Genomic DNA, 72089 nt, shown 5'->3' with positions numbered 1-72089 from the left:
TATCGAACAGCTGATCACACATACACACACACACACTCATAGTAGTATATGCACCTCGATAAAATAATGAATGAATAATAATTCGTTTGTTTATGTTTACTGTCTATCGAAACACTTTGCAAAATGAAATTTTAAGGCAAAATAAAAATTTTGTGAAATTGAAATGGTGAAATAGTTTTAGAAAAGTGTTTGTTTATATTGTTACTTACTTCAAGTGTTTGTTGTTGCATGTTTTATATTGTGATTTAGTTACTTGTAAGTTAAGTAAATATGGAAGCGAATATTTTAGAACAAATTCAAGCATTATTAGAGAAACAGTTTGAGAGATTAGAGAAACACTTTGATAAATTTGGGCTAAAATTAGAACAGAAACTAGAAGAGAACAGTGAACGAATAAATAGATCAGCAAAGGATATAATGATATCTGATAGTAGATTTGATAATAAATTCGATGAGTTGAGGAACAAAATTGCAGTAATGAATAACTCCTTAACTGAGGTACACTCTGGACTAATTAATGTGACCAATCAGGTTGAATCAGGAACTGTTGAGTTTAAAAATAGTGTAGCAAAATGTAAGAAAAGCCTCGTTGAGTTTCATGAATGCATGCATACGGCACGACTTGAATGCAAGGAAGTGCAAGGCGAAAGTGAAATCGTAAACACTCTTGAATTCGCGCCGACTCACATCGCGGAAGGTAAATGCCTAATAAGTCAGAGAGTTAGTTATAGTCAGGAAAAGGAAATACGTAGTGTGGAAGTAGCAGTAAGCAAAAGCTCGTTATGTGTATCTGTAGACAATTGTGATTCTAGTATACTTAGCTTTATTGATTTACCGGCTAGGGATGCCGATAGTTCACACACAACAAATGGTAGCGTTGGGAATGCGCGTACCCACCCTCTCCGAGAAGCCAGGGAAGGCTTGAGAGTTGAATTGTTTTTGTGTGATGATTTAATTACAGTGTTGCTTTTACGTCGCGGGCAAGTGGACTTGCGCGACCTAACAGATTCAGATTTGTCTTTGGTACCATACACGGCCAACGTGAGTTGCATTTTTATACTGCAGATCCATTCCGACTTTACTAACTTCGAGTACGGTAGTAAGAAACAACTCCAAATTAGTAGTTTGAAGTGTAGACCTATCCAGCGAATCGTGTTTTACGTGCTAAGCGCTCTATTTGTGGATAACTTGTCAGAAACGTTTACGGTAACCGAGTCTAAAAGTAACATTCTTACTCAAGTGCATGCAAACCAAGGGAAATGGCCGTTAGTTGAAAAGTTAAAATGTAATAGCGAGGTCAAGAAGAACAGTGAGATAGTCTACGGTAACCAGTTGAGTTTTGCTGATTCGGTAGTTTATATGAATTCGGTCTCAAGGCGTACCAATAGTAAACATGCTGTAGAAGGGCGTAAATTAGATTCTAGTATGGTCACCTTTTATCAAGCTAGTACGTCATCATTGCGAAATTGTAGAAAACAAAGGTTCAAATGTAGATCTGCTCGAAAACAGCTGATCGTTCGTGCTTATGTCAATACTCGCCGACTTCAATGCAAAACGTACTTACAGCGCGCACAATCCCGCATTAGGTATGCAGCGAAAAGCAGGGCAAGAGTAAAACAAAAGCGTTCTCAAAAACGAAAGTTGGGACAAAGTAACCGTGGAAGAAAGGGATCTAAGTGTAAATCGAAGTTAGTTGCGCATCAGCAAACTCGTGAGAAAGTCTACGTCGACTCCGAAGAATGTTAAAAGGCAAAAGCGCAAATACGTACGAGTATTGTGCAGCAGATTACATAGTGAATATAGTGATAGTAGGTGCAAACGTAAAAGGAAATCTGTGCAAAAATCCATGATGCATCGCAAATTTAAGCGCCGTAAACAAAGACGCGTTATTGCGTGGAAGTTCATTAGATGCGTTGCAAAGAGGAGAAAAGCCCCTCAAGTCATAAGAAGTAACTGGAAGAGTACTCGTAAGCGTATAAAACTGCAGGCGTACAAGTGTAATCGACATCGGTGGAAAATGAAAGTTGTAGCGTAACCAAAGCGCGAACTTTGCCCGAATTTGGACTGAATCCCGAAAGAGACGAGAAACTAAACACCGAATAAGACTTTTAAGCTTTTGTAGAGAATGAAAATAAATATTATTACTTTTTTACTTTAATTATTCCCCACCGAATTTCGAAAGTTAGGAATTTGTTTTTCAGCTTTAAGTGTGTGCATGCCGTCACCGACGCGCCCGTCCAGAGGAACCACCAATATTTATCCACAAACAGGTACGTTCATTTAAATATCATGTTTTATTGTTTCTTTGCAGTTTTGGGAGATGAGAGATGAATGTGAAAATCAGAGGAAGGACAGTATTGGAAATTTTAAATAGGTAATCAATTTAGATCGCGATCTCGGACTTTGAAATTTTAACAATGCCCCACCACTTTTGAAAACTATAGTTATCCCGTTTTGGATACAGAACTTCTGTATTGAATTTTGTTAGGATGTTTATATTTTGTATGTTTTATTTCTTTTCAGATGTTTCCAGCCTTCGGAACTAAATGTCATTAATAAAATTTTACTATTTTATTTTCTTTGAGTTTTTATTCATTTACCTTGTATGATTATATGAACATTTAGCTGTCCCCATACCATTAGGCATTTAGAGAAATGCTAGGCAATTAGAGATACTTAAAATTCAATTAGAGAAACACTAATGAATGTTACAATTAATTATGAAGTTTGAATTTAAAAAAAAAAAAAAAAAAAGTGTGATTTTCAGTTAACGAATTCTTCCATCTGACTTTGTTATGAAGTATGTGCAAAAGTATAATGAGTTTTGTAATATAAGACTGGCTAGGCGTCAGAACATTGAAAATTAAATAATACTTAGTATGGTTTCGTAAATACTTGAAAATAATGTTGAATTTAATAATTTGCTTATGAATCCATTCACGCATAATGCTCGTTATGTAAAGTCAGTGGGTATTTGTTACGACATTAATGAAGCTTTGAATTTAATTCAACTCGATTACAAAAACCGTCTACAAGTCAAGAAGAGGTAAAAGGTTGAAAGATATAATTCATCCCCTAGAGGCGTCACTACTTTCTTTCAAAATTACAGTGACGAAATCGGAGTAGCGTCTGATTGGGCCTCAGCTAGTGTGTGAATTTGGCCTTTAGACACACACTTCTAAATTCCATTTCGGCTTATGACATCTTAAATCTATTTATTTAATAATAAGATATCCAGTTTGACGCTTAAAATTTTATATTTTATCAGACATTTATTTTTCATTGACGCAAAAGACACAATAAATTGCATTTTATTTGGAATTTTGGCAAATAACTTTTCTCTTCTTTTCTTCCTGTAGTACGCTTTTCGAGAAATATTACGTATAGTTATAATAATGTTTCTCGAAAACTGCACTACCAATGGTAACCGACACAATTTGGTATCGATGTATCAAGTGTTTGTTTTTAATTAGGTAACAATTATTTATAATAAAATTGGCTTATAAAAATGGAAAATATGTATAATATAAATTGGTTACAAAATATTATGGAAATCAGATAGTCAAAACTATTATCAGCATTAAATTCATCGATGTTAGCAATTTTGAAAAAAAAAAAAAAAAGTTTGATAAATGTTGCTTTAAGTTTTGAAATAAATTTATTTTTGGAAATAGAAAATGTGAATAATAAATCAAATCACGAATATGACATTTCAATTTTAAAAGATGTTTGTTAAATGCAATGATTAATTCAGGATGTGAAAATTTTCCAATTTCAGTTCTTTTAACTTCCCTTGTATGAAAAGAGTCCGTTGGTTCTCAAGTGAACATTGTATAATTTTCAACCCATTGATTATCATGGTCGGACTTGTAGTATTGACCTTGTTGTCTTGTTTCATTAAGGTCATTACAACTCTGTTATTTATTTTTCATTACTCATATGAAAAAAAAGATAAGCGTGACATGCTTGTGTTGGATGCCGATTAGCGTTCCCTTACGCACTCATAATCTTATCAGTCTGCTGGAAAATTGTCATCTTAGATTGTAAGTAATCATAGTTTTAAATGTGCAAGCTAGTATTCTCGATTGTGACTTTAATCTCGGCTATGACTTATTCCCGGATGTGACGATATTACTGATGTTGATAAGTGCATTTTTGCCAGGAGGCCGGCACATTTTGGCTAGCGCTCTTTAAAGGAATGCAATTGTAAACCTACTAATTTTGTAGGTAGGAGCGGGCCTAAAATAATTAATAATTAATAAGTGATTGACGATATTGAAATGCAGGGCTGTAGTATCGAACTTCCCCTCCCCAGGGTATTCCTATTGTCCTTTTCATATGTTTATTTTCTTGAAACACCTTCTTTAGGTCTAGATACTGACAGCCCAATTGGGGTTGGAAAATTTTACCCGGTTATGACATAGCTACGATGCATAAAGCATCTAGCTGGGAGGGACAAAGGATTTTGTGCAGGAGCGATTTATCCAAATCGTCGGGGAGCTCGACGACCCCGCACGCTCCAGTTATGTAAGAAAATAGTAAGTCAGCGCTCATTGATCTTCGGGATCAACTCATTAACCTATTTTTGTTTAATTTATGACTTACGACCTGCTTTGTCAATCAATGGCACGCAGGATGGCGCTTCGAAAGGCCTAACCGCTGCTTAACTTATGTATACATATTAAAATGTTTTAAAGTTTATTAGTTAGGTTATGTAATGTAAATATATATAGATTGATATTTTAACTATTTTGCATATTATGATATAATCCGTAAAATGTTAGCATATAGGTGAATTTTGTTCAGTTTTGGACTTTATTAGTTTATGAATAGATTTTGCATATTTAATGAGAAACTGTAATCAGAATTTGAATCTCATTCACATATTGTATTACTTTTATATATTACGTTCGTATATTCCAATCATTATTCCGGAAAATAGATATTTAGAAATGAATAGGTAAGCTCAGTGTGAAAAACATATTAAAAAAAAAAAAAAAAAAAAACCAAAAAAAAAAAAGTTTACTTTTGTAGTTTTTACAAGTTTATCTATTGCTCAACGACTCACACAAAGGAGAGAACACCTAATTTGGTTTTGTTTTGTCTTAAATAATTCATACAGGTGGAAAATTTTAGTTTAATTCACTTTATTAGTTTTTACCTATGTCAATTTGGGAAAAGCATTAGTTGGAACTTTCGCTACATGGTTCATTGAATAGAATGAGTATGATTAACGAAGTATTTTGTTGTTTATCCGATTATTTTTGTGTTCGAAAGCTTGCAAGGGGAGAACATCGTTTTGAATCAGCACTTGTCAATTAACTCACACAACTATAACGAAATTTAGATTGAATTTAAGGATTTTGAGAATTGAGAATTTGAAAATAAATAAATAAATGAATAATGGAAAACAAAATTGGTTTGTTGTACGATTTAACAGTAACTGATAGATCCCATTGCTTATAGTATGTTGAGGCAATTAAGTTTAAATCTGTTAGTCACGTTGATGTTAATAATGATCATCGAGCGAACAAAATGATTGTGTGCGAAGTACTTTGAGCTGTATACGTTTGAGTTCAACTGAATGGCAATTGAGCATTACAAATAAGTTAGGGCTATTTTGAGATGCCAAAGGCTGTATAGAGCGGCATTCTTATATGAATTTATTGTTACTACGTACGTGTATTTTAACGTGATGTCAAAGGCCATTAAGAGGGCGACTCACGTTCAGAGATGTTACTTCCCGAATACCTAGATTGTTCCTAGACGAGTAGGGAATGTCTTTTCCAAGTGTTTAATGTGTTTAGAGGTGGATTGTAAATCCCTCTTATTATGTGGTATGCGTTTGTGATTAATGCCCGTTAAATAGAGTTGTAATATGCCTTTGCCAATAAGATGTTTGTTGAAAATGAGAGTAGAAACTGATTGTATCAGCCAAAGGTCGTATGTTCGCCAATGTTATACAAGTTTCGTGCATTAGTGGTGATGCTCACATACTTATTGCAATAAATAAATAAGTAAAATAAAGGTTTACGTTTGCTGTGAGTAAAGCTGATTTAAAAAAAAAAAAAAAAAAAAAAAAAAAAAGTGATTTGACATGTGAATCCAAATTTATTTGAAACAATTTGATGAATCTCTTGTTTGTTGTTTGAGCAATACCGTGAAACTTGATAGTATATTTGATTTTAAATTCTTTTAGTACTTTTGATGTTTAATAAGTTGAAATATAGTATTTTGAATAATTAGTATGTGAATTATGGTATACTTATTTTACAAATTTCTGTCTTGAAACTTCTTTTGGAATTATTAATATTTTGCATTTATGAATATATACAGTTATTGATATTGATAGTTATTTTGATATTATTTTAGAAAATTTAAGTATCAATTTTGTTGTAAGAAGGTGCATATACACACATTACACTACACAAACTACATATTAGGAATTTCGATATTACCGTTCGTTACGTTGTGAGGCTACACCTTCCGAAATCGGTATACACATTTTATTATTGTTTAGTAGTTAAGTATTTTCTGTATTAATGCTTATTTGTATATTTATTTGGCTTAATATATTTGAATATATTATGTGTTTAGTGAAAAACAATGAAAAATAATTGAAAGGTAAACTAAAGTACATTTAATTATGGTGAGAAACCAGTTATTGAAAATAAATAAATAGATAAATAAATAAACGAAACTATAAACTGAAAATTATGAACAATTTACTAATGGTGGCATAAAAGTGGCTTTGTTTAAACAAAAGGTGGCTTAATCAGAATTTAAAAGTGGCTTAATTCGGACTTAAAGGTGGCTTTAACACAAAGGTGGCTTATCGTCATACAGGTTGAACAACCTGATAGTTATCAAGTGAAGTGCTATATATACAGTGCAGTCCCAATACGTCGAGTTTTCATAGTGAAACCCCAATGATTTTCGATTCTTATACAGTGTGTCCCATAATATAGTGATTTTTTAATAACACTTCAGTACACTAGTGGAGTGAATTATATACAGTGTAGTCCCGATATACTAAATCTTTATGGAGAATTTCCAGTGACAGTTGATTTATATACAGGACGTTCCAAAATACAGTGACCCTCAAGTGACATGCCAGTATAGACCATTAACCCTTCGACGGCCAGGATTCTCATCGCAAATTGTATTAATTTGCTCGGAGCCCTGCGGGCGCCATAGGATGTTACGGATTTTTTGGCGCTCATTAATCGTGTTAATTAAGAGAAGGAAGACAGTGAGTTTAAATTTCAAAATTAATAAACAGACCTCGTATGGAAATTTTCCAAGAACTCTCTCTCTTCTCAAGCATATACATATATGTTTGAATGTGTGTGTGAGCAACCAACTTCGATCGAATCGCCCAACAGTCCTTTTATGGTTAAAAAGAAAGAAGAATCGCTCCACAGAACATTCCAGCAAGAAGTCTCATCGCTAAATTTAGCCATTGCATCAGTTGGGTTGCGTTTCAAGTTAAAACCGGGATTTTCCCTTTGGAAAAGCAGCATAAGAGGTTGGCGAAGAAAGCAAGTCAGTCTATTGAAGAGACTCGGTCCCGCCAGGGGTGCCTTCGCACCTGTCGTGCGTCTTGCACGTAGAGTAGGCTTTTACACGGGCTCGCACCCAGCCCGTCGACCTGACTTTAAGTTTCCAGAGCTTTGTGCCCGTTGTTGTTCCTAAAAGTTGAAGCGAAAGGAACCAAGTGTTGTTGTTGTGTGATTATAGAACGAGCCTCGAATTTAAATTCATTTTGTGATGTTATGAGTTATAGCCGAAAAGATAAAGGGCTAGCAAGTTAGTTTTAAACGTTCTTCAATACAGTCAATGAATTTTGGCAGGAGAACCTCCAAACGATGATCCTATTGTGAGCAGCATGATTGTTGGATGCTTTCTTTCGTGTGATATATGAACTATTGGATTGGACTTGAGAACCAGATTTCTGTGGAGAGGACAGCGCAGAAGAGGAAACCGCGGCTGACTTAATCCCCACCCTCCTTGTGCAGTGCATAGTGAAACGCGAGTGTTATATAAATTATTCACTACTCTCAATACTCTCATTCCATGCCGCCAACGCAAACTGTAAGTAGAATTGAGAAAGAATCATTCTTACAAATTGAAAAAGCCACCTGATCAAAGTAAATGATCTTAAGAAAATAAAAGTTAAATTCAGAGTAATCATTTTGAGCGCTCAGGTTGTTAAATATATAATTTGCTTGTAGTTTACTTATTGTATGTTGTTTGTTTGATTACAATACATAGTACTCATAATTTTAATCTCATGTTTAATTCTTAGCCGTGATTGCATGTAGCTTTAGAAGGCGTTGTGGCAGTTTATAGGTTATTTACTTTAATTTGTTTTGTTCATCTATCTTTACGGCAAGCACTCTTCTCTCCCCCGATATCATTCCAGCGGTCGGTGGAGACGAGGATTGCTTGTATGGTTTATGACAACTTTTTGTGGGCGCTGGAAGCCATGAAACCAAAGTTTGGAGCAAGTGAAACAAGAGAGAGAGAGATAATATAGTTTTATTTACGATAAACCCACAAAGGTTGGTCATACGTACACCACGCAAGAAATTGATTAACTGTGAGTTGTAAGCTTCTATTATTGTGTTGTATAGTTGTTCCAAGAGTTAGGAAAGCAGTATCATCGACATACTGGAATAAATAAGTAGGAGGAGCAGGTACTGGTACATCTGATGCGTACAAAATGTATAGAAGAGGAGACAAGCTGGACCATTGAGATACTCCTGTGTATGGAAAGATGGGATGGGAGATGGTATTGTTGATGCATACATATGCGATTCGATTGAGTATAAATGAGAAAATCACTTTAACATATGTAAGTGGTATTCCAAATTTAAGCAATTTGTAAAATAGACCATAATGCCAAATTCGATCGAATGCTTTCTCTAGATCCATTAAAATTAAACAAGATGGAAGCGATCTATGATACTGGTTAACAAGAGTGGTCGTCAAACGAAGCAACTGGTCATTAATACTGTATGATGGTCGAAAACCGGTATGGGAAATTGGAAGGAGTTGACGATCATGCAGATATTGATGTAAACGTTTTACAAGAATTTTTTCCAATACTTTCCCCAGTGTTGCAGTCAGTTGTATCGGCCTATACGAACTGCCAGAATGTGGTGGCTTGTTCGGTTTTAGAAACATACAAACTTTAGAGACTTTCCATTCAACTGGGTAATATCCCGTATGGAGAATAAAAGTATAAATAGCTGCGAGAAGAATAAAAAACTTTACTGAGCATTCTTTGATAAGTCGGTAGGATATTTTATCAAAAACAGGCGCTGTGTTGCGTTTTCCTTTGATACTCGTCTGTATTTCGTCATGGGTGATAGAAAATGTTAACGGTTGATTGTTATCTAAGGTGTGAGTAGTTGATGGCTGTAATAGTTGAGCGATGGTAGTTTCTGAGAATCTGGGACTCTCGTCATGTTGACCGATGGGCGGAGTGAACACAGTTTGTAAGTGAGAGGCAAATGCGTCGGCTTTATGCTGATCTGAATGCAAATGATCGTTGTTTCGGAACAGTGGATATCTCGTTGTTGTTTGCTGCCCGGTCAACTGATGAAACTTTTTTCCAATATCGTGTGGGATGAGTTTCTTCATTCAACTGGCTGCACGTTTTATGCCACGTCAAGCGTTTATGGACGAAAATATAATTGTGCAGAGTTCTTTGCCATCTACGTGCCTGTGTTAGATATTCAGGATTATGAGTGCGCTCATATTGTCTATAATAATGCCGAGATTTTCTTACTAATTGCAAATATTGCGGAGGCAAAACAGGCTGATAAGTTTATTGTGATAGGTGGGAATGTTGTCATGTACGCTAGTAGCAATGACCTGCGTGAGTGTGGTTATGGTTGTGTTTAGACTCTCCTTTGTATCCGGTGGTAGTACAGTTTCTAATGCAGCTTCAATATCCGAGCGATATTTATGCCAGTTAGTTTTGTCATATAAATATATGGTGCGTTCGGCTGCTGTCGGAGAAATATTTTTACGTACATCGTTGACCGTGATTTTCACCGGTAAGTGGTCGCTACCTATGCAATCGAAGACTTCGATATGACACCTGTCTATGAGTGAAGTGGTAGAAAGAACAACATCCGGTGTAGTTTGGCTACTTGGTCTGGTGTTCTTCGGAAGGGGATATATGTGACCATGTAAGGAAACTGCTAAATGGACTGCAAACTGAGTCTTTTCTCTCTCGGAACGGCTTTGGATATTGATGTCTGCCAGTATCAGAAGATGCTTGTATGTTTGAAACAAATGCGTAAAATACTCGAGTGGTATCGCGTGTCCGGGACGTACATATATTGTTGCAATCGTAATTGATATGCTAGGTAGATAGATAGTTGCTGTAAGATGTTCAGGACGTCGATAGGGAAGCCGAGTCTGATGCTGTCGATAAGATAATTTATTATTGATGCCAATTGCAACTCCAGCTTGCGCTCGTGCATTATCTTGTGAAAAGTCATAGCGCATGAGTTGATACTGTGGAAATCGTGATGGCATTGTTGGTTTTAAAGCAGTTTCATTCAAAGCGAAAACATCAATATTTTCTTCTAAGAGCAGGTGTTCAAAAAGAGTTTTATGTTGCTGCAATGACCGTATGTTCATAAATAAGAAGGCCAGACCAATGATAATGTAGTAAGCTATTTGCTTAGGCAGCAGTTTCTCTCGGAGATATGTGAAAGTGTACATAATTCCCCGAATATGTGGCATACAGATTGATATGGAAAATGCTCGTGGCGGCAGCAATGACATGTTCAAGAATGAACTGTCTTTGAACAGGAAAAATATTTTGTAGAACAAGCGTGAAATACCGAAGAAAATTTTCAACTGTAAGACCGGAAGTGATTGAATGGTCGACTTGAACTGGTGGATCAGTTGTACGCAATGGAACTGTGAGTTCAGGACTAGCAGCTGGTGGAGCTGGCTTAGCTTTACATTTGTAGCTGTATGTAGGGTGTGACCCAGGACATACAGAGCAGAGAGCAGGCTTTTGGTGATTTGGACAGTCTTTAGTCTCGTGCTGTTTAGCACAGTAACCACACTTAGGGATGTTAGGACATTTTGCTGTCACGTGTGAGTTATAAGTCTGACATCGTTCGCATCGAATAGGCAGGGGTGAATTAGTACGTGAGGGTTCGACTCTGTGCCTTTTCTTAAAGATGTACGCTCCCTCTTGAAGGAGGGTATCAATAGACGATTTGTTGGAGGTTAGCACAGGAACCAAGTACGTAGGCCCGTTTGATTTCTGATGCGAATGCATTTGTCGACAGGAATGCCTTCAGCTGTAAGCTCTTCCAGTCCTTCTGCATCAGTGATTTCCGGTAAAACACCACGGATAACAACAGATAACATTGGTGTCTTTCGCGGCGGAGGTGTTTGCTTATTTTCTTTGGGGGGGGGGCATTAAGGTGCAGAAGGTATATATATGAGGATTTTAAGACAAATTGCATTCAAATTATGCCAAATATTGTATATTCATCAATACAATAGGGGTTCCCACATGAGCTTCGGGAGGGGGGCGTTCCCCCAGGATCGGCGCCCTTGGCCAGAGGCGATCTCTCTAACACAACAATCGCGACCCCTGTGCAAACAAATGTTCCAACGTAGATGTATTTTATTATGTAAGAATACCTCACTTCATATTGTTATCACGTTCGTATAAAAATACAATTGACTATTTACGTAATAGTCTATGTATTTCCGGATATTTCAGAATATTTGAAAACATAAAGATTGTTCGTGTATTAATGACCTATTAGTGCTTTTTTTTTACAAAGTACAGAAAGGAATATATTATAAAAATAAATAAAAAGAAAAGGTATCAAATATTACATTAATTTATTTTATTTACAATTTTAATATATTATTTTCATTACAGGATAGAAAATGAAAAATAAAGTTTACAATTATAATGTAATTCTTCTATTTTAACATTTTAAATAAAATTCATATTTGTACTGACACATATATGTACTGTTTTTCATAAGAGAAGTACATACCTGTAAAATAGACGCTATTTCAACAGAAAGAAAATAAGTTTGAGTTGCACAATTATTTATACATCCTTCTTTACAACACACTTTTCATATCATATTTTAAAATCTATTATATCTATTTCAGAGACAATTTGATATATATAATGAAATGTAACAGCTGAAACAAGTTAGATGTGGTAAGCTATTTGTATCTAATGCTGGAGGAAACACATTAATAAACATCGCATTACGTTGTCCGTCCGATTTGAGCGAAATTCTTACCACAGAATATATGTCTACAGAAGTTATACTAAGCCTAGTTTGAATGTTCCAGCACACCGGTCACCGTAGATGACAGGCTGGCATCATGTAGATGACATCTATACGATGCTTGCGGCTAGTACTTTGAATATCGCCTGATGACAACACTACGAGTGTAGTTGTGTTCAAGGGCGCCCATCAGGGGGGCAAGGTGGGGCGCTCGCCCCCTAGAGGAAATTGTACTTCAGAATATCGAAAATCCAATAGAATTTTTACATTAGTTACAGCAAAATTTGAAACTATTTATTGAAACGTCGCTTATACTTGCCCCCTTTGGAAACCACAACATGGGCGCCCTTGGCTATGTGTATGTATGGGAGAGAATTATTTTGTATTTTGATCGAAATGCGAGTTTGCGACCCTATGACGATGGCAGGGAACTACTATGGATTTAAGTAGTTTCGAATGTGGCTGTGTAGTGAGGCTACGAGAAACCGGGTACTCGCACAGGTAAATATATTCAAGTGGCTCATTGGTTGTGTATGATAGAAGATAGAGGGCTCCCACAGTAGACGTAATTCTCAGTCCTGGACCTGGTGAAGTACAACGAACCACCTAGATAGAAGGATTGTTCATACAGCCGTAATTGACAGGAGGTCAGCAACTAGTGTATTAAGACCAGCGTATTCCCCCATGTGAACGTAACAGTACTGAACAGTCGACTGAGGAGTTCTATGTTCCTGCAAATCCCTTACACTATTGCTTCTGACATCCCTGGTCTTTATCTTGGGAATCATAAAAAGTGTCACAAATTCGTGATGTGAAATTCGTCCAGGACAATTTGCCGGACCGCCAGCAGCATAACGCATGTCCGCATGTCAAGCAGCGCACTCTACTCTGGTCTGCTTGCTTGATATTAAGATCTAAAATTAACTAAACATGTGCAAGATATAGTGAAATGGCCATGAACTGCAACCCGGGCTCCGGCGAATGGCTTTTATTATCCAGCTTTGCCAAAATGTTGGGTAGGATATAATAAAATAGACGGTAAAAGACCATTTTTATTATCGAATTTCTACCCAAACAGGTGTTTCTGTTGCAGCTCGAGGAAGTTAGAAGAATTATTAAAGAAAGCACTATGTTTTTAAGCAAAATGTATAACACTTGCGATATGCCTCATGACGTCATGCTAGGATTGTTCTAACGCACTATTACCGTCTCATTGCGTACCGGCTTTGAGCCAGATAAATGAATTCCCACTGCATGTCCTTAAATGCATTTTCAACAGCATTTTAAAAATGTATTTGTTCCTGTTAGTTTTTTCTTTTAAAAAGCCTCAAGGTCAAGAATGAGTTTTCAAATAGTGATATAATCTGTTTTATAGTTAAATAATTCTCTGTAAACAAAACAGTAGGCTTAGATAATCAAATAGCCAAGAATGAAGACAATTTTTAAAACATTGACTAGTTTACTAAGTGTCGTTGTGTCTTTATTGAAAAAGATACACGAGTATTTTTAAGATAATGGACCTTATGCAGAGTCATTTTGACGTACTGTTAGCATCATACTAAAAGCCTGACTACTGCAGGAAACATATGTTAGTAGAACTCTTTAATATGGCACTAATCACGTGTCAGAATGACTGTGTATAAGGCCCAATGTTTCTTTCTTTAATACACACAATGATGAAAATGATGTTTATGTGGTTTGACTTACTGAAACTAACTTTGTAAACAAATGAGTTATTTTCGGACAAATGATATCATTCGTGAATATATGGCACACACTCATACTTCTATACACGTTAGATGAGAGAAATAAAGGCCTTATAAATCTGGAAACATTTCTGCGTATGACACTTTATCGTAGACCCTTTCTGCTAGTCCGCCAAATAGCTCACTCAATGCTCTGTTAACAGCTGGCTGCAGTTCTTGAAATACATCAGAGAAGTTTTCGTTCAGGAATGCATTCATTGTGTCACCTGAAGGAGAAAATTAAAAAAAAAGAAATAACATGTAGTAAATAATGGTAATGGAAATACGAAATTGAGCCGAGTGGCCATACAAGCAAAGCTTACATTCTAAAGTTGCCCACGAGACAATACATAATAGGCGATATGCAGAGTCGTTTTGACACATGATTAGTGTCATACTAAGGAGTTCGACTAACATATGTTTCCTGCAGTAGTTAGGCTTTTAGTATAACGCTAATCATAGGTCAAAGCTACTCTGCATATAAGGGATTTCTGACGAGATACGAGAGACGAGACAAAGTTGTTCTAATAGAGGCAGAGGTTACTTTCAGAACATGTTTCTAACACAAGATATGCTCAACTTGTCTTGTAGCGCAATTTTAGTGCGCACAGAACATAAATTCAAGCCAGTGATGCCAACCCATGGGGAAAATCCCAAATTGTAAGATTTTTTGACAATGATTTCACGAAACGCAATAAAGGGAATTTTCGTAAAAAATAAAAAATAAAAAATGACACGATTTATGGAAAATAAAATGAAATCTTTAAGTGTTGAGTCCCACGATTATACCGGATAGGCTAAAGGAGACGGTGATGATGAGAAATGAATGAAATGGTGGAATGAAGAAAGTGGGAGGAAACGGGAAAATCCCAAGAAAACCCACCAGCACAGTGTCCACCACAAAGTCCAAACGGCGCGAGCAGGGATCGAACCAGGGACCCCAAGCACCGAGGTGAAAGCTCTACCACTGAGCCACCGTCCCTCCAGGATTTGTGGGATTTTCCATATATCTATTTCATTGACACTAACAAAATTATCTATGGGCGAGTAGAGAAATGAGTCTCTAATATACATGAAATTATCTCTAATTGTCCAAATTTTGTTAGTATAAAATGCATATTGGTGTTAAAGCGAGTATACAGTTACTTCTGAATCTCAAAAAACAAGCGCCAAGGAACAATGGAAGACGGTAAAATGTCGAAATGAAAATGAAATTAAATTAAATTTTCCAGTTTAAAGTCCTAGGATTATGCTCTTTAAGCTAAGAGAGACGACAATTAAAGCAAGTGAATAATGATGAAAGAATTGGTGGAATGAGAATGTGGAAGGAAACGGAAGTACCCCGAGAAACCCCACGGACACGATGTTGTCCACCACAAACTCAATGGTCATGGATGGAACCAGGAACCCCACATACCAGAAGTAAACGCTCTACCACTAAGCCACCGCGCCCCTTACTCAATCCATACGAAATGACTCAAGAATGAAGTTTACCATTATGTAGTTTGATTGTGGCACGGGGCCGCGGTGGCTTAGTGGTAGAGCGTTCACATCTGATGCTTGGGGTCCAGGGTTCGATCCCAGCCCCAGCCAAGTGAACTTAGTGGTGGACAAACACCGTGTGCGTGGGTTTCATCGGGGTTCTCCCATTTCCCACCACTTTGTTCATTCCACCATTTCATTCATTACCCATCATCACCGTCTCCTTTACCCTAACCGGCATAACGTGGGACGTAAAACTCAACGATTCCATTTGATTGTGGCACAGTTTCAGTGGAACATCATGGCACAAAAGCGTGATGGGAATGTAAACTCAGAACAAAATATACTTGCTTTCATAAGAATTTTCAATTGTCTTTCAAATAAGGAAAATACTGGTTCGTAAGGTGTTTGATAAACGTAGACGATCGGAATTTTTGGATTATTTATTCATGTGTCAAAGAAAATGACTGAAATACATTAATTTCACTGTTTATATTTTCTAAGTTTTTTTTTTTTTTTTTTTTTTTATTGTTTTAGTATAGCATAGGAAATTCAAGAGCAAAATGGGAATTTTTACCTGTCGAGATATGATTTTATAACGTTTCAGGTTGGCATCACTGAAATCAACCAGATGAACACTGGCCTCCATTCAACAAGGAGAGAGTCAATTCATGATACCGAGGTGGACAACTTTTACAATATTATTGGCGTTAACCGAAAAAAAAATGCTTCAAGATCATATACCCATCAATAGATATCAGTGAATACAACAAAATGATATGTATTAGTGTAAAATCTCATGTGTAGTTTTCGAGATTTTTTTTTAAAATTGCAAGCCTAACAATTGATGCTGAATGAAAATGATGCCACCTGTTAAAATAACACTGATAATGAAATGCACTCTAACCTTTTTATTTTTCTACATAGTCTTAGCAAATTATAATGTTAGTGAATGTTAACAGCAGTTTCTGCTATAAACTTTAAAAAATACTATAGAGAAATACTTTGAAAATTGTGGATCGAAGTACAATGAGTAAGTAGGGAACAAAAATTTCTTGGAACAGAAAAGGACAAAGTGATAATTGAGAATGAACTAAATAGCGATTGCCATCTGTCTGTGACAGATGACATACCTAGACGAAAAATCGACGAAGAACTTCACTATAATCCACATTCTGCACTGTTGAAAATCCATTCACCGTACACTCATATAACTATGCTGATATCAGAGTCACACAAGATCAAGAAGGAGGATGCAAAGTTGGCTCAATGGTAGAGCGTTCAAGTTTGGTGCGTAGAATTTTGGTTAGATTCCAACTCGCACCAAATGGAATTTATGGTGGACAAATACCAAGTACGTGAGTTTCCTCGGGGTTCACTCGTTACCTCTCACTTTTCCCACTCAATTACTTTATTAATTCTAATCATTACCGTGCCCTTTAGCCTACAAGGTATAACAGTGGGATGTAAAACTCAGAAAAACTTCACTCACGTGGCCGCGGTGGCTCATAGTAAAGCGTTCACCTCTGGTGTCTGGAGTCCTTGGTTCGATCCCAGTTCGTGAAATTTATGATGGACAAACACTGTGTGCATGGGTTTCCTCGCGGTTCTCCTGTTTCCTTCCACTTATTTCATCCCACCATTTAATTCATTTTTCATCATCACCGTCTCCTTTAGCCTAACCAGCACAATCGTCGGACGTAAAACTTAAAGACAGCAGGTTGTACTTTCGGGTTCTTAAGTTCCATGAGATGGTTATAATTTTGTTCAATAGATTTATGTACTATGAAAGGAAAATATACTTACCAAGCTGTTTATTTCCATTAAACAAGTTATCTAATCGGATAACTCCGAACTTTGGATAAATCAGAAATTTAAAATCTGTTAATTTCATATATGTTTCTCCATTTTTAGTTATAGGTTTTCCTTGAATACGCACTAGAATGTCGTTGTCAACTGCAAAGAAAGAAATAGAATTATTTTAAAATTATGTTTAGAATTATTATTTTAAACTTTGTTAAAAAGGACAGACCTTATCTGTATAGTAATTAATTTTATCAGGGGTGCCCACAAAGGGGGACTATGACGCAAACTGCGTCATTGAAATATTTGGGGGTGTTAAAAATGTATATAAATATGTTTGATGGGGTGTAAAAATTAATCGAAAAGATTTTTTTTTCATGGAAGAACACCTACGGATAGACAATTGAGGGGGGTGCGTCATGGATATGAGGGGGTGGGCACCACTGAACTCTATGACGAACAGTGGCTGAAAGAAGTTGAAAACAGTGTCAAGCTTGAAAAGATTTGTCGAACAAACCATAGATGATGTAGACGAACAGTATTTAAATACAAGAGCAATCAAAACCTTGTTATAAGTAGATGAATAAACGATGCACATACGATTGACACTATCTTCGTCTGATTTTAACAAGGTGGAGAGCTTCCGTTAAACAGCCACCCACTTTTTTGTTTTAGCTCATGGTTCATTGTTACACAAACAAAAATTTGTGTTGAACTCTTCTGCACAAATGACAGAATCTTTCTAGACTGATCTTGACAAGGTGAGTAGCTACGTTTAGACTTGTTTTTATCAGACCCATTTAGTTTCTGTTCCAGACCATCGTTCATTGTTGTACAAACGACAATTTGTTTTGCCTATTTCTGCACAAACAATTGACACTATTTTCGACCGATATTGACAAGATGGAGAGGCTACTGTTTAAACAGCCTTCTTTGTTTTTGTTTTAGCTTATTGTTCATTGTTTCACAAGCGCAAATTTGTATTGCACATTTCTGCACAAACGATTGACACAATTTTCAAACGATTTTGACAATGTGCGGCTACCGTTTAGACATCCCCCACTTTGTTAATATTCTAGCTCCTTGTTCGTTGTTGCATAAACGAAGATTTGTGTTGCAGTTCTCTGCACAAATGATTGACACCATTTTTAACTGATTTTGATGACGTGGGGACTGCCTAAATGGATGTTTTGAATTTCTGTATATAACATTCCTATCTTTTTTGTAACAATACCAAAATATCTACTGAAAGTAAGCTTATCATCAAATTTAACACTACGATCTTTATGCGTTTGTATATTTAGAACAGATATATTACATATTGTGTAATCTTGTTTAATAGGATTTTTCTTAAGATAAAATTTTGTTATTACATATTTCCGACTTATGCTTTCCGATTGATTTCTTTTACATACTATTAAGGGGGTAGACTACTAAATATTTTTCAAAAGCTAACAATTTTTCTTTTGCCAGATTTTCGTAAATGAAAACAGATAATGAAATGTAACTTACCTCAATAATAGATAATGTTATTCTACACCCGAAAATACGAATCGTAAGAATTTCCAGTGTTGCCATCCATATAAATTACAGTGATCAGAATTTGAATTACCCAAAAATCTAGGTTATGACAGCAACTAGAAAAGTGAACTCAACGGCGACTAATTAGGCCTACTTATCATGTTGTATGTGTTCATTGTTAACTACTTTTTAAATAATATTTGTATTTATTTTGTAATAAAGAGTACAAAATAAATATTTTTAATAAACAGTACAACTAAAATACAAATATTATTTAAATAGTATTAACAAGGAACACAGACAGTATGATAAGTCATGAATTGGCGTTGAGGTCATTTTTCCAGTCGCTGCCATAACCTAGATTTTTGGGTAATTCAAATTCTGGTCACAGTGTAATTTCTATGGATGGCAACACTGAAAATTCTTCCGACTCGTATCTTCGGGTGTAGAATAACATTATCTATTACTGAAGTAAGTTACATTTCATTATCTCCTTTTACTTACGAAAAACTGGCAAAAGAAAAATTGTTAGCTTTTGAAAACTATTTAGTAGTCTAACCCTTTAACAGAATATTCGTATTTTCTTTCAACCCACATAGTTCAACATGCTCAGGAGACTACCATAGATAATATACCTGACCTAGTCATTCGGAATCGCAGTAGAAATTTTAAGAACTACTGAAATATCCACGGGATTAAAGTTCTATTTCATCGTTATGTACCCATTGGTATAACTAAGTTATTTTACTAGGGTGAGAGTTGCATGGTTTTTTGCTTCTGAGTATTGAAATAACTTTTCAATGACTACATAACATTGCAACAATTTTCTCCGGGGGCAACAGTGTTCTAAATGGAGGCCTAGTCCTCATCTAGCTACGTCTATAGGTGTATCAATCACGGGACGAAGTGTGGGCATCCAAAAATCATATTGTAACTATTCTCCAAACAACGCAGACATGTTTGACAGTAGTACTGAATGTCAACTAACGAAAAAAATAATATTCCATACACATCTCGGTGCCCTACCACTGGTATCTCTGAGACATCTAAGGGATGTATCTGTACTATGTGAGAATGTTCGTACATTGTCTTCCTTCCACCAAAATAGGCACGTCCACCCACACAAGAAACTGGTTAAGATAATTCATTACTTATATCCCACTACCGTCTCTGATTTTTGTGACCTCGTATTCAAAAATAAAAGTTGTTGACTTGTTGACTTTTTCTACTTACGAAAAGTAATGTTGCTAAATCCTTCTCCAGTAATAGGCAGCAACAAAATTCTTCCAGTAACTTCGTAGTCTCCAACAATACTTACTTTGGCAGCAGTTAAATTCCCTTCAAGGTAGAAGTGTGATGGATCGGCTCTGCGGAAATAAACATTTTCTTATAGTTGAAGTAATAATAATAACAATAATAATAATAATAATAATAATAATAATAATAATAATAATAATAATAATAATAATAATAATAATAATAATAATAATAATAATAATAATGTAATCTTCCATAACTTACATGATTGGCACTGTAGTATGATCCTCAGAAAACCTCTTCGTCTTGGCTGAAGAGTTTTCCATTTACTCTCTATCAATTATAATAATTTCTGTCCCTCCTCCTTTATACTTCCACTGTACCTGTCCTCTGAATGCAACTTCTTATCTATGTTATAATCAGTTCCTTTTCTTTATAATTATCATCAATATTGTACTTTATTTTAATATCTTTTCAATCTCTTCTGTTTTTCCTTCCTTCATACCTTGTATGACGTATCTCATAATTGAACTTCTCAATATTCCCCCTTATTTTTCCCGCTTGTTTTTAAATTTTTCTTAAGCATTATTCTTCTCTTCTCTACTATTCTAATATACTTTGTCAAACACTGATTTCTAATTATTTAAATTCTTCTTCACAATCACATTTAAAACATCTAGTTACGTTACCTCGCGTTTTCTGCTCTATTCAGCACCTACTCCACACAAAAGCTTAATAATTATAATAATTTTTGTAATAATACTTTTATTTAAAGTATTTGTAAGAAGTTAAAATAAGAAAAACTTCAATTTTTACATGATTCTTAAGTTTTCTTTTTTCTGGAAAGAATACTTGACAACTTAATTTTCAAAATAATGCTATGAAAGTAGTTCGAGACAATTATCTAATTAACAATGTATTTTTAAATGGAATGGTCACTTACTCTGAGGGAAGAACATAGACTGAAAGTATTTGAGAACAAGATCCTGAGACGAATATTCGGACCTAAGAGGAACGGGAATGGGGAGTGGCGGAAACTTCATAACGAGGAACTACATAATTTATACGGTTTAGCAAACATTGTTAGGGTCATCAAGTCTAGGAGGTTCAGGTGGGAAGGTCATGTAGTCATGATGGAAGAAAGTATAAACGCTTGCAAAGTCTTGACTGGAAGACCAATCGGAAAACGACCATTAGAAAGACCTAGGCGCAGATGGGAGGACCATATTTAGATGGATCTATCAGAGATTGAAATACAAAGTAGAAACTGGATCCAATTAGCTAAGGATAGAAGTCAGTGGAGAGCTTTAGTGAACGCGGCATTGAACCTCCGGGTTCCATAGCCCATAGAGTTAGTTAGTTAGTTAGTTTTAAATGAAATTCCAAGAATAGTAATGAGGCCATTTGACGTTGAAAACATTATGATTGAGAAGTATGAAGTAAAAATTTTAAGAAGATGGTCATAACCTATATTTAAATGTACTCTCCTAATATTCTTCTTGTGTGGGTGATGGAAAATCCTGGAAAAGATTTAATTAGGATTTTCCCGCTGGGGAATTCTGAAGCTTGAATTTGTGTTAAATAAGAAGCAACACTCTCTCAGTCGTTGTAAGAAATAAATATCCCTTTTATTTTTAACCTACTAAGGAACTCTATAGAAAGACACTTTATCGTATTGATACTCAAAGATTGAATACAACCTTGCAAGTTCCCATTTTTATGCTAATTACGATAAAAATGGCCTTGAACTGTTGGTACAAAATGTACACTAAAAGTACTTTTCAAATATAGTGCTATATTAAAGCAAAATAAAAATCTTAAGAATAATATCTCTGCAACTTGACCTTGGTTGAAAGATTCGAGTTGTCGTCTGTTATGTGGAAGACTTGAGCTCAATTCTTGGAGTGAGTTCAAATGGCTGGGATGTTACATGAATTCGTTTAGCTTTTATATCTATTCCAATGAATATGCAGTTCATTATGTTACTTCTTAATTGGATAATTATAATGGAATGCTTTATTTGAGAACATTTAGTGCCTTAGACAGATACCATATTACATTATTAATAGAATAACTTACGTGGAAAAAGTTACGTGGAACGTGGGGAAACGTCGTTCCCCCACTTTCAAAATTATAGATAGAGTCTCCATTTGTTACAATTACAATGGAAAAAGATAAGCACGGGGGACAGCGTGACGTCATGCATCTCCTAACCTTTTCAGATCCACTTATACACTTAGTTGTTAGTTACTAAAAGAAAATTAGGTTTGAAATGGTTAAACTATAGGATCTAACCCTCCCTTTCTGTTATAGCCTCAGCGCTGAAAATAAACTATAAAGTACATAAGTATCTTAAGTATCTTACCTGACTGTTTCCACAATGAGATTGTCAATTCCATAAATTTGAGCGTTCGTGAAAGATAGAGATATTCCTACTGGACCTCTCCCCTGATCAATCAAAATAGCTGGAACGTTTAAAGGGTCTGTTGGTGGAATTCCAAACTCTCTAATTCCTGTGAAAAACATAGAAAGAAAGTCCATGTTCAATGTTTGAGTATTCTTTTTGGAAGTTTGAGTTTTAACACTTAACCGAATTCAGGTTTTGAGTGTGGGAAAGAAAGCTTAAACCATTTTATCTTTTTTTCACGGAACTCTGGTTAATACAGATTTTCTTTTTACATATATAGATACTATACTCTTCCCCCTTGATAACTGAGCTGCACGCCAAATGCATACTTTGTTCTTCACAAACTTTGTGAAACTATAACTTTCTTCTTTATAGTTTGGCTTGACTATACTTGGGTTCAGATTTCTTGTTCAAGTGCACTAAATAAGAGTTATATTTCTATTTTGTTATTGCGACTGAGAAATTGGCTCCAATTTTTAAAATTAAAATTTCAATATATTAACCAGGACCGTAACCAGGGAGGGTTAGAGTAAGGGGTGCGTACCTTAAATTATTTCCACTGTCTAAAACGGAAGGTTGTAGAGAATTTTGAAATTAAAGCAAACCTAGATATGAAACTCCTTCAATTTTGTTTATCAAGTTAAATTCAACTTAGCGCATTTTACTTATTTCTTTGTATGCTCTTTACTAGGTGCCCCAAATATCTTTTATAGGCCTTTTATCATTATAAGAATTTATAAGCTGATGTATCCGATTATTGCACGGTGACTAGCATCAAAACCATGGGATCAGAAGCATTTCCAAAGAATAATTGCATCGAACTGCACAACGACAACTGCGAACATTATTAATTGCTTTAGTACGTGTTCTCGGGCTATTAACCACCCAGATGGAGAAATTAACATCTGACGTTTCAAAAACAGAAATTTCTCTTATCTTCAGGAATTGTGATGAAGAGATCAAGGATATGTGAGCATCAGTATTGCCACAGTCCTAGCTCTGGAGTGGGCTGGAAAATAGTACCAAATTGAAACAAAAAGGGCTGAATTCATTATTTTATACCAGTGTAATACATGGTTCTATAACACAAAACTAGAAGAGGAAAAGTTCTAGAACACTCCCCCTCTCTTCCAAGAATCCAAATCAAGAAAGTGCTCATTCTAAAAAATTACTTTTTAAAAACATCCAGATAGAACCCCGAACAACCGTGGAAGTAGATGAAATATTTCTCGCACGTAGAAAGTATAACAGAGGCCGCAAATTAAAAGGGAAAACAGTTCACAAGCTGAATCATCTTCAGTATGTATTGCAAGGAAACCAAACTCGCTTCTATTTCAAAGTGACCAATAAACCAAGACGGTATATGAAAACACATATATAACGAGGAACAAATCAATCATTTCCGAGTTCATGTGTAAACAGTAAGTTATAATAAAATATTAAAATGCAGACAATTGCACCTATTCTCACTTATTTCACAACCGAAGGAGGATAGATAATAGGCTGTAAGAAGAATATAAGGTAAGTAAACTGACATTTATAAGAAATGTAAAACCGGTCGAGGGTCCAATAACCTTCTTTGAAAGATATCACAACACATTATTAATAATTTTAAGTCAAAATTGTATCTATTAATATGTGGCATACATACATTTTTGAAAATGTACAGGTGTTTGTTAAATGGTGCTGAATTGGGTAGAATTGTACCAACTCTTTCTCAAAAGGTGCTGAAAATGCCAGCGTGGTACCAACGGGCCAATGCATGACAAAAAGGGCTGAATTTGGTACAATTGTACCAAGTGTGGCAACACTGGTGAGCATATATACATATGATGACTATTTAGAGAAGAAGATATGAATAAGGACTTATGATTGGGTGAGATAAATGCTGGCTCCTGATTGGCTGTTGTTCCAGATACGAGAAATTTCTTTGTTCAACGCATTTTTTTTTCCTTAACAGATTACTTTCAACTCAGTCCTATCTGGTCGTCTCTTTTGGCGTTGATCAATGCCTGATTTCTATCACATCTAGTTTGGATATCATCATGATCAAGGACATATGTTCCTAATTTTTTTTTTACTCTATATCCTGGTGAAAATTAATGGTGATCAATCAAGTACTTTTTCAGAACTTGTATCTCCCTCTTGGGCATGCAAACAAAGTTACTATATAAAGGAGTTTTAGTAAACTTTAGTCCTTCGGAAAACTAAACAACAGACAAAACTCCTTGCAACAGATTCACTTTCGTCTTTTCTTTATGTCTACTAAACTTTACTACAGAGTTCAGTGGCAATTTCATTTCTCCTAATTTCCTTCTTAATCGATTCTTTACCAGATTTGCCATTAAGCATATCCAGTATTTAAATGTTTCATCTATAACACTCTGATTCCGAACCTTCTCTCTCTCTCTGTTTATCTTCAGAAACTCCCCAGTTCCTACAGGCTACATGCGCTACCGATTGAAAGTTTTTCTGCCTCATAATAGAATAAAACTATGCTCTCAGAACATCTAATTGGCGGCACGGATATGAACTAATGTAAAATACACGATTTTACAAGTATTTGTATGCAACAATAGAAATTCGTGGTGATAACAGCACAGTGACATCAGAGGATGATCGTTACTGTAATGAATGGAGAGATTCCTCCCCCTCTCTATACTTGGAAATTTCTTCCGTGGCAATATTCAATTATTATTATTATTATTGTAAACATCTTGATTTCTTTTCTTTTTTTAAAAAATGAACGTTTCCTTTCTTCTTTTATTCATGATACGAACTAGTTGTTTATCATGTCCTTCACCTAGTATTGCTTAAAATAAATTATATACTAAAGTCCAGCTCAAATCTTCTGACGTTTAAGGCGAATCCTCCTCGTCATAATACTCAATATAAATTTCGCGACGTTTTCTAATATGATCTGCATCACTAGATGCTTGGGAGACATATTAGTTGCGCTTGAAACAGTTCTTCGTGATATAACGATAGGGTGTATTTAGAAAAACAAAAAAGAAAGCACGTAGGGGTGGGGAAACACGATTCTACGCTTGTACACTAAAATAAGCGAAATCCGACAACGTTGCACTTGAGTGTTATTGGCTTTCGCCAGACATCAAGAGATTTCAGCCCGATTTGTATTGGTTATTCCACCAGTACTTTCGGCTCCCTGTACCCTATACCTATGTTAAAATTTTGGTTAGTTGAAAGTCTTATCATTTACATTTAAGAAATTTATTTACAACCAGTGACTGCGTAAAGGAGTACGTGAGTTATTGCTATGAAATGACAAAGCAGCAATAGATGCTATCCAGGCCCGTAGCCAGCCCAAAAACTTAGGGGGAGCCCGGCTGAAGTTAGGGGGGGCGATCCAACCATATGATATTTCATCACTATATTAGAGTTCCTTTGCAAGCCTACTGTAAAACTTTTAGGGGGCCAGCAAAAATTTAGGGCCCCCCCTAGACCCCCTGGATACGCACCTGATGCTATCAGCTTCAGCAAAATAAGAACTGATTATTATCATTAGCAACTAACGAAATACTTTATAAGTCCCATAAAAGTTCGTTCTCTCTTTCAATTTTCTCAAAAACTACGCATGAGAATTTACTTTCAATTGGGTTATTTTGTTCAGCTTAATATGCTCTATCGGCTGATATAACTTTACAAAGTATTGTAAAGTTCTTCTCTTTGTGGGAATAGGTGGAGTAAAATTAAGAGTTCAAAATCGACTCCCACTATTCTTTTATTATAAAATCTAATAAGGTACAATAGTACCTACAGAAATATTATAATATAACTTTCTCTAATTTAAGATAGTGAAAAGGTAGATGAAGAATGTGCAGCGTCAGGCCAGGATCTCTACAGAGTTCCGAACCAAGCTAAGCAGAGTGGAATAGGAAACCTCAATGCTCCGAAGCAAGTAGTGAGGAAGTTAGGAGTCACAGAGCTCCGAACCAAGCTAAGCAGAGTGGAATAGGAAACCTCAATGCTCCGAAGCAAGTAGTGAGGAAGTTAGGAGTCACAGAGCTCCGAACCAAGCTAAGCAGAGTGGAGTAGGAAACCTCAATGCTCCGAAGCAAGCAGTGAGGGAGTTAGAAGTCACAGAGCTCCGAACCAAGCTAAGCAGAGTGGAGTAGGAAACCTCAATGCTCCGAAGCAAGCAGTGAGGGAGTTAGGAGTCACAGAGCTCCGAACCAAGCTAAGCAGAATGGAGTAGGAAACCTCAATGCTCCGAAGCAGGCAGTGAGGGAGTTAGGAGTCACAGAGCTCCGAACCAAGCTAAGCAGAGTGGAGTAGGAAACCTCAATGCTCCGAAGCAAGCAGTGAGGGAGTTACGAGTCACAGAGCTCCGAACCAAGCTAAGCAGAGTGGAGTAGGAAACCTCAATGCTCCGAAGCAAGTAGTGAGGGAGTTAGGAGTCACAGAGTCCCGAAGCAGGTTAAGCAACTAAGGTTGGGATCCCGACAGAGCTCTGGGCAAGTTAAGGCGAGAGGAAGGGAAACCTAGAATTCCGCAGCAAACTACAGTTTTTTTAGATGGGTCTCTCCTAGAGCTCCAGGCAAGCTAGAGGAAGGGTGACCAATCGCAGGCTGGTGATTGTCCGTTGAATCCTCATCGTCATATAGGCGCTCTGGGTAGCGGTGGTGTTGGTAGTCGATCGCCTGCTTCTGTAGTAATGCACCGTGGGGTGTAGTACTCCATTGTAAAGTACATGTGGTTGTTGTTTACAAACAGGACCACGTGTAATGTTTATAAAATCAAACACGTGTATACTACAATATTTTAAGTAAACGGAATTTGATTTGAAACTTAAATTTAAAGAGTTAAATTAGTTAACATTTAAGAGTTAATTGCAGTTTTAGGCTAGTATATCTTTAACCACAGCATGTATTATATTCAGCACAATCATATCTATCAATTGATTCATGGATCGTCTTTGAGGAAACTTTCTTTACCCGTTAGGCTATATCGTAATAATATTGTAGAAATTACTTATTTTTAAAAAAATTGAGCACCGACCTTCTGAAAACTCATAACATATTTACGCATTTAAGGACTTCATTATCTAAAGAATATATCTGCTATAGTGACATCCACTTGCATCGTTATGAATTAGTGGGACTCAGACATAGACGTTTGCCATTTATTACTAAATTTAGGTTTTAGGATTTAGGAATTAGATTTTTGGGCTTTCGGTGTCTATGGCCATGTTAGCCCATCAGGTATGAGGGATGACTTCCCTCGGCGATCACAGTATCCGGGGAAAGGGAAGGAAGGAAACGGTCTGGGACCATTATGTTAGGTACCATCCCGCCATTTGCCTGGTGTGAATGACGAAAGTCCAGGAAATCTCACTCATAATGGCTGGTCTGAAAAAGCTTTTACATTTTTTCGACTGTGTGTCCTTACCGTAAATCGAACCCTGGTCCGCTCGCATTAAAGACGAGAGCGCTTTACGAGGCCACTTATGACTAAATATTTGGATACAAACAAAATACGTATACTCGGACACTGTACAACGTTTGTTTTTGTTTTTATTGACCTTGATTGCTTTTGCGCTATCTCTCTCTGTGTTTCTGTTTCTGGTGTTTCTGTTTGTGTTTTTGTTTGTCTCTCTTCCTGGTTGGTAGAGGCGACAAACAAGGGGGTAGACTACTAAATATTTTTCAAAACCTAACAAATTTTCTTTTGCCCGTTTTTCGTACATGAAAAGAGATTATGAAATCTAACTTACCACAACAACAGATAGTGTTTATTCTAAACCCGAAAATACGAATCGGAAAAATTATCAGTGTTGCCATCCATAGAAATTGCAGTATGTCCAGATTTTGAATTACCCAAAAATTTAGGTTAAGGCAGCGACTAGAAATATGAACTCAACGGCAGTTGATGACTAATCATATTGTCTTGGTTTGTTGTTAACTAATTTTTAAATAATATTTGTATTTATTTTGTAATAACTTACATGTTACTACATGTAATAACTTACGTAAAAACGGGCAAAAGAAAATTTGTTAGGTTTTGAAGAGTATTTTGTAGTCTGCCCCCTTAAGAATCCTGAATTAGATATATCTACGTGGCCACCAGTGGCTTATTTTGGATTTTGTTTCGGGGTTGGGTATGCACAATACATGCACTGAGAAAAACATGTAGGTGGCGTACTTAAAAAGATAGGTTACATACGTAATTCCTGTAGTTTTTAGACTTAACGTACAGCAGACGTATAACTGAAAACGCATGTTTTATAATACTTTCTGTAAGTATTCCATATATACGTACTTTATGTATGGAAATGTAGGCTATCAGGATCTCACATACAAATGTACGTATATAACATATAGCTGAGGAATGTAACATAAGTATATGCATGTGATATACGGAAAACTGTTAGATGTCAGACATCCTGCAACGGCATGATGTAACATCTAAGGGCAGTGCCTATGTAGCATACGGATAACGTGTGCTCCGTACTGATTTCTATAGTAAGCAAGAGGATACCGTATATTTGTATAATATACCGCTGTCTGGAGAACGGATTTTTCTGTGTGTGAATAAGCACTTATATTCTTCCTTTTAGGTGCTGACAAATTTTAATGAAGTTCTGCATATAACAAATTTATTTGAGGCTTGAGCCCGATAGGCCTGCTCTAAATACGCCACTGATCGTCACTATTGTCCTAGCACTTTTGAAAATTATTTCCAGAAATAAGTGTACTATTATTATGTGCTTTTAGAAAAGTAATGAAATGAACACTTACCCCTAACAGATGCTTGGAAAAACGCCTGGGCAGAGTTCTTAATGCAAGTATGAAGTTCTGGATCATTAGATTTGCATATTGTCAAATATTTAGCTGTAATAGATAGAAAATATTTTGATTAACTAAAAGCACACACAGAAGAGAAGGGATTATAGATCGGATTTGGAAGTTATGGGAAGTAATATCTATCTGGTCTGCTTTTAGCTGTAGTCTTATGGAGTCCATCGATCGTATCTTTGAAAACTGCGCGTTACATCATAATATGCGAATTTTCTGATAGAATTGAAAAAAAAAAAAAAAAAAGAAGTCAAGAGAGAAAGATTCAATATGGACGTTTCAGAAACTTTCACAAGTAGGCTATGTTTTCATTACTTAACCTTAATGGATACATATTACATTAAAAGTGCAACCTTAATTTCAAGGGCTTCTGTTAAGCTTCGAAACAATCAAATGATTTCCTGTTGAAGTTTGTCTATATTAGACGGAAAGCTAAATAAATAAAAGGTTCGAGGGAGGGAATATCGAATACTTCACTACTCCAAAATTCTAGTAAATAGGAAGACAGCTTACGACATAGTATTCTCAAGCATTTTATACAAAAGCGAGGCGCTGTTTTCTTCTGGCGAAACGTGGAAACAGTCTGTTCAGTGATATGTGTGGGCCTATGAAGAGTGTTCAGTTTATGACCAAGACACTTATATTTGTGATTTTTGTTAAAAAATTTTGATTTAAATTGGTGGATGTAGGAAGCACATGAACCATTAATACAGTAAATAAATTATTAGTTCATATATTTTCTTACTATTACATCACCCCAGCTTATTTTATTTTCATTGCTTTATTAATTATTTGCTTGCTGAAAATTTGTACCTCTTAAGTTTATTATACAGGGCGATAATGAATTGCGTGTCGTAAACATAGTACGAAATTGGATGTCAGCGAGTGGTTACCGAAAATGGAAGAAAAACAGTTTTAGAGCTGTTTTGTAGAGGTGTCGTCATACCTCCGCCACAGATTTCTTGCCACTGTTTCAGGCTCATGAATGATCGCCATCTACGAGATCCGTTGCATATCTACATAGACAACGGGTCTCTCCTGCGGTTATGCAACCATGCAACATATTTTAAACACTTCCGTTGTTTTGAAATCGATTATGATATCCATCTTCCCGACAACGAATTTCTGTTTCCTAATGATATTCCCTTCCCTTCATACTTATTTCCATGCACGTCTACTTGAGAGATTTTTTTTATAATTCTTCTGTGCTTTTCTCCCTCTCTCTCGGAGCTTTAGGACATACGTTTTATATGAATCTTTTTTCTTTTTTTTTAATATTTTATGTCAAAAATCAGTTTCAAATTTATGACACTGAGTTCATATTAACACAATGTATATTAGAAATCATTCAATTCATCTTTAGCCTATACAAGAACTAATCATTTCACAATAATATTTAGCAAGTTATTTATACAAAACTAGAAGATATTCAATAAATCTCTTCATACTTTAGTTTTAGTTGGGATACATATATCACAAAGGTCCACAACTTATCCTATAAATTCTGCTTGCTTTATTTGTTATTCGTTTGCTGAAATTTAACGTCTCTTCCCAAGACTGAGACCAAATGAGACACAGCCTAAAATTTAAGGTTGAGCTGGAACTACTATAATCCGTTCAAGACACTATTTCAGAGACTTTTAAGGAATCCCTTGAGCGATTGTCGAGCATATTTGCTTTTTCTCCCGTCTTCAGTAGCCTGTTTGAACAGTATTGAGTTTAACATTTTATAATGCTCTCCCACTGGGAATTTAGCTCGGAGCTACGTGAACTAAAGGTACACGCGCTAACCGCTATACCACGGAGAAAGGTAGACACAATATTATGTCTTAATGTGATCTATAACGATTACGATTTTTCCCTTACTATTATCTATCTATCTATCTATCTATCTATCTATGAAATTAGGCCTCTTGAAATTAGGCTTTTAGCGATTTTGAACAGCCCTAGCTCTGAAACTATGTACTTTTCGCCATAGCTTCACATGAACTTTTTATTTTATTTTGATGTGAGGAATTACCTCTTAAAGTTTTATAAGTAAAAGGTTTATACATACATACATACATACATACATACATATTTGGTCTAGGAATTAATTCGTGCGGTTGGTACGCACACATTGGAGCTGTAGTACAAACACAAAATACATAAATACCTTAAGAAAAATATTGTCCATCGCTAGCCACCACTTTCACCCATCTGTCAGGCAATGTACGGATTCCGTGGCGAAAGAAGTCCTCATCCTTGGAAGTGATCCAGTCAGAGACCCATTTCGATATCTTCTGAAGAAGTAAACCGCTGTCCAGTCAAATCGTTGTTCATGCAATCGAACAAGTAGTAGTCCGAAGGAGCAACGTCTGGTGAATACGGCGGGTGGGGTAAAACTTCCCATCCGACATTTTCTAAATAGGTTTTGACCGGTTTTGCGACATGTGGGCGAGCGTTATCATGTTGAACAATAAGTTTATCATGTCTGTTCTCCCATTCTGGTCGTGTTCTGGCCAGAGCTTGCCTCAAACGCATTAATTGTCGTCGATAACGTTCTCCATTCATAGTTTCACCCGGTTGCAGCAGCTCATAGTACACCACACCTTTCATATCCCACCATATGCACAGCATAACCTTTGTACAGTGAATATCTCGTTTTGGTTGTGATGGACCTGGTTCACCTGGTTTCACCCAGGCCTTTTTTCGTTTAGGGTTCTCGTAATAGATCCACTTCTCATCACCCGTAATAATTCGATGCAGAAACCCCTTTCTGCTCTGTCGTTGAAGCAGCAATTCGCAAATGGTTTTTCGTCTTTCAACGTCTCTGTCTTTCAATTCATGTGGAACCCAATGTGACATCTTTTGAATCATTCCCATGGCTTTCAAGCGTTTGGAGACTGTTGTTTGATCAACGCCTAATGATGCTGCAAGTTGTTCCTGCGTTTGACACGAATCCTGCTCGAGCAATGCTGTCAATTCTTCGTCTTGAAATTTTTTTGGCTATCCAGCTCGCTCTTGGTCTGCCAAGCCGAAATCACCACTTCTAAACCGTGCAAACCACTTCTGACACGTTCGCTCAGCTAGAGCATGGTCACCATACACTTCCACCAAAATACGATGACTTTCAGTCGCACTTTTCTGCATGTTAAAGTAATGCAGCAGGACACCCCGCAAAAACACTTTATCAGACACAAATTGCGCCATGTTCACTTCACTACAAACTGGTGTTGTTGACGCTTTAATCCACTGCCCTATACTACGAACGATACGCGATGACAGGGGTTTGTAACACATGTGTGGATACACGGAACTGTGGGACGCTCCGTTCGTTGCGCCATCTCTTGTCCACCCGCACGAATTAATTCCTAGACCAAATACATATTGTCATACAGAAGTGTGACTGGGTCATATTTGTTTCAATAAACTCGTGCGAGACAGTGAAGAAGATCTCGCAATGTATAGGCCTATGTTTATAAACCTACGTTGGTAGTTCCAGCATTCAGTATTCCATATGTGGGATATGGGTGGCCCCCGCAACAACCACCGTTACTTGTCAAGATATTTACAGACTGACACCATTAAATATCCGCCTAGCAGCGTATTGCCAACATACCGAATTTAAAAATTCAGTTTCGTTCAAGAGTTAGCGTGAAAGATCTAAAAGGTAAAAATTGGGGGAGGGCTGCCAGAATCCAAACTATAATAAATATATCATGAGTTTACTATAAACTTTCAAAAATATAAAGAAATAATAGTTTCAATTGTTTTTGTCACTCAAATAACGGGGGTTAGGCCCTTGGGCCTCCTGTTAGAAACGCCATTGATCGTGTGGAGTAATTGACGTGCTTAGATACTAACTTCGCAATCCTAGAGTAATCCTAAAAATTATTTCTTTATTGGAATGATGTTGAATATAACGAGAAGTAGCTGACTCTTAAAGGGTTCCAAAAAAAAAAAAGTTTCTAGTTAACTGTAAACTGTAAAACAAAACACTGTACACATACTATTACACTTCGGGCACAATCTCTCACTAAGAGAACGATTATTTCCAGTGAGAATTGTCTGGTTCGACCCCAAGTCAACTGAGTTTGTGGTGAACAACAAAGGGTCCATGAGTTTCCTCGATTCCTCCAGGTTCTCATTCCACCAATTTTCCTATAATCTTTCAATAGCTTTAATTATTATTGGTCTCCTCAATTCTAAAGGGCATAAACACAGACCTTAAATTAAATATTTCTTTCTTTTCTTTCATATTAGTACACATAACGCTAGTTAACATCTAAATATTCTTTCTTTCTTTTTTCCTCTTTTTTCGTGGTGGCTCAGTGGTAGAGCGTTCACCTCTGGTGCTTGGAGTCCCGGGTTCAAACTCTGTTCCCGCCAAGTGAACTTTGTGGTGGACAAACACCGTGTGCATGAGTTTCCTCGGGGTTCTCTCGTTTCCTCCCACTTTCTTCATTGCACCATTTCATTCATTTCTCATCATCACCGTCTCCTTTATCCTAGCCGGCATTAACGTGGGACGTAAAACTCAAAAATTTCTTTTTATTTATTTATTTATTTATTTATTTATTTTGATTAAGCTGACAATTAACCAATTCACGGTTCTTCAGACGACATTCCGTTGCCGGGTTATGTATATTTCTAACTTAAGTAAACAACGACAAAATAATTTTGTTCAGAGACTTTTTATAGCATTAAAGATGTCCTTAAATTTATGTGGTAGACAATTTTAAGCGTACGCTACAAACATTTTGAGTTGAAGTAATGTTAATTATATCTTTATTGAAATTATCTTAAAATTTCAGAACAAAATAAGTTTTGAAGCACATATATATCTTAAACTACATTCGATTGATGCATTTGTTATTTAAAAGTCACGTTAAATTTACTGTAATCAAATTTAATAAATGAGCAAAGAAATTTTCATTTATGTTTTACGTTAATTGGCTAATGAGACACTTCTAGCAACTCAGATAGGGAAATGATACAAAGTGTTATTATTAAAATAAAAAAAATAATAGTCAATTAAAAGCCCATAATTAGAATCAATACACCTTTTTAAATGTATAGGTTATACTTTAAAAAAGAATTAGGAAAAACAAAATTGGATCAAAAGAATTCGATCATGGCCAATAATTAATTTCAAGGTCCACAAAATTTTTCAACGGCCCCTAAATCGAGTTTGTGATATTTTGTAAGTAATAAGCACATCATATTGAATTAACTGGTAGCTTGAGTTTGGTTACACTATATGTAATTCTCCACATGTAAGGCCTACAAGAAAATTGTTTGTTGAAATATATTGGATTTTAAGATCCAAAAATAGCTATAAATGACATTACTGACATAAGAAGTTTAATCTTTATTTCTATTTACTGTCTATATAAGAAAATTTAAGAAATACACCGTATTTCTTATATTTTAGCTTCAGATTTCTCATCTCTTGGGTTCAGATTAGACAGTACGTCTATTTCTAAACTTTAATCTTCAGATTCCTTATCTTTTCACTTCAGATTTATTGTATTCGTTTCATTGTTGTTTCTTTATTATTAAATTACCTGCTCTTTGTCTTAGTGGTATGCTGTACGCGTCTTAAAATCAGTGAAAATTGTTTTGGAATTTACTGACCGTAAATGCTACATACAATCACTATGGAGACATTCAACAGATTATAAAGGAAATAATGCTTTGTTTGTTAGATAATTAAAGTCTCATTTCAGCGCTAAAATTGTATAAAACAATATATCGTGTAGCTCCGATTTAATTTTTCGACTCAAGAAGAAAAAAACATACATGTAAGATGCCTATTTGTCTTACAACCACCTCACCAACTTGAAACAATCATAGGTGACGTCCTAAGTCCACAATAAAGCTATTTTCAGCATACGTTAATCGGTAATCATTATAGGTAGAGCCTATATATTATTTCGGTCTAAGTTATTTTTTAAAAAATGTCCTTTTTTTAAAGTCAGCAATCTGGTCACTCTATATGTCCCCCCCCCCGGTCACAAATGCTTCGACTGAGAGAATATTTTCTATAATGAATAATTAGTGGACTGCTGAGAAATTTCAGTAGAAAACTGAAACTCTTAAATACATAATACAAAGTAATAACTGAGTGCAACTATAATTGTATCTGTAGTGAATTCCATGACATGATTTTACAAAATAGGAAGTTACTGCGCGCTGTACATATAAACTAAAATTATGTCACCAAGCACTGTACTCATGTTTAGTTGGTAAACAGATGGCACATATTAATGAAAATAATTTGTTAACATGTTTGGAGAAAGTTTACAGGGTAATAGATAAATAACTGTTAAGATGAATCGTATTTTTATATTTCATTAAAATTTTATGGTTCATCCATACTGAAGTTTTCTTTTTCATTAAAGTGATTCCTTGACGTTACTTCATCAAATTGTTTCATCAATTTTGTATTTGTTGAACAAATTTGTTTGAAATGCAATATAATTTTTAATAATTTTGTTCATTATTTGTTTTTGTTATATTTTAGCTATTTTTCACAAGATCCTCTATGTTTTCACTTCTGAGCAAGCCCTACTTTATATATATTAAAGATTATATATATTTATAAAGATTAACATGAAATTCACGTTTATTTCCACTGGAAATTGAACTCGAAACCGTACGTCCAGTAGCTTCTATAGTGCTCAGGATCTTAATGAATAACGAATTTCATTCTCAAATATTTAAATAATAATAATAATAATATCTACTTACAAAGTTTTGCTTGCACAACTGCAAAGAAAAACACTGACAAAATAAAGACGTTTCTGTGCATGGGATGCATTTTGTTTCCTGTTGTTGTATAGACAATAATAAGAGCTGAGGCTGAATTCATATATATATACGTATGTGTTCACACACCCTCACACCGTGATGGTTTTAATTAAGATTGGATTTCTTCTTACGTCAACAAGACCTTCAAATTTGAAAAGTATGACCTTGGTGAATGAACAACGGTAATGAACATATACTCATAAGTACATTTAATCTTCATTACTTTCCATAACTAAGAGCACTTTAGCTAATTTTGAAGATTCTATTTTCGGTGTCAATGGGTATAATTAGAGGACAACTACAGATTTCCTAAAGGACATAGCAAGAAAATTAGCATTACTCACGTTACAAAGTATACGGGAAATACTCCTTGTGTATATATAATGAACAATGCTTGAGTTCAAGGTTAAGAAATGGAAATTCGACACATTTTGTTAGGTTTCTGGAAAGAAATACTTAGCAAATCAGTTTAGTTTTACATTGTGTAACTTCGGTAGACTTCCAAAGTATCGAATTCAATACAGAAAAAGAAAGTATTAAGCAAGGAAAGAAATTTCAATTCACGCTTTCCTTAAATAAATTCTTAGTGAAGAAATTGAAATAACTCATGATAGGCAAATGCTAGAAGATATTTTCGTTAAAATAAATAAAAAAAAATTAAAAAATATTCAATTAAACATCCATAATCAAAAATCAACATATTTTCATAAGTACTTTTTTAAAAGTATTGGTACCTTGTATTACTTTCGAAAGAAAACTTTGTGGTGGACAAACACCGTGTGCGTGGGTTTTCTCGGGGTTCTCCCGTTTCCTCCCACTTTCTTCATTCCACCGTTTCATTCATCACTCATCATCACCGTCTCCTTTAGCCTAACCGACATAACCGTGGGACGTAAAACTTAAAGATTTCATTTCATTTTTTTTTTTTTTTTTTACTTTCGAAAGAAGTTTTACTGGTTGCAATAAAGGGATAAATAAGGCCATAGATGAAACCGGTTATTTCGGTGCTGGATTAGTGTCAAAAATAATTTCTCCCTATATTTATAATCCGCTACTGCAACCGAAAGTTACAGTAGAGTTTACTGTTCCTTTCCAGCAGAATAATTAGAATTTAGATGAAATTTATTCTAGAGAACTTGTATACCCATAAACAAATAATTTGTCGACTCTTATTATTACACTTCGCACTATATAGAGAACGATATTGAAACCAGAAGTGGTTGCAGTAGCGGATTAAACTCAGAGATGGAATCTATCCTTGTAATACTGAATTTATATATATATATATATATATATATATATATATATATACAAGGGCGAATCCAAGGGGGGGCTACGGGGCTATAGCCCCCCCCTTCACGCTCAGGTTTACACTGGATAAAATGGGCTTCAATTCTGCTTTACACTGGATAAAACGGCAAATTATGGTTTAGCCCCTCCCTTGATCATATCCTGGATCCGCCACTGTATATATATATATATATATATATATATATATAGTTTCTCCCAAGAGGAAGGGGAAATATTTTGGGAAATGATAGTATGAATGATTCTAAGTAAAAAACTTCATTTGAACATAGGTCCTAATCTCAATGGTTCGAGAGCTACAGGTTGTGAATCATTTTCTACTTTGTTGCGTATTGTCCACCCTTTTACAGACATAGCGGATTTGAAAGGTAATGGAATGGCCTTTTCAACGGTATGCAACATGTGGCAGTGTTGTCTTTGGAAGGGAAGCTATTGACGGAAATTTGAGAAAGTTAAGATTATTTAAAGAAATTGGATTCCAACACTGATTCCAAATATCTTTCAATAGGCTATATATAATTGTTCCTTGCTATCTATTACAATGTGTTCACTATGGTGACCAGTAGTGAAACCGAAAATCATAGATTTTTTTTACCACTTCTGGTTTGAACAGAGGGGAAAAGTTCGAGGTGAAATTTATTAAGTATTCCCTAATACACATGAGCTACTGGGTCATATGTATTGCAATAAGTGATCTACCCTGAATTTGCCAAGATTATGTGTTCTGCTGTAACTTGCCCTATCTTAGCGTTGTTTACCTGGATGACTCGCAGCATTGCCGTTATTCTCTCCTCTCAGTAAACGAAACAAGTGAAATGTGTCATTTGGTAATTGGGAGTTGCGCCTTCAAAATAATTGTAACTAAGCTATGTGCATTAAAATTTCTTAGAGATTAAGGTTTAATACGGATGCAATTAGCTTACCAGATGCTGTAAGTGTGGTGGTGAAATGATGGAAGTTGTTACACGAAAACCTGCAAAACTAATGAAAAGCATAGAGAGTATAGTAGGAGAGGAGGTATGCAAAAGTACGCAGTGCCAAATGTGTTAATCAATGCCAAAGACATGTCGCCAATGTTCTATAGCAATATGATCAACATTCCTATCGAATATGTATGTGATCACGTTATCTGTGGTAAGTTACCAGTTGTTGGTCAAGTTTCCAATGTAGTGGGTGCTATAAAAATTACGTATGAACCCTTAAATATACGTATATTGTTTTATTTCTGATGGTACGCAACGGTACGGCGTAGCGGCACCTTTTAGTAAGAACGAAATATTTCTCTTCTGTCTTAAAAAGGAGCTGACGAGAAAGTTCGAAAATACCAAGTAGTAAATATATATTAATAGTTTTATTGAAAATCAGTTTTTTTTATTGTTTTCCTTTTATTTTTCTAAAAAAAATACTTTTTTATTCCTTGCTTCCATAATAAATGGAGTCCTCTGTTCAAATTTGATATTTTAATTTGTTCACGTATGTTTTGTAGGTTTAACAAATTTATAGAATGTTAGTGTCCTGCTTTTTTGGTAAGGTATCTAAAACTAAGTTAGAAAAAAGTGGGGAAAATTTAAATTGTCTTTAAAAATAACCTTTTTTCAAAAAAACAATAAAAAGCAGAGAATAAAAACTTAAAAACAAATAAAGATTAACAGACCTCAACAAAAAACGTTAAAAAGCAGATAATAATTTATTAGTTTCATCCATCATATCTTTGAAGTCTATTTTTATCAGGCAATAATTTGTTTAGCTTGGCATAGACTTCAAAACTTTTATAAATTATGAATAATTTTCTGCTTTTCAGCGTTTTTTTTTTTTTGTTGAATTCAGTTAGTATTACCTTTTTTTAGCTTTTATTTTATAATATAGTGTAGATTATATCTTTCCTTCATATGAATTTATTCATTTTTGTCATTATTATTATTTTTTTTTTACCAAAATGTAGTAAGATGTCACGTTTACACACACACACACACACACACACACACACACACACACACACACACACACACACACACACACACACACACATACAAATGTTTCACCATGGTATATTAAGTCTAATTAGGAGGTGCAGGCGTATTTAGGATTTTGTTTCGGGGGTGGCTATGCACAAAAAGTGAAAAGTACTTATATTTTTCTTTTTGGATGCCCACAAATATTAATGAAGTTGTGCATATATAAAATTAATTTCGAGGGAGAGGTTGAGTCCCCCTAAATACATCACTGGAAAGGTGGATGTAATTTTCTTAATAAAGTCATTAATTAAAAAAAAATCAGGAGGAAATCTGAAATTAATATTTTTGTATCAAAAAATCCAATATATTTCAATCAAACATTTTCTTGTAGGCCTCGTATCTCGAGAACTACATACAGTGTAGTGAAACTCAAACCATCACTTAACTCAGTATGATGTGCTTATTCCGTAGAAAATGCGAAGACTCGATTTAGGGACCGTTCAAATATTTTGTGGTCCCTGATTCAAAAAACTAATTATTAGCAAATATTGAAAATCTCTGGATCCATTTTTTGATCATTCCTAAAATTTTTGTTAATTCCCAAATTTTTGAAAGTTTAATAACGTATACTTTCGAGTCAGGAGCGTCATTTCAGATTTTGCTTGGGGGGGCCAAGATCCCTTGATATAAGTAAAATTTCGCGTTTTTCACTGATTTACTACCATTATATTGATAAAATCTATATACATCTCAAACTCAGGAGGGGGGCAAATGCCCCTCCCTCCCCCCTAAATGACGCCCCTGTTTTGAGTATCACCTAGTCGTAATATTTACTAACCGTGAAGCAGGATTCGGGAAAAAATATGTAAGAAAATTTTGTTCTTTACCTATAGAAATGTACGATTAAATAGAAAAAGAATATTGCAGATAAATAAATAAGTAACTTGCTATATATAAATCAATTTTTTTAGTAAGAAATAAATGAATTGGTTGGCCTATTTGAAACTAGATGGTACCTCCAAATACGTCATGTATAAATTTCCAAACATTCAAACGTACGTAGAATGTTATTATTTATTTATTTGCAGAATACCTGTGGACAGGTGTGAATAATAGCCTACATGTAATTTCAGGCGTATGCCCTGCAGTTAATGTACAAAATTATAATTTCTCTAATTATTCGCGGAATTTTAACCCGACCTTGGCGTACCGAGAATTATTATTCGTAAATATTCCTCATTATAATTTTCTTTGCTCCAAAGAACTATCTGTAATGTTACACTCGTATTGTAGTGTACATTTTTTCTTGGTGTAGGCAAATATTACGTAATCATTCAATGACCTTTCTTCAACAAGTAACTCGTCAATTTGCTGTTAAATATCCATATCTGTCTTTAAGACGCAAAATGTTTCTGAGAAAATTGTATATAAAAAGTATCCCAAAAGCCACTGTGCACTTATTTCTCATCGTAAAGAAAGTGTCATGGAATATGGAATTCAGCAAATGTCATCGTATTCCGGGGGACAACTTTGGCTATATGGTAGAACGCTTGTCACAACTCCATAGGGTCTCTGGTTCTATCCCCGGCCAAGTGAGATTGTGGTGGATAACATCGAGTCAGTGGGTTTTCTAGGGGTACTCCCGTTTCCTCCTACTTTCTCATTCCATCATCATCCACTTGCTTTAATCATCGTCTGTCTTAGCCTAAAGCGTATAATCATGAGAAGTTAAAGATTTTGTCATCGTATCCTGATATACAAAGGGTACGCGTACTAGAAGAAATGTTAGAAATGATTATCGTTTAAACCAAAGAATGCAAAATGTAATTATAACTCCACAGCCTTCTAGACTCTCTCGCTACATAACGTATTTTACGGACTATAAGCGCTACGGAATATAAGAACTTAAATTTTTAAGCAATTTTTACAAAATTATCTACCGTAATATTTTCCCCCCAATTTTTCGCAGAGTTTACGGTATGTATACTCTAGCCCAGTGGTTCTCAAACTTGTTGTTACCGCGACCCACATTAAATATTAAAAAGTACTTTGTGGTCCACCTACTTTTATTCAAATACACATTGTCATTCTACGTAATGGTAGTATTTCAATTTTGTAAATCATAATTCTAATTTTTCCATATAAAGGTAACACAGAGCCCACACTATTCTTAACGCAATGCCCTACCCCGTGACGGATTTTGACTCACCCATTCTCTTTCCATCCTAACCCTGCATCTCTACTGACTGTAAAACAGGGCAAGGCTCTGAATAACCACTTACTCTTCACCTCATTAACAAACGCTTTCAATTTTCGCTTCCTGAATGGTACTTACTTTACAACATAGATTTTTGCATCAAAATAAAATTTTCACAATTAAACGGGAAAACTTCTCGCGACCTACCAAAGAAACGGCCCACACTTTGAGAAATACTGCTCTAGTGTGTGGTTCTGGGTTTGTGATGGTGGGACGGGAGTAGAGATGTGGGTCGGGTAAATACCCAGTGGGTAGGTAAATAAAAAATGGGTATTTACCCGGGTATTTACCCCTTTTGTATTTACCTACCCAAAAAATGGGTATTTTACGAAAGTTCAATTATTATGAAGTTTTAAGAATTGTTAACCGTACTGGTGACGTTTTTCTGTATTTTGGGGTCTCTCGAGCGTGATGTCTCATTCATTCACTATAAATATGCAAAATAATATCCAATCGACCCCGTTCAGGTGCGGTGCGGGTTTGAAAGCAATTTTAATCATGGCGCACCAGCGGTACAATTTTGGACATTATAGGTTATTCTAGGTTAAAGCGATATCTAAAACCTATTTTTTAAAAATAATTTTTCTCGAAGAACTGCATAGGTAAAGAGATCACAATATTGAATCGATTGTTTTGAAAGGAGGAGATGGTGGGAGTGAGTTGTTACATTTTTCAGACGAAGCCCTCGTGTACACCTATACGTACATCAAAGTTTGATCAACGTCGATCAAGCCAATCTTGAGAAATAATTCACACCACATTTCCGATTTTACGTCATCGCTCACGAACAAGTCAGATTGAGAATCAGAATCAGAGTTGAAACTTGAGGGATTAATGTCTCCTCGGGGTACCTACAGTACCACCCACTTGCCGTCTCAAGATTTATCTGGGGCTATTTTACTATACTTATGAGTCTATGCCCTTTCTTCACCAAGGTGTGAACGGCTTTTAAACTTGGATTAGTTTTACACCAAGATTAAAAAAAAAAAAAAAAAATCAGTATGACTTCAAGCCTTAGGTTGTCCAAACATAGAAATCGTACATAAACCCTCTTTGTTGAATGTTTGGGAGACAGGCCCAGTTTTAAATGTAAAGTCTGCAATACGCCATCAATTTTCAAGAACCCTTTCAAGTTATTGTGTATTTTCATTTGAGAGCAGATGTTTTGCGAGTACTTCAATCCAACAGTTTTTCCTGAAAAGTGCAATTTTGAAATTTTAAAAATTCTCAGAAATGTTTCACAGAAAACAACTCAGACACCCGACACATAAATAAAAGATAAACGAAAGCTGGATTATGTATCTAAAGCATTACACATCAGAGGCTATATAACTAGTTGAATAAAGACAACCAAAATTATCAAAATCTTTCCGAGTAGATCATTATGGACTTCAAGTTAATCATGAAAAAAGTGTGCCCTATGTCTACTAGTATAGTAACTTAAAAGGACATTTTAGAGTAGTTTTATCATGAAAGGAGAAAATGAGTTCGATATATTTGATGTAGTCGCATTTATTGTATGAAAATATGCTGAAATAAAAAAACATTACATCAATTTCCATCAAATGTACAGGTTTTCCTTAACTTTTAAGGCTTCTTAGGTTCAACGTTACTATTTAGGATCTTTGATAGAATCTTAATATAGACCTTTCTTAAAACAAATAACGACGTATGGAACGTTAATGAAGTCTTACGGGAAGTATATTACAGGAAGTGTTGAACGAAAGCCTTGTCAACGCGATCTCGTTAGTGGGTGTCCCCTGTCACTTGTTTTTCACCCTTTATGGATTGAATTTTTTAAAGAAAATTTCTCCTTCATATCGCCTGGTTACGAGTTACTTGGATGTTCAATACAGTGAAATGCAAGGGGAAGTTAAAATGAAGTTAGAGGAATTCTCCAAATCTAGATTTACAGTGTGACGGGTGGTGTAACTTGAGAAATGAATCTATCAGTTATTTCGTCATTTCAAAGTCTGAACCTGTTTTTGTTGATTTCACGTTGTCGAAAGATACACATTACTTGTCTGAAGAGATCATGAATGTTCTGTAAACAATATAACCCTGAAAAAAATTTTAGTAATCATAGGAGACAATGCGTGAGAGCAGCTTTTATATTAGTAAAACAGAAGTATTCTAATATAGTATCTTTGGGTTGTCTTGCTCATCTCCATTTGCTTTGTTTTGACCTCGCGGGAAAAAAGTAACCAGCTGTATTTCGAATATCAGTTCAGTTTTTTTTTTTAATATATTAAAGAAGTTGTTTTTCATCAGTACTATTCACATTTTTAGATCCTTATAATAGGAAAATAAATTCATTTTCTGCAATTAATGAATTTGGTAAACCCAAAGAAAAAGTGGTTGTTCATTTTAGTTATATAGATCCCACTGTTACTTAAATAGTTTAGTTGGTGTGCTCATCGGTGATTTGAAAAACTGGAGAACGTATTGGAAATAAAAGATGTGCCAGATCGAGAGAAATGAAGAAAGCAGTTTCATCAAACGCGAACATAAGGAGTAACTTAAATTTCGTGTTATTAATACCAGGAGCTGCTGGCAGACAGAATACTTAATAATAGTGTATGATTAGTTTGGTGATAACTGACTTCACTTTCTTTGATCATCGTCATGTTCTATCATAAATTTTATATTTTCGTGTTGATTTGGTCCACTATGTAATTCTACACCGTGCAACTGATTGGACGCCTCAGGGGCACACTAAGGTAAGAATTTACGGGGTAGAATGGACAATTATTTTCCGCGAAGAATAATAGTAGGAAATTTAGTGTGAGTAGAAAGAAAAATAATGGGGAGTAGCTAGGAAATCAGTACTGTGTTACTTAATAAATATCAAATTCATTCTTTAATTGATAGAAAAAATGATTAATTTAGTGGTTATTTAGTGCTTCTGTTGCAAGTGATTCAAATGACCATTATATTTTTCATTCACAACGATAAAATTCATTTATTGGTAATTGAAACATAAAATACCCACTAAAATACCCATTTTGGGTAAATACCCGGGTATTTACCCAGGGTATTTACCCGCTGAAATAAATACCCAGGTATTTTACATCCCTAGACGGGAGGGAAACAGTCATCGGTGCACTGCTGCTGCCAGTTGAATCCAATGTTGCCAGATGGAGGTAAGTTTCCCGCGGTATCGAATAGCCTATATGGCCATTTTTAATACTGGCGGGAATTTTAAATCAAACACCGGACATTTTTATATTAATTTCGAGTAGAAGACGCATCTGAGTTTTGGAGGCAAGTTTTCAAAGAAAACAAGTGCGTCTTTAGTTCTTAAAATACAGTATCTTGGACTCTATGTTCCGAAGTTCCGGCCCTGTTGGTCGTACTCCTTGATTAAATTTACTCGAATTTTCAAAATTCGACACTCAGGAGCCTATTTTTGTATACGCTTGTTATTCTGAACTAAACAAAAAGGGTACTTTAGTTAAAATTGAGGGAAATGTATGAAATTCTCCAACACAAATTTTTTCACACATTATTGTACAAACGAGAAGAATAAACGGATTTTAAATTGACTTCTAAAATTACTGTGTTCTATCACTAAATAACTGTGGAAAGTTTCGTGAATATCGAATGAATTATTCAGAAGAAAATCTGTATATTAAGGAAAAAAGGAAACCGTTCCGTTTTGAAATATTGTATCCCAGATGAAAACACTACTTTCTGATCCATATGAGAAAATAATCAAAGAATAAACTGCAATATTTTAAAGACATGCAGGGTGACCCAAGAGTAGTTATACAGTACCGTACTGCATTTTATACCATTTCTTATTGTTTTCCATCAGGTAGACTTAGTTTCTTTATTATTTGTTCTTAATGTGTCTTTAAGTACATCTTAAGCTCGGAAGAGCCGAAGCAAAGAAACCCATATACTTGAACAATTTAGGGATGTAAGCCTATACCTACTTTTGATCCATCCTGTATATTTTGTACAGAAACTTCCCGAATGTAATAACTGCCCCTTCTTTCGATTACAACACATTTTCATATACACTCGGTGTTAGCAGATATATCAGTCTGTATCTCAAGAAACTATTTCGACCAAAGCAAATTAATAAATCTAAATATTTTTGTCTTCTATCTTATAACATATGCGTGTATATCCATGTAAAACAAAATAATAATAATACAATAAATAGATAAATTAAAAATTAAAAAAAAAACATTCATCTGACGTACATACAGGGTATTTCAACTCAACACCGACAACGTTTAGAAGGTGATTCCTGACACCAAGATAAGACAAAAAGTATAGATCAACCTGGGTGTACAAATGCTTCCTTTCGGAGTTATAGGCTGCCGAGAACATGAAAAAATGAATTTTGAAGGTCCATAGCTCCAAAACTATGGAACCTACCGTAATCAGTTCAAGAATTCAGTTAGGAAGTAATATGAGCTCTATCCAAATATCCAAGTTTCAGAATCCTGTGGTGCTTCTGCAACAGTTTTTATAGAGGTAGTTGATGAGTAGTTCAAATTATATGCTCGAGAACTCCCTCTATAAAAATTGTTGCCTGAATACCTTAAAATTCTGAAACATGGATATTTGGATAGGACGCAGACTAGTTTCTAAGTGAAATAGTGACCCGACTACAGTAGGTCCCATAGTTTTGGAGCTATAGGCCTTTAAAGTACATTTTCTCATGTTTTTGGCAGCGTATAACTTCTAAAGGAAACATTTGTATACCCAGGATGGTCTATACTTTTCGTCTTATCTTAGTGTCAGGAATCACCTCCCAAACGTTTTCGGCGTTGTTTTGAAACACCCTGTATAGTTATTCAAACCAAATAAAGCATTATAAGGGGTAAGGTAAATTAACGAATGTTACTGTTTCGTTCAGAGAAGAAAAAAGTTATAGAGCTTCGAAGTATGGTGTCGAAGGAAGGTTTAGAAGAAAAACGTATAGAGAGAACCACAAATGAAGATGTTTTAAAACGGATAGGGGAGAAGAGAACGCTTTTACCTGGCATCCTTCGTGGGAAGGCCAATTCCATTGGACACATCTTGCAAAAAAAAAAAAAAAAAATGCCTTCTTCATACCGTCATAGAAGGTAAGGTAGAAGGAAAGCGAGGAATAGGAAGAACACAACTGATCAATGATTTGAAAAATAGAAGAAAAATATTGGGAGTTAAATGAGGAAGCTAAAGATCGAGAAACGTGGAAGGAATATTTCCAGGCTCAAATTTAAAATAAAATAAAAAATTTTCATTAGTCCCAGGACCTGTCAAAGGCAGAATAATGATACCTTAATAATGATACCGCTTCATTTTTCTATGAACCTGGCCAAAGAAAACTGGCTAAGAAGGTGTTTTACTGAGAACACTTCATATTTTAGATTTTGCTTTGCCCTTTGACAAGTGGTCACGAGTGCGTGAATGTCAAGAATTGTTTTCTCTGTAATTAACACTGGTATTTCTATTTAATAGAAATAAATGAGATTTGGAAAGAAGAATATATATTGAATACTCTAATGCTTCATGTGGTATACAATCAAATACCGCATGGACGTGAACTCCAGTTGTTAATCCCCTGTCAAAGCTAGAAAACTTATCTCTAGCAGAATATGTAGATTATTTACTCAGAACATTCACGTTCTTTGATCAAAATTTTAGGCCAGAACTACTGTTCGTAGTTTGAGGGAAATTTTCCTGATCTAGGGAAATTTCGTACATAAATTTAACAAAAAGGAATTTTTCGAAAAGACGTGAAAATCCAGGGAAATTCTCGCAGTGACTGATTGACCACTATAAATGGTTAAAATTTTCCATTGTTCTTCAGATAGACCATAGCAATGGTTTGTGTGTGTTCAAAGTAGCATAATTTACACCAGGAATGGAATGAATCAAATGTTGTTGTCATTTAATTTAATATACGGCCTAACTAAATTAATCTTCTCACATAACCTCTCTAATAGGAACTTAATACTCAACAAACCTAGGTAAATTTGGTAAGCAAAGGAAATATTTTGTGTCAGTCGAGGTAAGTTTTCTTAAGGATACCTACGAAGATTGCCCAGAACGTGTAAGGATTTTGATAATTTTTTCTATACTGAACAACTTAGCATGATATCTGAATCTCTCTAAATGTCAAGAAGAGCTGCTCGAAAAGAGGCTGGAATGAGTAGGGGAGTAGAATTTACTGAATTCCAGAACTAGAATTTAATTTTGTTAGGAAGAATAAACAATTTATTAATCAATGTATAACTAACAAATCCTTCTGTTCTTGCATAAGATGCTTTGGGTCTAACTGTAACAACTAGATTTCCAAATCTGAAGAACGAAAATGTTTATGGACTCTTTTAAAATACCCTCAAAGCGCTATCACTAGACAACGTCAACACTAAACTATCAATGTCAGTGTCGTACCCTGTAGACAAAATAGAAACATAACATGTTCATATTTTTAGATATGAATCATTGTTACGAGTACTGCTGGCTAGTTACTGGATACTGCTATATTACTAGTATTACAGGGACAATTTGGAGAATATATATAGTGTGTTTGTTTTTTTCATAGGGGTAATATTTAATTTCCTTATTTTACCAAGACCTTAAAACAAAGCACTATTTTCTGAATTATTTCTGTTAGTGCTAGAAATATGGCAATTTCCAGTATATATATATATATATATATATATATATATATATATACAGAGCTTTCAAAAAGTCTCTATACACCTGAATCGTGGCAAGTCAAAGTCGCATTCAAAGTCACGTGAAATAAAATTTTATACGAAAGTTTGCAACACTGCTATATTATCGCCTTGCGTGAAGTTCCTTTCTTAGATTCCAGTCGGCAAAGTGACGTTGAAGTGATTGTTGCATCTAGTTATTGTGAATGGTTTACCCGGTTTGTTATGGACATGTCTGACGATGTTTTGGATTTTTTTTTTTTTTTTTTTTTTTTACTGATGAGGCCTGGTTCTATTTATCAGGTTACGTCAATGCCCAGAACTCACGTTTGTGTTGTGCAGAAAACCCACATGTCATATATGAAGTTCCTCTGCATTACCAGAAGGTAGGGGTGTGGATTGCAATATCCAGAGGAAGAATAGTCGGACCCATATTTTTCAGACAAACAATAGATTCAACTCGTTATTGTGAAATTATTCACCAGTTCATAGGAGAACTAACTGAAGACGAAATTCGTAATGCTTGGAGACAACAAGATGGCGCTATAGCACATACAGCTCGCCAATCCATGAGATTACTGCAAGAGGTTTTTGGAGATCGAATAATTTCAAAGGGATTGTGACCACTTCGGTCTCCTGACTTGTATCCTCCGGATTTTTACTTCTGGAGTTATGCAAAGAATTATGTTTATAAAGGGAACCCCCAGACGCTACAAGAACTCGAAACAGCTCGAGATTTTACTCATAGCATTCCACATGAACAACTTGTGAGAGTATTTGAGAACAAGAAGAAACGTGTGCAAGCATGTTTGGAGGCTCATGGGGGACATTTCCAACATTTGCTGTGAAAATGTGTGTGTATATGCTACGCCCTGTACATAGTGCTTTTATGCCATAAAATATAATAAATTCTGAGTAAAATAATTTTCTCGTTGCTTTGAATATGTGACAATTCAAGTGTATAGAGACTTTTTGAACGCTCTGTATATATATATATATATATATATATATATATATATATATATATATATATATATATATATATATATATATATATATATACAGGGGTTATAATTTATCTTGATCATCCATAATACAAGGGGGAGACATTGTTTTACGTTTCAAGCAACGCCACCAAGTGAACAGTGTTGCTATTCCAATATAAAGTTATATTTTTTTTCAAATGTCACTACTTCGAATTATATATATCTATATATCTATATCTATATCTATATCTATATCCATCTATCTATCTATCTATCTATCTATCTATCTATCTATCTATCTATCTATCTATATCTATATATATATATATATCTATCTATCTATCTATATATATATATATATATATATATATATATATATATATATATATATTTCAAATCAACATGTCAAGTTAAAACATAAAAAACACATTTATTGTTCAGTGTTGCAAACTAAGGATGTTATAGTATCACAAACAACCAAAGTTAAGAAGCCTCTATCACATGTACAGCACAACGGAGATGGACGGAATAACGCACATCGAAAGTACCTTAGCGTTGAATAACATGGTCATGGTATGACTAGTTTCAAATGAACAGGAACGAAGTTACCAGCTCTTTAAAATTTGATTTTTTTTCAAAGGCTTTATGTCGAAAAAATGCTTAGATAAGTATCATATCTAGTTACTTGTGTGGTTTACAATGGATGTGTAAATTATTTTGCAGCTTATAACACTTCGATATCTCAAACCCTTCCGGAGATGTGATAAATATTGCTGAAGTTTGCTACATTGCTTAAAGCATATAATTGCGAGATATTGTAATTACAGCAACTAAGAACTATTACTGTAATCCTATAAAAGAGAACAACAATCATTTAAAATATTTTCCACAAATACGTCATTTTCAGCACTGTTACGAACTTTATCAATGCTATCACAAAATGCTAAATATAATGCTTTAGTAAACCCGATAAAGTACTGCTTACCACTTCATCTACATATAAAATTAGGTCTAATAAAATAAAAATTGTTAGAACCATGATTCGGTTGAAAATTCATTTCGAATATTTTCAAGTATACTTTTCCCTCGAGAACTTGCTAGCTGTGAGCGACAGGAAAAAGGAAAATTTCCATTATGGTACTCAAAAAATGGAACACAAATGTCAAGAGCTTAGAGAGGATCCTCACATGATGGACAACTACTGGTGGATTTTAGTTAGAGGAAGTGATACTCACTTATTACAAGAGAAAGAAAGAACTGTAAGCTTTAAAAACATTGTCATTTGCGTATTTTGGTTTAGGACGACTACAAAATAACAAGAGCATTGATTGTGAGATTTATGATAATAAAGAATACATTTTCTTAATAAAATCGAACTAATATACAGTATAACCTCGTTAACACGAACTCGCTTAAGCCGAACACTCGGTTAGGACGAACAAAATTTCGGTCCCGGCATCGCTGTACGTTATCTTATAGCAAGTTTTAACGGTTAGCACGAATTTCGGTTAGCACGAATTACGAACTAATTTTTAGTCCCTTGAGTTAGTAAAGGTATTCATTTAACACGAACTTTCAATCCTTTTTTTTTTTTCAGATCATTTTTCTTATTTCAGATTTCACTCCAGATCAGTTTTTGTCATACAGTATTTATACAGACGAAAATTGCCTTGTAAATAAGAGAAAAACCAGAAACGGGTATCTTTCCTCTCTTATGAGGTGTTGATTCTGTCCTCCGTCAAGCGCTGAACATGCAGGTGCTTGGCAGACGAGCTGGCGACAGCTCGAGACAAAACATGTTCTCTCCCCTGTAACTCCAAACTAGTTATGGCAGTCATAAATATCTTTCCGTTATTAGCGGTACCCAACCTGCTAGCAGAGTTATCAATTTTATAACTTGACCTGGATTTCCTGTGTGGAAACTTTTTTTTTTTAAATCTTCGAAGTTAGGATAATAAGCTTATTGTAGTGTTTTCACTTTTCAGAGGACGGTACCGAGACCGAAACTAGTCTCGATCTCGATCTTAACTCGAATTTGAGACCGAGCCGTGCTTTTCGAAATCTAGACGAGACCGAAACTCTTAGTCTCGTCTCGATACAAATCTGTGGATGGTATCAAGACGGAGAATAGTCTTGGTCTCGTCTCGAATTTGGAACCGAGACGAGACCGAGACTACTCAGTCTCGTCTCGATACCATCTCTAGTGTTTTCTATGACATACATAATATACTATAGTGGTATGTATAATCTCTATACTGTAGTTCGTATGTATGGAGAAAATGTATTCGAATAATAAATTTGGGTCCCCGGTTAACACGAATTTTTTAAACACGAACTCTTGATTTTTCAGTCCCTTGGAATTCGTGTTAAAGAGGGTTTACTGTACTTACAAAAATTGAAATATGGATCAAATTGTAATTGAAAACATAATTTCAGTTTCTTAGTATACTAAAGCAAGTATAAATAACTGTCAAAAATAGATATTAATTATTGAGTCGTGTTCAAGTTAAATACTAATTTTGCGAAATCTATCTTAGAGGAATAGGAATTTATCCCAAAAATAGAGTATCTGATTTTATCATTACAATTTCATGAAAATGTGGATCAGGGGGGAAAAGCGGGTAAAATATTATTCCATAACCAATATTTCCCGTGCGAAGAACGGTCATTTCAGCTTATTCTTATTAGTTAAAAAGAAATTCTAAAATTACGCTCTTGTTTTTAACTTTCTTTTAAAAGCCAACCCTTTTGCTTAAATTTACTGTCATACATTTCTCTAGACCAAGAGCGCATACAGAAATTATTGCTGGGAGAGGCCCAAGCTCTGACGGTTGAGTCCAACACTGCAAGCCACCACATCTATGTAGTACGGAACGGGTATTATTCTACATGCGAAAAGACGATAAATAATTGTAAAATACAACTTCCAGATATAGTTTAGAAGAAAATCATTGAACTTGATGTAGATTTTTCTTGTAATAGGAAGAATATAGACGAAGTGTAAGATCAAATTTTTATGCCACCAGGGGCGGATCCAGAGGGGTGGGCGATCTGGGCGATCGCTCCTCCCAGAACAGGAAACTTTCTTATTTTATATATAAATAAAACCCATCCCAAAGTTTGGAGCCGTTAGAAGTAGCAGTATGACAACCCACCCAGAGATGGTCATTATTCCTAACTCTCCCTCATCCTCACCCTCCCTCACACTCACCCTCCATTGACGTCCTCACACTCACCCTCCCTCACACATCACCCTCCATTGACGCCCTCACACACACCCTCCACTGACTCCCTCACACTCACCTTCCTTCACACTCACCCTCCATTGACACCCTCACACTCACCCTTCCTCACCCTCACCCTCAATTACTTTATCGCCCTCACCCTCACCCTCCAACGCCCTCACCCTCAACTACTAAAATGAGGGTGAGGTGAGGGTGAGGGCGGCCCTCATGAGGGCAAAATGAGGGAGGATGACCATCTCTGAACCGACCGCGTCTCCCCAGTAGTCGGTCCTGGATCCGCCCCATCCAGGATTTCCCTGTTAAACAAGTATTGTTTTATTGAGAAAGTGTACAAATGTATGTTGAGTTCGGAGGTTTTAAGGAAAGTGTTCAGGCCCGGTGAACCCTCCCCGTGGATGCACTCTCTGGACTAAAATATGATTTATCTTTTGTCTATTAACTTCACACATGCAAAACTACACAGTGGCGTTGTATTTATAGTTTGTCACCACACTTAAAATTACTTATGCACCTGGAAATTAATCCTCATCACGGTTTTTATCCACTCCTGGAGCAATTTCGGTTTTCGTGACATTTTACTGAGTATTTCCAGCTGGTCAAATGATTTTCGATAAGTATCTCGCGTATGATAAATAATACACAATAGCAGCAACGTGAGAACAGCAGCCAACAGTTCTGTTCACGTAAACCGAAATTGTTCCAGTAGTGGACGAAAACAGTGATGAAGATTAATTTCTTTTAATTCATTCTTTATTTGATCATATTAAACACAAATATACAGTAATACCATCGAAACAAACGGAACACATAAATACCTATTAATAACTGGCATATTATTAACCAACTGTTACAAAACAAGAACAATTACTAAACAAAGATCTATATATATATATCACAGAACACTGATTATGTGCAAAATTAACACAAAATGCGGGAATGTATAATTTCAGTTGATGTACAGCACTGGCGTAGCCATTTGAGGTGCGAACAGGGTCGAGAACCCCCGTCATCCTCCCTCAGAGACCAATTACCGTTAAAACAAAAAATTACTTACTATCATAAGATTCCAATGTTATAACAACTTCATGCCCCCCATTCAAAAGTATTGGTTATCCTAGTGGTGTACAGTGTGTATCATACGTATACCACATAGATGCTGACCTATGTACATTTGGCTTTTTTTCACTATGAGGTACTCTTGCAAACAAAATGAAAACAATGTATATTTTTATGGACCTTCTCAAGACAAAACTGGCCAAAAATTTTGGGTATCCCAGTTAGTCTTCCATTAATTTTTTTTTCAAAATTTCAAAAAAAAAAATGACCAATTTTCAACCCCAAAAAATTAAAAAAAAAAATATTTTCCAACTTTTCTCTTGTTGAAAACACCTAATATCTTTTTCATTTCAAGCAAATCGGTTCAGCCGCTCAGGAGGAAAAAAGATTCAATTTTCCTTCCCCCCGCCTAACACCCCTCCAAAAGCGCTTTGGGGACTGAAACTTTTGGAAACTGAGTTTCTCATAAATGTTAATCGATACTGTAAATTTGGTGCAGATATGCTTGTGGGCAGTTTTCACATGCTTATTCCGCTAGGCCCTTTAAGTATTTATATTGGCTAATCAGTAAGCACGAGAATTTCCCTGGATTTTCACGTCATATTGAAAAATTCCCTTTTTCTCTTTCTGCTAAATTTACCTATGAAATTTCTCAAGATTACGAAAATTTCCCTCAAACTGCGAACACTGCTTGTTATTGCTACTGTACCCATGTAACTTTTACAGCATGAAACTAAAATATCAGGTTATCAGGAACATATTTTTTTCTTTAGCATAGCACAAATATAGCTTACTCCCTTTTCGAAAGCAAAATATAAAAAGTGTTCCTGGGATTCACTACTTCCGCTACTTGGAAATTATTTATCGTTTACTCGGATGTAGAATAACGTCGTGTCTTTGTCTTGCAATATTGTACCTCTCCCAACTTTCGACACTCTGCACAAAAATTTCTGGTTTTGCTCCTGGTTACAGTGTATACCTTATTAATGTAACTACAAACTTCAGTTTATATAATAATAATAATAATAATAATAATAATAATAATAATAATAATAATAATAATAATAATAATAATAATAATAATAATAATAATAATAATAATAAGCAATGGGTATTATATGAATATATGTAGAATATAATTGCTTGAGTTTAGCAGTTCAAGAGTTCGGCTTCTTTTTTCTTTCCTTTCTGTTTTTTCAGTGTGTACAGTACCTTAATAATATGCTCCGGGAATCTGAACTATTCAAACATTACTATGCTATAAATAAAATAATAACAAGAAAACTGCAGACTGGTTTATCATGCATACCGGTATGTAAACAAGAAAAACTTACTACGTTAATACAAAAATTATTTACATAATAAAGCTATCAAATTAAAAAAAAAAACTCATATAGTGCAAATAGAGAGGTCGCTATACTGCCCACTATCACATGAATCCAGGGATTTTATTACATCCAGGCACTAGACCATATTAAAAAAAAATCGATGGGCGGACGAGTATAGACATTATTGAACATGTCGAATGCAAGCATCATTAAAATTGTCATGCGTAAATTGAGGTAAATTAATAACATTGTTTTCGTCCAGTAAAAAAAATTCTAGGGAGGGCCAGCTTTACTACTGGGGGGAAGCACCCCCTGTCTTCCCTCTAGTACCGCCTATGGTGGTTTCGTTCAAGAGAAGAAGTGAAATATTGCATACGGAATTCAAGATGGGCACAAGTTCCTTCACAAGACGTCACGGACAAGGAGCCAATCAGAACGTTCAACGCGAACTGAGGCTATATGTTATTTTATATACCTTGGCGCCGAATAACGCACGATCGCCATGTGTTTTCTGTACGAGAAAGAACATAGCACTTCACGATGGAACAACGTGTTGCCATACTGAAAATATTACAAAATGGTTTCTCGTGGAGCAGATCTGAACCCTATTGAATATATGTGAGCCTCTGTTGCAAGAACATTGCGGGAAATCTAGTCGAACAATCCTCCACGATATCTATCTGCCTACATCATCTATCTATCTACCTATCTATATTGTAAAACTTTGTCTCATATGATTTTGGGTAGAGCAGTTAATAAAAAGAGCGTCCGGAATCGACTCCCACTACCAGTTTTATTATAAAACTTTTCCTTTATAAAAGTATTGTTACTAAATACTATACAAATTGATCTCCCTAGAATCAAGGTGAGTTATAGGTGGTCTTTGACCGTAAGGTCGCAGACAGGATCTCCAACACAGCCCCGTAGGCATTTTTGCCGATCCCAAACGTTTCAGCATTCTTGCCAATTTGATGTCGATAACATAATCCAAACAACCCCTGCGGGGCTTGTAATCCGTTCCTACTACTACTATGTACTACAACTACTACTACATATCTGTGGATCTATATAGTACAAGGGCAAATGTACTACTACTACTACTACTACATTTGCTGTGGATCTATATAGTACAAGGGCAAACTTATTTTAATAAAAGAAGTTTAATGAAAATTTTAAAACAATGATCGTTAAATCACTTTTTGAATATTATTTTTAATCTTATTTTAACGAAAGAAGTGTTATAAACATTTTTAAAAGTAGTAAAAAAACTATCCGTAGGCAGGATTCGAACCCTCGCCAAAACACTTTTGTTAGTAGCATGTTACGCTAGACCACTCGGCTACCAGAGCCGACAACAATTTATGTTTATTTTGTGCTATATGTAGATCATGTCTTGTGATATCGCATCTGTATCGACCAATCAGATCAGAGGATATGCTGAAACGTTTGGGATCCGCAAATATGCGCCCCGTAGCAGGCTAAGAGGAGTGGAATTAAGGAACCAATGCTCCGTAGCAAGCAGAGGCGGGTTAAGTGGCCAACAGAGCCCCGTATCAGGCTAAGCCAGGAGATAGGATAGGCGTAGTCCCGTAGCAGACTAGAGGCCTGGGGTTAGGTTACTCCAAGAGTCCCGTAGCAGACTAAAGGAGGGTCACCAGAAAACTGGTGTCGAGCACAGACAAAGGATATACTGACCGCAAACTCCGCGGCAAACTGGAAATTTCGGGAACAGTAGCGCCTCTGCACCAACGACGACGGAACTAATCAGTCGATCTGACGCCACCTTCGAGGCTTTGTCTCACTGGGCGCGGGTTAGGATACTAGCACGTGGTGGAAGAGTGGCTGCGAGCACACACAAAGGATATCCTTTGTCTGTGCAGACACTCGCAGCCACAGGAGGAATTTCTATATTTTTATTTAAAACTATTACTCTTTGGCTCCTTTACTTGCATTTGGGGAACAGCTTTTTATGTTGACGTATTTTGCAGAACTTGGGCAGTTTCAGTGAACTCGAAAAAAAAAGGGAAAAAAGGAAAATCTGATATATATATATATAAAGCTGGAAAGGAATGTCAAATCCAGAGGCAGTACAAGAAAAGCTGAACACAAGCTAGCTAATCATTCTGCACTGCGTCTAACACTTGTGATTCAAAGCAGACGAAAACAATCCCCTGGTTACTATGACAACCCATGACGTCACGTTCACAGACCGATGGCAGCGCCATCTCACCCGGGACGACACATCGTTCCACCCACCCCAGCGCTGATTGGCTCTTTCACTGTGCAGACGATAAAAACTGATTTCAATTGCACATATTGGAAGTTTGCGGTCTGTATATCCTTTGTCTGTGGTGTCGAGTTGCCTTCGTCCATCCAATTTATAGGGTCCTTTTGGGTGGCGGTGGCGCTGCTGATCTGATGTCGTCTTCTGCTCCATGGGAGGGGCCAGAAGCCGTCGTCTGCATGTGATTATATGTCCCTCTGGTGGGAGATCTTCTTGCCCAACCATGTGGTTGTGTTTGTAAACATTGAAGCGTGGAACTGCTTGTTTACGGCATCACATAGGATATTACAACATACATACATTTCTAATATTGATTAGGCTGAGTGCATTCTGTACGGGAGACCAAGATTCAATTGCCTTTCGAAACTCATGTGTTTTCGATACTATGTTAAAGTGTCGGTCCACATGTCCAACAGCCCTTGTGTTGAAAGGGACATTGAACGCAAAATAATAATAATAAAAAAACAACTGAATTATACATAGTACCTAGCAGTGACAAACACAATCGCCTTTAAAGAGTTTCATTTACCGAAACTTGACATTTCGCCTGTCCGTCCGTCCGTCCGTCCGGGAGACAATATATTTCAAGAAGTTCGATTCATCAAGTTTGACCAGCATATTGAGAGTCACAAGTTAAGAAACGAATTCAATGATGGAGGTGATACTAAAACCGGAAAAAAATTGGAAAATTCGCAAAATATCACGACTTTATGTGACTTACTGTTCGCCGAAATATATCTCCTTAAATCTTCCGAAATCCGAAATTTTTGGCCAATATCTGGAGAACTGTAGCCAGTTAGCCAGTGGTCACCGGTTACTATTTAGTACCAAAATATTCATCATCCTCTTAGGTAATAATCAACACCAATTTGATCTCTCTATGACTTAAGGTTCCCGAGATATGATTCCCTCAATCTCCGGAAATCGATTTTTTTTTCTTTTTTGCCAATATTTGGGGAACGGGAAGGTGACGCGAAAAATTCAATCACTTCTTTGAGGTAATTTTTGATGCTCTATCGAATGAAGGGGTCAAAACTGAAAAAAAAAAAAAAAAAACGGAAATAACAGACACACAGAGACATAGAGAAGTTAGTAATATACCATTTAAGTTAATTGAAAGTGATACAATTGGATTGTTTTCGTAAGAGAAAGACCACGAGTGAAGTGTATGATCAAATGTTCATGCTACATCAATCACTTCCCTGTTAAACAAGTATAGTTTTATTGAGAAACTGTACAGATATGTAGGTTGAGTTAGTAAGTTTTAACGGGGGTTCAGACCCAATGGACTTTCACGTGGATGTGCTCCTGTGTGATACAGAGTATGGATGACATTAATGAAGAGCAGGGGCGGATCCAGGACAGACTTCTGGAGGAGGGGCGGTGGGTTGTAATACTGCTACTTAGAGTTAGTTTTAAGAGCTCCAAACTCTGGGATGGGTTTTATTTATATATAAAATAAGAAGGTTTCCTCTTCTGGGCGGAGGGCAATTGCCCCGATTGCCCCTCCTGAATCCGTCCCTGGTAAAGGGATTAAAGTTGTAATGGGATAAGTATTCTTGGGACGCTTTCTTCATTACAGAAACACGATTCTTAGTCTCTATGACGCAGGGGTGCATTGACAGGGGAGTCCACAAAGTCCAAACCCCCTTTCAATTTCCAAATTAATTCAGAAAATATCACGTTATTTAAACCAAACTCCCTCAAATGGTATACACAAGAGACTACTACTTGTTTCTTGAAGTCGTGAGCAAGAATTGAAGTCAAGGCGCTAGAGTACGTAATTTCCTTAATTTTCTTGTTAAGGAAGGATATCGAAATTTTGTGTAAGTGATTTTTCGTTCTACACTAAAACTTCTTCATTCATCTCCACACTGATATTAGAACGGCTCTAGTCATTTTGCATTGCTCCTCCGTAATGTTAACATTCCCCTCTGTAGAGTACCTATTTAACACCAGGGACGGATCCAGGGGGGGGGGCGTGATCGGTGCAAACGTCCCCCCCAGAAGAGAAAACTTTCTTATTTTATATATAAATAAACCCATCCATAAAAAGTTTGGAGTTCTTAAAAGTAGCTCTATGTAGCACTATTACTACCGACCGTTCCTCCCTCAGAAGTCTGTCCTGGATCCATCCCTGTTTAACACGATACGTTTAATGAATCTTTTCCACATAATTCTTGAACAAATTATTATATTATTCTATTCTTATATTCTTGAACAATTCATTATACAGGGTGCGGCACGTAAAACCGGCCCGTCGTAATATTCTGGTATATTGTGTTTTTGGCAACACTTAAATAATTGGGCCCATATTCTTTGAGACGACAGTGAACAGTGACGTGTATATGGGAATCCTGGAGGAGTTTTATACACACTTGACCGAAGAGAAGCGTCAGTTATGTTACTTTCAGCAGGACGGTGCAACATGCCACATATCAGCTGCATCATTGTCCCTTGTGCATGAGATGTTTACACCAGAGAGGACAATCAGCAAAGGCTTGTGGCTTCCTCGGTCACCAGACTTGTCCACGTGTGACTTTTACTTATGGGGACTGTTAAAGGGAAGAGTATACGAAACAAATCCACACACAATTGAAGAACTCAAGACCAGGATCCAGGATGTCACCAATAGCACTACAACACAAGAACTGACATATATGAATCTCCTCAATCGTGCTCACATGTGTGTTGAAGTGGGCGGAGGACACTTTCAGCACCTGCTGTGAAGGTCAGTAGTCATATTCAATACATTACATTTCATTTTATGTGTTCACTTTACGGGCCGGTTTTACGTGCCGCACCCTGTATTTAACAAATCATACAGCGATTTTACAAAGTATTCGCTTATCTTTTCTTCCTTTGTAATGACTGGATTCAACTCCAACAGAAAAGGAAGAGCTACTTTAGTTACAAATATACTCGTTAGATGTCTCTTAGTATCAGTAACGCTAACTGAAAATTTAGAACTAAACTACCTCTAGTGGTCGGTAGCAGAACTTTCACATCTTAAGTGAATCTTTCTTATATGCTTAATAGATTGTTAAAAAGCAAATGAATCAGAAACAAAACAAATAAATTTAAAAAATAATCAGTTGTCCCACATGAAAAAACTTGTAGCAGTTGCTATTTATATGCAAAATTATACTCGAATCATGTGATTAATATTTACGATTTATCTATGTGTATCCGTCAGCTTATCTAGCTTGTTCATAATATGGAAAGCAATGCACACATACACTTAACACTATTGTGAATCTTGGATTATGACCACTCATATGAATCTATGTAAATAAATAAAATAAGTAAGTGGCTATATTACGTGCACACAATTAGACACGTAACCAGGAATTCGTAATGGGGGGGGGGTAGTGTCGGACTGGAGCTGTCAGAGATAGGCGGAGATGGAAACTTAGGGAGGCGCCTCATGAACAAATTTATGTAAACATTGTGTTTTTTTTAAATGACTTTTTAATTTGTTCACAGCATTAAGCATACACAGTTACACACAAAACGACTAGGACGAAATACCGTAAATGTTGCATGGCACAGAATAATATTACAATTACAGCCAACAAAGATGTAAGTGTAGGATGGGTTAATTAGCATAGTCTACCTATTCCAATACAAAGAGAACGAAAAAATATCATTAGGTACAATTGCACGACTATATTAAATTTCAGAGCATGAGTAATCGTTTAAAATCTCCTAAGCTTTTTGCTATTTCGCTTCCAATAACATCGCAATCTACATGAAAATTCTGACATATCCAGTATGAAAGAGCATTAAATTTTCCAGTAGACTATGTCCCAACAGTAATTTTAGTTTTGTTTTAATGATCTTCAACTTAATAAATAAGCACTCAAAAGTTACTGGGTTAGTTGGAAGAGCCATATCATATTTGTACACACAATATTGATTGCTATAATTGTTTTGATTTAAAGTCAGCTCATGCAAAAATGTAAACACACAGAGTACACAACTCTGGATTCGGCTGATCCTCATCTGTTTTGTTTTCACTCCATTCGTCTTCGTTTCCAGAATTAGTTGGGCACTGAACCACATCAAAGTCACTAGTTGAAGTTATCTTCAGATTCTTGAACACTGTGTGCTTGGGTTTTCTCGCGGTTCTCCCGTTTCCTCCCACCATTTCATTCATTTCTCATCATCACCATCTCCTTTAGCCTAGCCGGCAAAACCATGGGACATAAAACTTAAGGATTTCATTTCATTTTTTTTTCAGATTCTTGAAGTAATCTTTATAATGACCAACAAATTATTTGAGTTCTCGTGACAGGGTTCCTTTACACGCCTGTATTTTCTGCCAATGCCTTCAGGGCTGCATCTGGTAATCCATTTTTGTTGATTTCTACAAATCCCTTTGGATCCAAACAGGCACAATCTTCATTAAATCTTCACTTGGAATAAACCTCTCCTCAACACTTGTAAAAGCTGTGTCAAATTTTGTAGAAGGTTTCCACTTCGAACTTCTTCCACTTGACTTCTTCTTGCAAAGACGAATCTTCTTCAGAGTAGTTTTCATCAAAAAGTTTTTTTTTTTTTTTTTTTTTACGTCGATTCATTAAAAAGTGCTTTTACATCGAATCCTTTTCGTTGCAAAATCAGCATCCACCCTGAGATCAAATTCGTTTCCATCCCATTCTGTGTTAAGATTTTTCAAAAACATTTTAACGTTTCCATAGAGATGAGAAAATATCTCTATGAGTGATTTTAAAGTTGTTGCTAATGTTTAGTCCATTGTCTATTCCATTAAGTAGTCCATTTTTGGGGACAACGGGCAAGGGCACCGATTTCTCTGTAAATTTGGGGAGGCCCATTCAGATGCAGAAAGCATATATGAGGATTTTAAGACAAATTGCATTCAAATTATGCCAAATATTGTAAATTTACAAATACAATGAGGGGGCCCACATGAACTTTGGGGGGACATTCGGCACCCCAGGATCGGCGCCCTTGACAATGGGTAATTCGAAGTTAGTGTTGTAAGTGCAAATAGTTCTGTGTAAAGAGCTTCTGTCATTAGAGTTTCGAATTTCAACCATTTGTCTCATAAACGTTTTGCCCTTGCTGCTCTGTTCTCTTTGCACCACATGTGCATTGCATATAATGTTTTTAAATTAGAATATAAATAAATATTGGGCTATTGAGCCTTACCTTCAAATATAAAATATCCTGTTGCTCTAGCAAAATTTTAAACGTTAAATTTACACACTTTTCGTTCTTACAATGCAGACGATACACTGATCTAGTCAAAAGAGCGATTGTTATGTTTTAACCAAAATAAGCTTATAATTTCATAGGCCTAACTATTGAAAACTCAGCCAGACATAATATGAAGATGTTTCAAGATATGTTAAACGTAATTTAAGCATAATTTGTATATTAAAATTCTGAAAAAAAATATCAAAAATATTTCCATTTTTACCTACACATCTATGACTATTTTAACAAAAGAGACCCTGACCAAAGCTTAAAACCCACTTTATTTTAAATTATAATTTGTAACTGTTTCGGATATCTAGCATATCCTTCTTCAGATTCAGACAGAAAATTGGGCAGTGTCTCTTTTGTTAAAATAATCAATCCAAAGCCATGAATAGTCTTAATATCTATGACTACTTAAGTCAATTACATTAATAATATAAACAATAACACACAATATTCTTGCCTTAAGTAAAATCTACTTTCCTACTTGAGAACACGCAGGCGCCACTTACGTTGGGTCTCGACGTTAACACTATATCATTACAACAGTCAAATAACGGAACGAGAGAATGAGCCATACAACAGTCACAATGCGGCTTGTGATAATATTAGATCAGATCGAGTTGTTACATATCGTCCCATGAGAACCAGGGGAACGTAACTCCAAAAATCTGTTTTTGTTTTCTTCATGTTTGGACATAATTTTGAAAGCCCCACTTGGTGTAAATGGAATGTAATGCCATCTGTTCTCCTTGTCGATCATCTGTTGTAATGTAGCTCAATTACTATCTTATTAAAAACACATTTTTCTAAGAAAATAATATTTTTGTCCTCTCGCCTGTAAACCTCCGAAAATGGAGTTCTCATGCGACGATATCACCTAGGATATCTGGCAGTGCTGGCACAGCAACCTGACAGCTTATAGACTTTAAATAATATACGCAAACTTGCAATAATTCTATTATATGATATTTATTTTAAAGATGATAATGGAAATTTAAACTAAAATTGCCATGACTTCAACACAACTAAAGCCTGTTTTATTGTGACAAAGGGGCGCCATAAAAGGGTGGGCGCGGCCGGAGATTTCCGCCTCGCCACTCTGTCCAGTTCGACACTTTGTGGGGGGGGGGGGAGGAGGAGGCGTGACATGACATAGTGTGGTTATCACACCAGATGCTCAATTATTCTAAACTATTTTACTGGCAACATATATTGGTTCGTTTAGCCAGGATTTCGTAACGGAAGGAGGGCGTAACATGAAATACTAAGGTTATCACCAAGGGCTCGATCACTCTAAACTACAGTGAAACCTCTGAATAACGGACACCAATGGGACATAAATTTTTGTCCGTTACTGAGAGGTGCTCGTTACAGAGAGGTTAGAGAAATTTAGTTTCTCACAACTGTACTTGTATATAGTAATATACAGTTAATACATTATGTATGAGCCTAAGTACGTAAAATTCAATATGAAAATACTCTATTTGGTACGTATTTAAATTGCTAGTGGATGTGTTAATATATTCGTATACTGCAAAAGATAATGCGTATATGGTAATTTTCTTAAGCAGGCCCTACATGTCATCACCCTCTAAAAATCCATTAGTTCACATACCACCAATACTAAAAGTAAAAATAGCTTAGTAAGAGCATAGAATGGAACTAATTTGAATCTTACACCATTAAACTTCTGGGCAGTCACTTGTGGGGAAAAGACTTTTCTGTCTACTGTAATATATCGCAGAACTTAGAGTAATTCCTGTCCGTTATTCAGAGGTTATTGAAATGTTTTGGGGAAAAAAGGCTTGCCCGCGTCCGTACCTTAGAATGTCTGTAAAAGAGAGGGTTTTGTTTCGTAATTGAACGTATAGATTTGCCGGGACAAAAGGGAGGTTTCAGTGTATTTTATTGGCAACATATATTTGTTTGTTAGGACAATAAACTGAAGATATGTTAGTAAGTATTTTAGTAACAAACTATGAAGATACCTTGAGTAAAAGAATATAAAAAAAGTATTGGAAAAGATTTTACAATATCTACCTTCCTTCCTCTGTTCATTCAAATATAACAATTTTTCTTTCATTATGATTTCAACCATTATAAAAAGTATAGACCTGCGTTCCTTTCTCTGTTGAATCAAATATTAACAGAATTTCCTTTCCACGTATTTTTTTTTTTTTTTACTTTTGTTTTTATTATTCCGCCAACTACTGTCTGTTCAAAATCACAAGTTAAAGGAACAGTAGAAAAGTCTTTCTGAAATAACATGTTTTGATACTACAGAGAAGAGATGACGAAAATTATGATAAACTTATTCTTCACTATTGCAGAACTTCACTGTTTTCAGTTGAAAGCTTAGAATTTCCCTTACTTGTAGCAGAAATTCTTAGAATTCCGTAACTTTTCTAGAAATTTCAAATTCCATGACTTTTTCTGGATATCCCGCTCATTCGCCACCATGTATTAACGAGTACAAGTAATTTGGCTAATGCATTCCTCGTAAGACTGGAGTGGACTGCAGTAACCAAACGCTTGCTGTCACTTTTTATTTTTAACGCTGATTATTCTTTTTCTCGTTTCTTTTTCGTGTCATCCTTCCTTGTTTTTTTTTCATTTCTGGCTTCGAAGGGGGCGGGATTCGCCCCCCCCCCTGGCTATGTGCCTGCACATAATATGAAGGAATTTGGTTTCTAATAAAATGGTTATTTTTTTAGTTTTACGTCACAAAGTTATGCTCCATAGGTTAAAGGAGATAAATTGTTAATGAAAGTAAATGATTGTGGAGTTAATTTGTTGTGCTCCACCAACTAGAACCGAACCCAGGACCATGTACATAAAGGGCACATGCACTAGCCATTTGACCAGTGGGAAAGGCTAGTTTGATTTATATGGCGTGATATTTTCTCAAATAATATTAAAATCGGAAGTGCGGTAGATTTATATCCCTTTCGATTTTAGTAGAGAGATTAGGGCCTTTGCAACTCCAGCATGTCAGGTTAGATTAGGTTAATTTAGGCTAGATTAGGTTATACGTTGGGTCAGTTTAAGTTCCCTTAGGTTTGGTCTTTAATTCCTTAATCTTCTTAGAGACAATTAACCTGAGAGTTGGGTGGAAATGGTGTACATTCTTGGAACCTTAGTTGATTGATTGCAGAAAACAGCTACCTATTACCTGTTTTCCCCTATAGTAATCAATGTTAAAATCGAAAATCGTTGATCTCTAGCACTTCTAGTTTGAATATTACCTTCATTAACTATCTATCAACCAACACACTATGAAGGCGTACTTACCGAGCCTTGCCTTTCCAAGTCAGTTTATCAGACCAACTTTACTGCACAGCAAAAGCTATTTGGCCACAAAGAGACAAGCTTTTCCGGTCTACGCGGAACTCATAAAATTGTCATGGTGTTGTACCAGAAAACGCCAACTGGAAATCTTCGTAGCAAGCCGTGAGTATCTACAGTAGTTCATAACAGACTCACTAGAGATGATTCCATACCGGGACCAAGAACCTGGGGAAAACCTGCATATCATCTGAAAGCTCTTGCCATGAGAAGTACGAAACCCTTTTCAAATCACGGGCAAACCCGCAATCTGACCCTATAAGGAGCCACTTTGTTGGTGTTTCTGCCCCTATGGCATATTGCACAGAAGTAAAAATGAATGTTACACGATGCATCACGCTTAAACACCTGAGCCCATCATGTTACTTTTTGGCTCATTGCTAGAATGTGGTTCGGGAAAGGGTTTGATAATATCACTTTGCACCCAGAGGTACTCATTTGGTCAGTGTTGCCAATAAATTGTAAGTACAATGTGGCGGATGGTTTCTGTACCACTGGATGTATATCCATGAAACACGGCATAAACGCCATTCGTCACTAGAGAAAATATACTGTGGGCATATTTTTTTCAAGGACCCAGCCTGTCAGTGTTGCCAACCAAGTGAACGAATGAGAAGTAAAACAAGTTCTGTTCGATGAGACGTTTGGCAGAAACATCACACGATACTGTGACCCATACTAGGTTTGTAGTATGTTAGTGTGAACCCACAAGCACCCATGTTGTCCGTGTTTCCAACCATTCTAAAATACATTTCCTCGAAAGGTTGCCTAACCATTGCATGCATAAAGACAAAACTTGGCAAAAACATTATTCGACACAGCAACAAACATGCTGTGGTTTTTACCATTCCCCAAGCATCCCAATTTGTCAGTATGTCAGTCTGTATGTCAGCTGTAGACAGTCTAATTATGTTCCTCCAATGCTGTAGACTTCATGCAACACTGCCACACTGGGGTGTTTAAGAGACGGGGACACTTATACTATGTTTTTCATTCTTCAATGCTCCTTCAGTCACATATGTTATAGTTGTATTTGTCACGCTATTTTCAACATTGTTATGTTTACACTTGGTTGGCAACACTGAAAGCCTAGAATGGATGAGAGACGTCACGCTCAACGTCTTTTTGCTATAGTGTCGTTTATGCACCAAGCTTCGTGTATAAACGTCTCATGGAACGGAAAATGTTTTACTTCTCATTTTTTCACTAGGTTGGCAATACTGACAGACTGGAATCCTTGGGAGAGGAATACATCCAAAATATATTTTCTCTAGTGACGACTGATGTTTGTGCCACGTTTCACGGATATTCATCCAGTAGTATAGAAACCATCCGCCACATTGTATTTACAATTCATTGGCAACACTAACCAAATGATTATGTCTATGTACAAAGTGATATTATCAAACCCTTTCCCGAGTCACGTTCTAGCAATGAGCCAAAAAGTAACATGATGGGCTCAAGCGCTTACACTTGATGCATCGTGGAACATTCATTTTTATTTCTGTCCAATATGGCATATATAAGGGCACAATCACCAACAAAGTGGCTCCTTATAGGGTCAGGTTGTAGGTTTACCTGTGATTTGAAAACGGTTTCTTACTTCTCATGGCAGGAGCTTTCAGACGATATATAGGTTTTCCCGAGGTTCTTCGTCCCGGTATGGAATCATCCCTAGTCAGTAGAAGTTGCAGGTATCCTTAACCATGTCAACAAATTAAAGATTACCACAAACCATTCATACCTGCGAACATTATACTATATGCGTACAAGATTATACGAGTGAAGACACAGCACGTACTTTACCGCGTAATAATGTCAAGAAGGAAGAAATAGTAATAGCTAGGGCCCGGAAGTTGAGGAAAAATCCTCTTTTCTACGAGTGCCCAAAGAGGAGGGTTAACATTATATATGTTCATTTTGAGTCATTATAGGCCAGAAAATGGTGAATTTTATTTGTCATTTTTTTTGCCTTTTTCCGCGTTTTGTTTTGTTTATTGGTCTCTCTTTTTTTAAGTTTTTCATATGTCTTAACGTCTTTTTTTGCAGTTCATCTTTCGACAATAAATTTACTGGCCATTACCCACCACCTCTTAAACATCTTTTTTTTTTTTTTTTTTTTTTTTTTTTTTTTTTTTTAATAAAGAAAATTCCAATGATAAGACATTCTTCAACAACTGGACTAATAAGGCCAGATCTGCACACACACAAGTCAGATAAGAAGGCGTAACAATGTCCCCAAGCAAGAGAGGGTGAGGATAGGGAAGTTTTCCTATTTTAATTTGTACTGCAGTTTGTGGAAGGACAGACCGTTAACCTACCAGAAGCTTGAATTTCTTGAGCATTATATTAATTAAATATAAAATTCTAATTAAATTGGGCCTTATTTTTACATCCTTTTTTTCAGTTTTAGGTCTTTTTTTTAAAGATGTTTTTAGGTATTTTTATAGGTCCTTTTTAGGCAATTTTTAGGTCTTCAACTTCCGAGCTCTAGAGGTAACTATGTTAGAGGCTATTGAATTATCAAGAAACGAACAAAGACATAGACATAGTCTGCAATTCATTTATTATTTCAGATGATGATGTTTCATTACAACAGGAGATAATTCTCTCTGTTTTACCTTATCCAGTAATATCTTATAATATTGTTTACTCATGAAGAATAACTTTCAACGCTTGTATTCAATTCTCGATCACCAACTCTTCCAATTTCATGTGATGAACGCATTTTTTTTTTTCATTTTGGAGTAGAAAATCATAGTTTAAATTAATGTCCATAGCTGGAGCTGCTTTTCGGATCTATCCACATGACCAGTAACGGTGTATTGATAAGTCCACAAATGGGAGTGAATTAAAAAAATGGTCTAATCAAAAACACATATTGAGTACAAAAGTTTCAGAAAATGTCCTTTAAAGCAGCAATCACGTAAGGTCGCTCAAAGGAATGTTAACGTTTGTAAAATACTTAGAAAGGTAAAAGTGAAAAAGTATTTTTACGTACTTTCGAAGATCATTTCGAATTATCTATTCGAGTCTAGCAGAAAATCTCATTGCTATGAATCCATGAACAGCAGGAGATGCACAAACCAAATTTAAAAAGTTGATTCCAGTATTAAACCAAGTGTTGGAAATCTTAGATGTTTTCACTCAGAAGCAAATGAGAAAATGTTATCATCGCCAATTCCTTCACGTTTTTTTTACATCTAATAAGTATTTAAAGAATCTTATAAACATTGACAGGAAAAGGAATCGTAATCTCTAGTAATCACGAAAATAATGCAAATTAATGACGTATCTCTTAGAGACACTGCAAAAAGCATAACAAAAATTCTTAAACACACACAAGAAACAATTGTGTAACATAGAACCCCCTAATCCTGACGGAACACTCAAATTGGCCTATATTATTTGAAAAAGAAACAAATAATTCTTGAACAACAAATAAGAATAGAAGATTATTGTTCGTAGTGACCACTTAGCACAGGTTGGTGCGTAATTTCGCACATTTATTTTTGTGTGTATAAACCATTTTTCCGTGCTTCTTGCATACGGATGTATCCCGCGCGGATTCACCAGTACACCCTGTTCCAAACCCAATAAATACAATTGAGTAGCTCGAAGGAAGACAATGGTAAAAACACCATGTCCGGTGAAATTGAGTTATTAGGTGGAATGCGTTGGGATTAAACCACCATAGAATAATGAAATGAAATGAAAATGTCTTTATTGAAGCGGGCGAGGTTCAGCCATGGCTGCTCTACCACCTAACCCTTGTCAAAAGAATACAATATTAAACATTACACATCAAAAGGAACAGAAAAAAAACTTTAAAAAAATACAAGTAAAAGAATAAATCAGAAAATAAACAAGTGACATATGCAATAAAAAGTATCGATATTGTTGGATTTAGCTAAGCTTTTACATAAAACTGTACATGTCGTAAGTGCCAGAGGCCAGTCGCTGGGATTTCATCAAATGTGATTTTAATGAATTTCGAAATGAATTAAATGACTTTATTTCCGTGAGAGCTTTTGGTATCGCATTCCATACTCTCGGACCTGCTCTAGAAAATGATCCTTGCACTATCTTCAGTTTAAGTCTTTGTACATTGAATTTCTCACTGTTACGCGTAACGTGAGAGTGAATTTGTGACCGCTTTGTAAATTTACAATATAAATATTGTGGGGATTGAGTTTTAAGGATTTTATATATCAGACAACTATAGCGTAGGTATCTTCTTCTCGACATTGTTAAAATGTCGTTTCTATTTAGCACTGGTAGGATATGTTCTAATTTCTTTAAGTTAAAGGCAAACCTAATACACGAGTTCTGTATTTTCTGTATAGTTTTAGAATTGTAAACAGAGAGAGATGGTCCATATACAGCGTCACAGTAGTCTAATAACGGTAAAACAAGAACTTGTATGAGATATAATTTCATAGACTGAGATAGAAAGTCTTTGGCTTTGTAAAGTCGACGTAATAAAGTAATAGCTTTATTACACTGAGTAGATATATGATTATTATAGTTTAATTCCTTATCCAATATGAGTCCTAAGCTTTTCACATGGGTAGAGTAAGAAATATAAGTGTCCATAATTTTTATTTTTAGATCCGATGCCTTGATTTTACTCAACTGTTGTGAGGTTCCTATAATCGTAAATGTACACTTACTTGGGTTGATGGCAAGACCGTTATCAGTACACCATTCAGATACAGAGGTCAAATATCTATTAACAAGTTCTACAGTTTGTTCAATATTTTGTGGTGATGACATGATGCAAAGTTGTGTGTCATCCGCGTAGCAATGCACAGTAGAGTATTTAATGGAATCTATGAGATCAGCAATGTAAATAGAAAATAAAAGGGGACCCAAGATTGATCCTTGAGGTACTCCTTTGTTTATAACGAGTGCCGAAGATAAGGGATTTTGAGCTGTCCTAAGATATACTTGTTGCTTCCTGCCTAGTAAGTAGCTTTCAATCCAGTTTATGACGGTATCAGAAAATTTATAATACCTTAGTTTAGCCAACAACAGGTTATGATTAACTAGATCAAAGGCCTTGGCTAGATCTAAGAGGACTATGATTGCAACTTGAGAGTTATCAACTGCGTTTAATATCCCATCTGTTACCTCGAGCATCGCACTGACAGTACTATGATGCTTACGAAAACCGGATTGAATAATAGGGATAATATTATTATGATTTACATAGTCGTATAATTGCTGGTTTACTAATTTTTCTACGATCTTTGACATTATTGGTAAGATACTAATTGGACGTAGCTCGTTTAAGGAAGTTACGCGGGGTTTCTTTGGTAGCGGTACCACTTTTGCTGTTTTCCAGGCAGTAGGAAAGCAGCCGTTAACTAGTGAATAATTAATTATTTTCGTTAGAGGTGATAGTATGAATGGCAACGCTAATTTGATCATTTTAGTGCTTATTGCATCAAGGCCAGCTGAGTTAGATTTTATGCTGTGTACCGCCTTTCTCACATCGGATTCATTTATTGGGTTAAATAGAAATGTTGTCTGTAGCTGTGGATGTTTTTTTAGACAGAAATTTCTTAGTTTGATTGTCAACTCTCTCAGAATTAATAGGAGGCAAACCAGGAAGACTGACGAAATGATCATTAATAACATTTGGATCATTGATTTCACTGGAAAGTGCTACATCATTGTTTCTGTTACAAAGACCCAGCTCTTGTATTACTTTCCATTTGTCTTTAACTGCAGTGCAGTTTTTAATACGATAAGAGAAGTAAGCAATTTTTTCTTGTCGAACCACTGACGTTGTAAAGTTCCTAAGCCTTTTAAACTCTTCCCAATCTTGTTGGGTTTTGGTACGCTTGAACTTAAGATGTGCTCGATCACGCAATTTCATTAATAGCTTGGTATTACTTGAGAGATATGGGAGTTTAGTTTTAGAAAGCTTGATCTTTTTAATAGGAGCATGTACATCGAATATATGTGTTAATGCGTCCTGTACAAAGGAAACCTTACCGTCTACTGTTTCAAATGACTCAATGTTTTCCCAGTGTATGTATTGAGTATCGCTAAAGAAAAGATTTTCATCAAAACTACCATAATCTCGACAGCTAAGAATTTCAGGTTTCGGGCTAGGCGGTTTATTAATATCAAGAACCATGTATATAACACAGTGATCAGAATTTCCAATAGGGGGACTAACACCATGCAACGCCAGTCTGTCTCTGTTATCAGTAACAATAACATCTAACAAAGATTCACTTGTTTCAGTTATCCTAGTAGGCTCATTAATTATTTGAATAAGATTTAACCTATTTAA

The 72089-nt window shown here is 35.7% G+C and overlaps 1 protein-coding gene across 1 annotated transcript; it reads right to left on the bottom strand.

Moving 5' to 3' along the window:
- Positions 1-11933: 11933 nt before the first annotated feature.
- LOC145692536 (protein takeout-like) lies at positions 11934-70558 on the bottom strand. The gene is made up of 6 exons (XM_081767844.1): positions 70456-70558; positions 29273-29365; positions 22473-22620; positions 20084-20217; positions 17333-17482; positions 11934-14271 (listed from the first exon to the last, which is right to left on the bottom strand). The coding sequence occupies exons 1-6, from the start codon at positions 70556-70558 to the stop codon at positions 14117-14119; spliced, it is 783 nt and encodes a 260-aa protein (XP_081623970.1). The 3' UTR covers positions 11934-14116.
- Between the last annotated feature and the right edge of the window lie 1531 nt (positions 70559-72089).

This window comes from Thermobia domestica, chromosome 8, assembly GCF_964235325.1.
Source record: "Thermobia domestica chromosome 8, izTheDome1.hap1.1, whole genome shotgun sequence".
Lineage (NCBI taxonomy): Eukaryota > Metazoa > Arthropoda > Insecta > Zygentoma > Lepismatidae > Thermobia > Thermobia domestica.
Note: the sequence above shows the minus strand (reverse complement) of the source record. Positions and strands in the feature narration are given on the sequence as shown.

Bases quoted from the DNA above. Each gene is read 5' to 3' on its own strand.
- LOC145692536 (XM_081767844.1), bottom strand. From the start codon at position 70,558: ATGTCATCACCACAAAATATTGAACAAACTGTAGAACTTGTTAATAGA. The intron at 22,621-29,272 runs GTAAGTGTTCAT...TGTTTTTCACAG, and splicing joins TTTCCAAGCATCTGTTAGGG to GAATTAGAGAGTTTGGAATT. The intron at 14,272-17,332 runs GTAAGTATATTT...TTTCTCCTTCAG, and splicing joins TAATGGAAATAAACAGCTTG to GTGACACAATGAATGCATTC.